Here is a 65,635-nt window from a genome sequence, read left to right on the forward strand (position 1 = left end):
CAGGCATACTCGTCACACCGGCTGCAAGAATTGTGTTTGTTCCCATGCTCTCTTCGTGTCCGGTGGCTATGAGGAACAGAGAGGCAGTTCTCTCAAAGCGCCGAGACAAGGCCGTCGATAGCACGTGAATCCTCTCTGACGTCGGCGCCCTTCTCTTCCGCCGCTCTAAAAACGCCACCGCTTTTTCAGCCCCAGTAAAACGGCTAACGCTGAGTTTCGGCAAGCAAAGTAAACGGATTTCGAACTCCACAGCGGAGGTTTTCCTCGAGTAAGGGAATTTGCGCACCGCACACCGGAATCCCAAGAGGCTCGCTGTGAGTGGGGAAGCAGGCGGAGGCAGCAGCGCGCCCCACCGCCCCAACCTCCCGCCGCTTTGCGAACGCCGGGGCCCCGCCGCCGGGCCAGGGCCCTGCCTCGGCAACGACCGCGCATGCGCCGCCGGGGCGGGGCGGGGCGGGGCGGGGCGGGGCGAGCCGCCGTGCGCTCCATCGATGACTCGAGGGGCGACTAGCGCTGCTTGGCCGCTTCCAGTCCGGAGCGATCGCTGCCCGAGCGGTTCCCCCTCCCCCCCGTCGCTGCCCCGGAGCCCGCGCCGCCGTCGGGGGAAGGAGGATGGTGAGGGGCGGCCGGGCCGGGCCGGTTCGGGACAGGGCACCCCCGCGCCGCCCGCCCGGGCTGCGGAGCCAGCCGGGGGGGGGGGGGGCGGGAGGGGGCAAGGGGGAGGAAGAGAAAGCGGGGAGCGGGCCCGTGAGTAAGCAGTTCCCGGGCCATCCGGCGCCGGGCCTGGGCCTCGCCGCCGGCGCCCGGGGCTGCCCGGGGAAGGGGGCGGCCGCGCTCCCCTCGGCGGGGCGCGGGGGCGGCGGTGGGCCGCGACCCCTTCGGCCCGGCCCGGCGTGACGCCGCGGAGGGAGAGAGGCGGCTCATGGCTGCCCCCGAAACGGGCCGGGCGGGCGCGGCGGCGGCGGCAGCCCCGGCGAGGGCTCGGCAGGGCTTCCCGCCGGCCGGGCACCGGCACGGGCAGGGGCAGCGGGACCTCGCCTCCCCGCTCTCGGGGCTCTCCCGCCGGGCGTGGGGGGCTGAGGCGGCGGGCTGGCTGCTCGGAGACTTCGAGGCGGTGCTGGCCGGCAGGCGGGCGCGCTCGCTCCGGCCTGGAAAGAGCCGTGGCCGGAGAAGGGGCCCCGGTGGCCGGCCTGGGACCGAACCCTTCGCCTAAATGCCCTGTCGAGACACCGACCAGCGCTTCGCTCGGGAGTCCTCTTCCTGCCTGCTTGTTAGTTGTACTAATGGACTTTGGTTTGTTCGTTCTAGTTTCGCAACCAGTATGACAATGATGTCACGGTTTGGAGCCCGCAGGTAAAATCTTTGTACGCTTGCTAACTGGCTCTTTACCTGCTTTTTGGTCTTCCTTCACTCTGGCAGCAGTGGTGTCACGGCAGCGTAGGCTGTATTCAGGTGCCTAAAGCTTACCGCTGTCTGCTCCCTTCTTGTTTTGTAGGCTGTAGGTTTCTAGAAAGCCATTAGCACATCTCTAAGCTTCTGGTGTATGAAGCTGAGTGGTGCTTAGGTGGGCCTTGTTACCTCAAAGTACTTTCATTCGACGTTGCTTTCTGAATGTACCTGCGAGGTATGAAGTAGATGCTGTCGCCCTTGGGGCTTGGACTAGATGATCTTTAAAGGTCCCTTCCAACCCAAACCATTCTGTCATCGATTTACAGACCTATAATAAAAAGTAAGGTATGGAAATGCATGAAACCGAGCTTAAATCTCCCCAATGTTAGGCTACTGCTAGGTCACTCTTTCTTTTTTTCACTAGCAAATGTTGGAAAGGAATTATTTGGTTTACAATTGGGAAGAACTTTTTTTTTTAATTAAGAGCTCTACTGTATTCAAATTGTTCAGAACAAAATCAAATTATTAATAGTTATTATTTAGTGCTTAAGTGAGAATATGCTGACTTCTTCAAGTGTCTGTGTACAAAAAGAGAAACAGGCGCTGTTATGCCATACTTGAAGACAACCTTGAATATTTGAATATTCTTTAGTCAGTACCATGATAGCTGTAGATGGCTTTGAACTGTTCTCATCCTTCTTAATGATTGTGTTTCTCTGGAGGACTCTGTATCAGGACCTTTAATTTTAAAAACTTTAATCTATCTGTTACTTCAAAAATTACTTTTAAAACTACAACATTCTCTTGGGACTTTTAATAGATAATGTGAAGTCATCAACAGCACTCTTTTCTATTTTTTTCATAAATTGCCTTGAAAATGTGAATAGTGCTGAGGTCTTTTATAAAAAAGACATTTAAAGTAGCTACTGTGCTGCAGTTAGTGCTCCATACGTTCCTGTAGGTGAGGCGGTGATATAATACCGTAATAATTCTTGGCATTGTTAATATAGGAGCAAAGAATAATCATATTTTATTGGGGGATGTTTTCCAATATTGTTGTAAAGGAAAGGAAGTATGAGATTAAAGGCTAGAAAGGGTGTCACACTTTTACAGCCTTGCAAGTCATTCATGAAAGTTGATAAAAGCATGTTGGAGAGGTCACAGTGATTCCATACTGCTCTTGGGCAGGAAATATCCTATGTTAGTGAAATTCCATTTGTAACTTAGTCAATGGAATGGATCATTAGGGTATTTTATGCATCTAGTGGACTTTGCATTTCTCTAGATAAATCAAATCAAAAACCTTTTAGCAAAAAAACCCCCAACAACCTAATAGAAGGTGATTTCCCGTAGATTGTCCCCAGTACATTTCACTGTAACAGGTACTACGTTCCACTCCATCACAACTGGTAGGATGCAACTGTATGCTGCAGTTCGTAATTCCAGTATTTGCACAGTAGCAGTGAACTGACTGACTGTGAATGCTGACTACTTGACATAAGCTGGCCAGCTAGAGTGCAGAAAATTAGCTACTTTGCCCTCAGTGGTTGCATTAAAAGGACATTGTCTCATTTTCCTGCAAAGCTGCTGGCCACCTTTGCAGAACATGTGGGGACTTCTCTTTCAGACTTTACTGCAGTTGACTAAATAACTTGTTCAGAAGTTATTAGGGAATGGATGGTGAGGCACAACAATTGCATAAGACTCATTTCTTCAGGAAACTCGACTAAAAGTTAAGTGTCCAACTTCAGCTAGAAGTTCTGTCTTTGAATTACATTGGGTCAAATACTGATTCCTCTGAAGACAGTGACAAAAGTCTTGTGATTCTTATAATGTCAAGATTATTCACCCTTTCTTTTTAGTTTTCCTGTTTCTTTGTATGCAGTAGTGAGTGGCTCGGAGATGGACGGATTTTTGTGGGTTAATGGTGAGGCGTTTGCAGAGGATAATTGAGGAAGTCTATCAGTTGTAGGTTTAAACTGTTACGCAGTAAGTGTACCGATTGGGGTGGGGGACTCAAAAGGTCTGAAAATCAAAAACAATTGAAAATTGATACAGAGGATTAACTTTAGAATGATTACTTTTGATTTTATTCTGTAGGGCCGAATTCATCAAATAGAATATGCCATGGAAGCTGTGAAACAAGGCTCAGCTACTGTGGGGCTGAAGTCAAAAACGCATGCTGTTCTGGTAGCTCTCAAGGTAAATTCAAAACTGTGTTCTTGGGACAATAATGTTAGTAGAAAAGTTTTAGTTTGGCAAATTAGTTTTGCGCAGTCTAAACTTTTGTGTGTAATGTAAATGCAATCCCAGTTTCGTTTTGCTTGAGTACCAGTATAGAACTGTAAATATTTTCAGTACCTATGTAAAGCAGATTTTGACAAAATGGTGAAGGAAATGAGTGAAAGATTTTTTTCCCTTTAAAAGACGTGTTTGGTTTTTTTGTTTGGTTTTCGTCAGTTATTAAGGAGTAAAACTATTTATTTATTTTCCCAAAGCTTGAGTGAGTGTCTGTTCTTTTTTTTGTTCTGATAGTTTCCTATTGAAGTGGAATTAGGTTTTTCTTGTCTTCTGTTGCAAGTTTATAAATATTTTTTTTTTTAATTGTTTCATGATCATATTCAGTTCTTGCTATAAATGTTAGCAGATTTCTCCACGGTGCTTGGCAAACTGTTCAGTCTCCCACATAGCTTTCTCCTTTTATGCATAGAGAGCACAGTCTGAGCTGGCAGCTCATCAGAAAAAAATCCTGTATGTTGACAACCATATTGGTATCTCAATCGCTGGACTTACTGCTGATGCAAGACTCTTGTGGTGAGTATTTTAGTTGTTGACATACACAGTTCTGCAATAATGAGTGAAAGTTCATTTGTAGACTCTTGCGAATGAAATTTTCTGGTCAACTAAGGATTAGTCTTGAGTTACTGCTCTGTTGTACTATGCCAAAGACCTCAGCGTGAAATTCTGGCAGATTTTTAACTAGTTGGCAGAAATCTCATTTGTTTGGCCCAAAATTTTGCTCTTTGGTTTTGTTACTAGTAAGACAGTCCTGTCTGGTTTCCTCAGTGTGATGGGGTTTCCAAGCAGTCAGAGAAAGTGCAGCACTTATTTCCCTCTAGCAGCTGCTTCTTTGTACACACATTTAAGAAACTTACTAAAAATACACACTGCTGTATGTGTTGGCTTCAGAGGGGCTTGCTTTCTACCTGCTGGCCGCATAGTTTCATCAGTTGAGGTAAATGTACACAGAAGGAGGAGTGTTCCTCAGTTTGATAGGAAAGGAAAAAGAAGGCAGAGGAAGAATTGCTAAAATAAATTTTAATTCCTGTAATGTTACAAAGAAATGTTACCATTTAACTGTGGCTTTTTTCCAGATGATCCATCTGTTGCCTGCATGAACTTCTACCTTCTTTGCATTTGTATGGCTGAAATGCTATAATACTCTTTCAAACCTGTGGTCAACTTTCTAAATAACAATTATAGGTCATGATGAAATTAAATTATGTAATGCCTTTGACCCTTTTTCTCAACAGGCAGAGCTGAAACAAAAGTTCTTACCTTAACAGACAAGTATTGAGACAAAAACTCATTGTGACTTTGATCTATGCATTGGTTTGATTTTTTTTTTTCTTCTCTTTTTTTTTTTTTTTTTTTTTTCCTCCTAGCAATTTCATGCGTCAGGAGTGTCTGGATTCTAGATTTGTGTTTGATAGACCTCTTCCAGTTTCTCGCCTGGTGTCACTAATTGGAAGCAGTATCCTTTTTTTTATACTTCTAACACTTTTATATTTTTTTACTTGTTCATACTTGTTCATAAAATGATCACAGCTTAAAAGTCGTATTAAATTGAAAAAGTTAATTTTTCTTTATTCACATTGCTTGTGTATTCTTTCAGAGAATATCCCATAACATGCACTGAACTGGTAGAGAAGCAATAAAGTGCTATGCAACCTTTAACATGGCACTGTTTTTCTGTTACACAGCTTCATGCCTTTGGAGGTGGGGGAGGAAAGATGACTGCACTATTCAAAATATGATAACTTACTGGATTGTAGCTGCTCGCTCAGATTTTTTTTTTTTTTTTTTCCTCCTCTGTCAACTTCTGTCTCTGCATGGAACACAGTGGAGGCCTTGTATTCTGTTATCAGGTGCCTGGAAAAAGTTCAAAGGGCTAAGAAATTAAATGATGCTGTGCAGCGTTAGGTGAACTGTTTGTATAGTTGGTTGAATGCACCATTCAGTTATTTCAGGAAAGCTAATGGCTAAATTTTCTTTTGGTGAAAAAGAAGTTGGTATTCCAAGTAAGCCGTGAAATCTGTTTTCCAAATAAGCCGTGAAATCCATTTCATTTGAACGTAGTCTTCACTCCTGCAGAAAGGTTTACAAAGACTATATAATGATTTTGGTGCATCTCTGCTTGGCTTAGGAAAACATTTTGGGTAATTAACATGTTATTTTGAGATTGTTTCCTTAGCTTACTTAAGAAACCCAGATACCAACACAGCGTTATGGCAGAAGACCGTATGGCGTAGGACTGCTCATTGCAGGTTACGATGTAAGCAAGCTGCACTAGTCACTATTGATCTAAAAGAAAATGTGCTTAATGCAATTTTATACAATAAATAGATGTTAAGAGGGGAATATGGAAGAGGTGGACTCATCAAAATTCTCTGAATAAGGAAATAATTTTCTGTATCTTACCTTAAAACATAACTTTAAAAAATGTTATTTAATAGCTTATGAAGTGTACATTTGCAAAAATGAAAACCTAATTATTTTAAGGTGCAAAATGAGATACTGCAAAAATGAGATTTGTTTGTGTTTTAAGGGATCAAAATGTTGATCCCACGATGACAGTAATTACTTTACTATTGATTATGGAGCTCTACAAACTATTATTTTAAATACTTTTTGTAAAAAAAAAAAAAAAAAAAAAAAAAAAAAAAAAAGGATGTGGAAATCATCACTGGCCTCTCTTACTTGTTTAGCAGCAACAGTTTGCTTAATGCAGCACACACAGAATGTCTGCCCTCAAAAGTTTTGACATGAGGAAGGTTGAAGGAAATTGTCTTGCCTGAAATCTTGCATGGCATGGCTAAGTCTACAGCAGGTTTTTACTTCTGTGCAGATACGGTGGAATGTGTGTAAAATATCTACTGCGAGCTATGAAGTAGGAAGCATATATGAGCACAGTACAGTTTATGGAACAGAGAAACACTTTTGGTGCTAGCTATCCTGCCCACATAAAAACTGCATTTTAATGAACAAAGTGTAATGAAATATTTTTTTTTTATTATTACTGCTTTTTTTTTTACAGTAGTTTTGAAGGAATTGTATAAGAACAGTGATATGACAAGCAATATAAAATACATTTATGTGCATACATATAAGCTATGAGGTGTACCATGAAACAAAACCGTTTTAGAAAATATCACGTGTTCCAGAAGCAGACTTGGTAGGAATTTATACATTTGTTTTACTTTCTGTGGGATTTTTTTCTCTCTTGGTAGGATATGGGTCCTCACATCTTCCAGACTTGTCCCTCTGCAAACTATTTTGACTGCAAAGCAATGTCCATTGGTGCTCGTTCGCAGTCAGCACGAACTTATTTGGAGAGACATATGACTGAATTTACTGACTGTGAGTAATGAAACTCTGTCTAATGATATTCATCAATTATTCAGTTTATTTTCTGCTACTGCTCTGTTCTTTTGCATTTAGTAAGGTAGGAAGATAAATTTGGGAAGCCAAGTTTGGCATAAGTGTAAATCTGCATGAAGACAAAAATTGTAAGGAAAATATTACAAATCTTCATGTCTAACATCTGGATGCTTATTACATCTAATGAAAAGAGAATTTGTGCTCAGAAAAGCAGAGGAAAAAAAAAAAAAAAAAAAGGCTTCTGCCCTGTTTAAAACAGGGAAAGAACAGTTCTGTCCATATCGGAGAGGGATAGTATATCAAGGCAAGTATTTAGGTGGTGCACTTAAAATGGTGAATTTATTTTTACATGAAATGGTCATGAGGAGGCTACTAAATGGCTTCTTGGGCAAAAAAATAGTGTGATTATTACTGCACTGGGGGCAGGGCAGGTGCCAAAACCAGATGCATTTGACCTCAAATGTAGGGAAGGGCTGGTTTCTCAAGGTATACTTTTATAACCAACTCTGTGATCAATACCAGGAGTACCTAAGGAGAGCAGTTCTGTAAGTCAAGCTAGCCAAAGTGGTTTTTGAGTTGTCAGCTGGAGTGGGAAGGAGGGGAAATGAGTGTCTAGATATAATACCATATAGTTAGTAAATGTCTTTCTGGTTTTATTTTAAGGTAATCTAAATGAGCTAGTTAAACATGGACTACGTGCCCTGAGAGAGACTCTTCCTGCTGAACAGGATCTGACCACCAAGGTAAATACTAGGTTTTCTTAACAAGAAATTTTACTGCCATTGTTATTAGAAATTACCATGAAAAAGATTTTGTAGGGTGTGGCTGGCACTGAAATTTGGAAGCTGAACAATGGTAGATCATATCATCTTCATTTCATATGTCACCATTTTATCTACAGTTTCCTTAATTATCTCAGATTTAATTTTCTTAAAAAAAATTATACCTTCTTTAAATAAGACATTGTTTCCCTGGTTGCTTCATTCTATTTTAGACTTTGATCAGTGTTTAAGTTACATTACATGCAACTAGAATCACAGCTTTGCATTGTAAGCACAGGCAGTAATTCACCCGGGAGGTGAGGGAGGGTAATGCACAAACAGTTGATTGAGTATCTACAGCAGCAAAAAGTTGCAGAAACTTCTGACAATGAATTGAGGAGCCATTGAACAAGAAAATTCTAGGGATATCCACTAGTTGGTGTTCTGCTTGTGGCTGATCTGCCATTTTCCATGTTTAATTTTTTTATTCTTAGCCCACCTTGGTTTTTAGGACTCCTAAAATAATGAAAATGCAAAATAAGGTTAAAATAAGTGGTGTTGAAAAATCATGTATTTAATAAAAAGAAAACAAAAAATTGAAAGAAATTTGAAATACTTGAAAAGTGGTTTTACTTACAAGATTTTGAAACATGATAGCTTTTGTAGGGAGTAAATCTGCCTACCTTTCCTTTTCTAGTACAATCTACGGAAGAGAAGTCTCAAAATTTCCTTTTTTCATTAAGTAGACACAAACAGCAAAATGAGTCTCTTTGTCATGGGAGGAAACTTTCATCTGTTTCACAGGCGAAAGCTATAAAGCCACAGAGTTAGTAGCAGAAAAATGCTTCTCACTTCTTTCAAAACTTTGCTTAACAGAATGTTTCCATTGGAATTGTTGGCAAAGACATGGAGTTTACCATCTATGATGATGATGACGTAGCGCCATTCCTAGAAGGTCTTGAGGAGAGACCACAGAGAAAGGTATGTGTTTTAGATATAAATAAATAGGCTTTGCTGAAAGACAACATTACGTGATGAATGACCTATCACATTGTGTTTACAACATTTAACACTGTACTATCCTAGTAGAGTTTTAGGAACGTGATTTTAAAATCTGAAGTTACTATGTGAAAACCATATAATCTTAGCCGCAGACTAAGATGCTTATTAAATCAGTTTATGCTGAATTGGTGATGGGCCTTCCAAAGTCACCTTCTTTCCTCATCTATGATCAAGTACTGCGTTTCATTTTTTTGCAACTGAAGTGGCTACATGTTTCTCATGCCTGCCCCAAGATGCCTCCTTAGTCTCCTAGTTACCAGCTCTGTCCTGCTCCATGCTTAATTTGGATAACGCTACTCTGTAAGCTATTTGCTGACATGAGCTGCACTGATGCATTAGTGATGCTCAATCCAGGATAAAGCTGATTCGTCATTGTGTTGTTTTTTGCCCTTCTATAATATATATATTTTTTTCTCTCTTTAAGCCTGCTCCGCCTGCTGATGAACCTGCAGAAAAGGCAGAGGAGCCCATGGAGCACTAGTTGGTGGATGAGTTCCTCTGTGTTAACGTATGTCTAATTATACAGGAACGTTTATCCATTTGCTGGTAACTTTACCCTCACCTATATGCGTTTTCTGCTGATACATTCTGAGGATTACTCTTAAAAAAGAAAGAAACCAACCCACCTATCCTTAAAAGATAGACAGGAGGTCATAACTGGGTGTATTTTCTTTGACAAGAAAGGTGTAATCATTTTCTAAATAGTACATGATACTGTTTTTTAATGAAAAGCATACTGTCTTTAACTTGTAAGGACAAGTGGAAATAAATCACTTTCTTGGAATCTGCTGTGGGTTTGGTTTTTTAATCTGAACAAACACCTGTTCAAATACTTCTGTCATATCAAGGTGCCAGCATGTGTTTGACCATTTGTCAACGTGAGCTTTTACTTATGGTGTATAAATGTGGTGCTCTTGGAAACCGTTGAACTGAGAGGACTTTAACATGCCTACAAAACTACAACATAGCTGTGGAACAAATAGGATGCAGCGTGTTTCCCCATGTTGTCTAACCATTGTCTCAAACTCAGCTTGAAAAGACGTCATTTCTGGTTATGAGTGTTCACCAGAAACATCATACGCTGAATAAGCGTGAAGCTGCCAACCAGCTTGTGTTTTGGTTTTTTGAGTCCTCTGCTTTAGTAAACCCCAGCTCCTGTGGAACCGAAATGAATCCCTTTCTTCCTTTAGAGCCATCAGCCAGCTGTGGGGTAGCGAAGGGCTTTTTAGCTGACTAATGGCCTAAATTGAAGTAACGAGGGAAGCATGTAACATTCCTATTACAGGTCCCTTGAGCTATGGAGTCTCTGCATTGCTGCTGAATAAATGGGCTCTCCGGGCTTTGGTCCCGGCAGCTTGTTCTGCACGCTCTGACTGAGGGGTGCCTCGTGCCCAACGGGATTCAAGCTGAATGCCGCAAAATTGGAGACTACCAGTGACTTCTGTAGGGATGTCTGGCAGGGAAGCCCGGTGAGTCAGTGCTTCCCAGGTGCAGAATGGGTGTGATGCTGTATTTTAAGCAAAATGAGTTCAGCGTTATATTTTTCATTTTCCATGTTGGATCATTCTGTTTAATTGTTGTCACTAATGAATACATTGCAAAGGACAAGAAACAAATTTTTGTGGTGGGCTCAGATAGGGGCTTGATATCCTGCTCAATGTACTTAAAAAAAAAAAAAAAAAAAAAAGGCCTAAAACTTGAATCCTGTATTTATTAATAAATAAAGCATGGTGCTGTTTTGAACAGGCTTTAAATGCTGTATTGACTCCATGTAAATAGTTCAGTCATGGAAGTATCGAAATAATATCATCAGGGCTGCGTATTTGGTTTTAAGCATTAGATCAGCTGTTTTTAACTTTTTTAATTTTTTCTATTCTAGTATTTTTTCCCTATTCTTTCTCTATTTAATTTTTTCTCCTATTCTTTCTCTATTTAATTTTTTTCCCCTATTCTTTTTCTATTTAATTTTTTTCCCCTATTCTTTTTCTATTTATTTCCCCCCTCCCTTTATTTATTTACTTATTTATTTTGGGGGTGTGTGGGGTGTGTGGTTTTTTTCCTATTACTATTTTCACGGAAGCTGTCCCGAGGGTTACTGAGCCCACCCTCCCGCCTGCGCGGGAAAAACCCGCCCCGCCGCCGCGCTGACGTTGCCTCTCACGGTGCCGTGACGTCAGAGGCGGAAGCCCCTCCTCCCGCCCTCGTGGCGGTCCGGCGCGCAGCCTTCCCTCGCCCGCACGGCAACGCGAAAGGGGCGGGGCCGCCGCCGGCGGCCCCGCCCCTTTCGCGTTGCCGTGCGGGCGAGAGGCGTGTCCCGCTAGGGCCGCCGTACTATCGATGTGGCCTGGGGAAGGAGCGGCTCCACGTCAGCCATCGCCGGAGCGGGAGCGCCGCGGGCAGAGCTCCGCAGCGGGCCCGACTCGACCGGGCCGAGCCGTTCACGCTACCGAGTACGGAGCCTTGCGCCTGGGGAGCAGCGGCCCTCGCTGGGGTGGGGGGGGGAGTGTGGGGAGCGGGGGGCCGCGGGGGTGCCGCCGCCGCCCCGGTGGGGCCCGCAGGCCCGAGGCCTCAGGGCCCCGCCGGCGTCTTCCTGGGGGGTCTCCCCTGAGGGAGCCCCCAGCACCGCTATCGGGGGCCGCGGGCCGCCTCGCCGTTTGGGGTGCCTTTGTGGCGGGGCCTCCCCGAGAGGTGCTGTGGTGTTGCGGTGTAGGTCCCCGAATTTGCATTCGGGGGAATGGCAGGCGAACGGCGGCATTTAAGTATTTTAGGTTTTAACTCGTGGCTAAAAATGGCAGGCGTTTTAAGCGAAAAGTAGTCAGTTGGAAAATTAAGAGAGAAATCTCCCTAAACTGGCTATAAATTTATTCGAGATTTTTTAATAAACGTTTCTACGTTTTGCGATGTAGGTCATGCATCAATAAAATGATGCTTTCTGAGGGTTTTGGTTCCTAAGGTACCCCACTTCATAAGGCTCCCCAAGGATGTAGCTGGAGAGCAGGTGGGGCCTTTTGACTTCCTGCGTTGTATAAACTGTGTAACTTTCAATTTCCTTGTACAGGTACTGAGAAATCTTACTGCTGAAGAAGCAGAGTAGCACCTACTTCTGTGTCTGTGGGAATTCTCTGTAAGATTAAACTCTGATTTCAAGGCTTGGTGTCTTGCAAGGAGAAAGCCCCGGTGGTGGTTCTCCCTGCCAAGTCTCCCAGCTCTGCATTTTAGGAAAGTTGTTTTTCACTGCTGCTTTTCAGAGCCTAAAATACACTCCACGTTTTCATGCTTCGGAGACCTGTGTGGCTGTGATTTTTGAGAGAATTGGAGCAGTTGAGATCTTTGTGTGAGTAAAGATACCTGGTCTACTTTTTGCAAAGATCTCCTTTGTGGTCTGTGTGAGTGAGTCATTATTGGAGATGAAGCCGCTAGCTGCAGGGCGTTGAGGCAGGTGTTCTGGGCAACAGTATGGAAAAAGTATACAAAAAGCTGCTGTTGAGGCAAGAAAACGGTCATATTTCTAAAAATGAGCAGGAGTTGTTTATGTAGATATTTGTAAGCAACGAGCTTGAAGAATCCAATCCTTAAATATAGAATTCATAACAGAAAGAAGTGTTTTTTAAAAAAAATTGTATTGCCGTTATTTTTTCGGGTAGTAGTTCTGGTACTGTTTTAGTTGTGGTGTTCTCTTGTGTAGAAAGAGGCTGCAGTCCCCGTTAGCACAGCTTGCCTGCTCAGTGTTCAGCCTTAGGTTCTCTAGGTGCCTGTTGGATGAGAAAAGGGACTTTGGACCCAGGACCAGCTTGTGTAGCATCTCACGTTTCCTTCAAATGCTGCAGCTCCATGTCCCACCCTCCCTCTCTTTCCTCAGAGCTATTTGTGGGGTGGTGCTTTTAACCAGGCTGGGAATGGCTGTTTGTTGGTCGGTTGGATTTTGTTTGTTTTTCTTACTGCTTCAAAAATAAGGTAGGAGTGGAGAGTTTACAGGGTTTGCATTTCAAAATTTGTCTGTGCAGATAAAAGAGGTGATGTGGCGTAGGAGCTGGTGTCCCCAGACAATAACTTCTTAAACTGGCGTGTTATTGAAGGCTTTATGTCACAGAGGTATGGCTCTGCTTAAGATCATTGAACGTAGAGGAAAAGTGATCAGTGGTGAAAGCATAGCCTTTAGTTGGAGAGTTTAGTGTTTTCATCTTTATGTAAATCATGGCCTTTGACGGGGATAATTTTTTTCAGTTCTGTTGGTTCTATTATTAGTTAGTAATAATAATAATATAAAACAAGTGTGCTTTTACACAATATTTGACTGATGTGTACTATCATAATTTAAAGTAATAAAGCATCTTCCTTGTTTTAATGATTTGTTAAACTCAGTCGAAGACTTCCAGAAAATGAATAGCAATAAAAGCACAGAGAAAGTGATTTTTCTGTAAATTTTTTGACACATTTTCTGTAGAAAATACAAAATTGTTCATGTAACAAAGAGTAACAATTTTCTATACTGTGCTTGTCAGTATGGTATCATAGCATTAACTGAGCAAGCTCAAACTTGAGCGTTTTTTGTTACTTAAGAAATGGAATAAAAAGATTGATTTGATCCTAGATGCCTATTATGTAAGGAAGAAACAAACATGAGAATGAGGATTGAGCTTAATTGCTAATTTTGTTATTGGAACTGTCAGCCACACAGCAGCTTTGATAGAACTGTTGCTTTCTTGTACTTTTTACTATAAAAATACTGACTTTCCTCACTAGTGTTTAGTGGAGCAGTTAGACGCTAGAGTTGATCTGGTCTGAGGATCCTTGGCCAGTAAAAGTGCAGTCCTGCCTCCCTCTCCACCATGTCTTTTCTCCCATCCTTGGGTTTCTGCTCTGTTGGAGCTCATGCTCATCTTCAAAGCTTCCTTCACAGACTGATTCAACTTGTTAAACAAGTCAAAAACTCTTCCCTTTTTTTTGCTGTGATGTTTTTCAGCTGATTTTGCAGCTCTGGTCAGTTCAGCTGGAGGGGGGCACAGAACTGCAGGGAAGGTAGTGGGAATATATAGCCAGGATCAGGAGCGGGGGTTAGTAGATGAGGGAAAAGCTGCTGCATCTATTGCACTGCAGTCAGGTGCCCATACATTTCAGTTATTTCTGATTGTGCCTAAGTAGTGGAAAGATTTAATTTACTTTTTTTTTTGTCTTTGGGAAATTTCATGCTCTTCATTTTTTGGTACTAACGGGAATATTTTAGCGTAACAGAAAACGGAGAAGGCTTTTGAATGTGGCTTCTCAAGAAACCCAGTAATCCTTTCAAATCATTAAGTCAGTTTAGAAAACATTTTTGTGTTGTTTGTTAATAAAATCTGTTAACTTTGGGATACCTTTGTTTGCTTGTTTTTTAGGTTGTCTGATATTTGTGTCAAAATCATTCTTCCACTGAGAAAACTTCTGTAACCAAGAACCATGACAGCTGCAGAGAACGTGTGTTACACGTTAATCAATGTTCCGATGGATTCAGAACCACCTTCTGAAATCAGCTTAAAAAATGACCTAGGCAAGTAATGGACAATGATTTGAAGTATACTCTATCTTACCTGAATTATCCTCATATTCTCTTATTGTGCCTTTCCTAGAATATTGTTTACATTTTATAAACTCAAGCAAGTCAATTTGATGTTTATTTTGTTCTGCTGATTTTTAAAATGTGTACATTCCTCTGCTGTGTTTTGAGAAACTTCATGATATTTATCTTATGTGTTTGGGTTTCCTCCTCTCCCCCTCCCAGTCTGTGCAAAAATTTGAAATCTTTTTCTGTCTTTCTGTTTGAAGTAATATCTGTTTGGGCTCAGGCAGATTTAAGTAATGCAATGATAAGCAACAAGTTGTCTTATCACTTATTCAGTGCACTGCTGTATCTTGCTGGCATAAATGGCAGTGTTAGTAATTAATATACGTATGACATCAGAGTGCATTGTAGTATCCTGGTATAAAAAGCTGTTTAAATTTAAGCATTGAAACAGTCATGATGTTTGTTAAACTCGGTTAATTACAATACATTGATCCTAGAATTAAGTCTGAACTCCGTGCTTATTCTTTCAATATCTCTTGCTTCCTCTTTATCCTTTTAGTAGAAGTAAGGGTGTGAATTTTATTGATATGCTCTGTTGCACTCCTTCAGAGGGGGTTTGTATCTTCTGGCACTGAAGATCAGTACTCCTGTTAAACTAACTGTGACATGTTAGCCTTCCTGATTTCATTTCCTCCTCCTCTAGAAAAAGGAGATGTCAAGTTGAAGACGGAGGCCTTGAAGAAAGTGATCATTATGATTCTGAATGGTGAAAAGCTACCTGGGCTTCTGATGACCATTATACGTTTTGTACTGCCTCTCCAAGATCATACCATCAAAAAACTGCTGCTTGTCTTTTGGGAGATAGTGCCAAAGACCACTCCAGATGGCAGGCTTTTGCAAGAAATGATCCTTGTATGCGACGCATACAGAAAGGTAGCCCATTGTTTATTTCATTGCTTATATTCCTATACGGGATCTTTCTAGAAAGTGTATAATTTTGCATTATTTAATAAATATAAAAATGGTTTATGCTCAGCATTTCCTTCCTAACCATTACATCTCACTGCTTCAGAGCTCGATAATTGTAGATAACCAGCAGACCTACTACCAAGGAATTTTTATGTGTTCTTTCACTATTACAACTTAACAAAAATTTAGTGCTCTTTGTTTCCAAGTCAGTGGACCTCAAAGATGGGGGGTAACCTAATTACCATCTTCATAGTGTCTTGGGACAAGCCATGGGTCATAAAAGGACACTATTTTGGGGATGACTTCATTGTGATGTATTTGGGACACTCCTTCACAAAGATAATAAGGCCCTTCAACTTCTTTGGGAATGGGTTGGAAGCAAATGAACTAATAGACACTAGAGGTTAGTATCCAGTGTGCAGGAATGCCTGCAGGGTGACCTTTCACAGCCCTAGTAATCAGAGAAAACCCATACAATGCAGAAAAAAAAATTCCTTTGTAAGTTTTACTACACAGAAATACATGTTTTTAAGTATTGTGGGACAGCAGTGTTTTAAGAAGGTATTTCATAAGAAGACAGTAAGGTGTCATTGTGGATGTTGGGAACCGGTACCATGGGAAAGCTGAGCATGGGAGAAGGCTAGCAAGTGCATTCATCCGAGCTTAACAATTAGGCTGAAGAGTCTGGCATTTCAAATATGTTTCTTGTTGATTTTAGGATCTTCAGCACCCAAATGAATTTATCCGAGGCTCTACTCTCCGTTTTCTTTGTAAGCTGAAAGAAGCAGAACTGTTGGAGCCTTTGATGCCAGCCATTCGTGCATGTCTAGAACATCGTCACAGCTATGTGCGCAGAAATGCAGTTCTTGCAATTTACACGATTTATAGGTAAATGCCAGAAACTACTTAAAGTTGTGAATGCAGAAGACCACGGCTTGCTTTAGTGATCTGGATAGTTTTTGAGGTCTCATAAACATTTATCAATCACTGGTGTGGTGTTTGGGGGTTTTTTTGTTTGTTTGTTTGCTTTTTTTCCTCATATCTAACGGACTTCTTTGGAAAAGCAAAAGGTACTGCTTCTGCATTCTTAAATATGACTGAGGTCCTTATATTGCAGGTTAATTTTTATGGGCAGATGCCATTCTTAATGATCTAAACGTTATTAATAGTAATCATTGTCCACAACCATAAATACAGAAGAATCCTTGCAGGAATATGCATATATAAATTTGTTTGAAGCAAGATGTTCTTCATGTACAGAATTATATGCTAAACATTATTGCAGTTGTTACCTGAACAGTGTGGCTGAATGTTCCTGTTAAACAGAAATCATTGATGGGGTAATGTCTTAGCTGTCATGATAAGAAATGATTTTTTTAAAGCTCTTTGAGTCTGTTCACAATTTCAAATAGCTACACAAAAGCTATGTATCACTGTTTTGCTCTTTTTGAATTTTTGTAAACGCTTGTCTTTAGGATATGGGCTTAAGCCTTAGGTTCTACTCCTTACCAGTAGTTCTTTTAATTATGTGGTTTGTTTTTTTTTAAAGAAATTTTGAACACCTTATACCTGATGCTCCTGAATTGATCCATGATTTCTTGGTGAATGAGAAAGATGCAAGCTGCAAAAGAAATGCATTTATGATGCTAATTCATGCAGATCAGGTAAGGATACTTGTCCTCAAACTCATTTAGTTTAAATACTTGAAAATGTGCTAGGTAACTAGCTGGTAGTTTGTTGGTAGTATAAACTATTTATATTCATAAAAAAACATATGTGGTAGTGTTAACCCATTTGTGGAATATTTGGTAACTGTAAAAGTTGAAGTAGGTCTTTAGTGCTGTCTTCGTTTTAAAGGAGAATTACTGTATTTGGTGAAGGCATATGTTGGTGCTGAAAACTGTAGTTAGTTTTGCCAAGTGAGCTTAACCAGACTGAGAAGTGCTCCATTACCTACTGTTTTATAGCTTTGGTAGTCATGTGAGAAAGAAATGGCAATCTCTGTTTAGCATTTTGGATTATTTGCTCTACAGGCAGTTGCCTTTTGTGCCTGATTACCATTAGTTTTGTCTCTCTTTTTGCCATCTATAGACAGAATGGATTAATTTGCTCTTCATGTTTACAATGTTTTTGTAAATTATTTAAAATTTCAAGTTGAAGGGTTGAATATATGCTTGTTTGTATTTTGATTTTTAAAATGTGTTTTGATTTAAAATATAGCTGAGTGAGCACACTCAGAATAATTTAGAATAATTTATCTTTTGTTTGTATAGGATCGAGCTTTGGATTATTTGAGTACCTGTATTGACCAAGTCCAGACATTTGGTGACATACTGCAGTTGGTTATTGTTGAACTAATCTATAAGGTAAAAGGGAAATGTGGCACGTTTAAAATAAATGTACATGTTAGATTATATTAGACTGCTTTTTAAAAGGGATAGAACGTTGCTGGAAGAGCGTTACAGCTAGCATTTAGTCCATGTCAGGAATATGTCATTGTTTAGTAGAGCTGAATAAGATTTGTCTCTTGAAACAATAAACCATTCAAGTGTGCACAGTATAGAGCAATACGTCTCACCTGATTTGCTGTGATGTGGACTGTGTATTATCAGACTGTTCTTCATGGGCATGAGCAGGGCATCTGTTACAGAAGCTAGTAGAGGCTATGCCCTTCCTTTTGATCTGAGATTTTAAGACCTTGTAGTATTGCATAGAATCCTCAATAATAGCTTTTTAATAGCTTTTGTAATTAGATTCTTACAACTGTGAATGACACTTCCTATCCTCAGAAAAGGTTGTCACCTTTTGCTTAATTTTCTCCTTGTTGTAAGATAATGGAGCAGTTAAGCTATATGATTGTTATTTTCTTGGGTTTTTTTTAATGTGCCAACTATGCTTGTTCTTATCTAGGTCTGTCATGCGAATCCATCAGAGAGAGCTCGGTTTATTCGTTGCATCTACAACTTACTGCAGTCATCGAGTCCTGCAGTGAAGTATGAAGCTGCAGGTACTCTAGTTACGCTTTCCAGTGCACCAACAGCAATCAAGGTATAAAAGTGATGTTTTCAGATGTTTCAGTAGCTTTTAGTGCTCTAGAATGAATACTGTATGCTGTATGTTGATACTTTGAAAGAGTGAAGGCTTTAGTAATATGGGGTGTTTAACACTTCACATGTGAAATACTGTCTTAAAATATCTCTTAAAACTGGTCACAAAAAAAGACTTGAGGCTATATTTTGCAGACCTGTGGCTAGTGGACTTCACGTCGCTTTGGTGGGAGACAAGCTTGAATACTATGCAAATTGTTGTACAATAGTTGGTACCAACCTGCAGTCTTCTGGGCATACTTAACAAAGCAGACTAAAGCTGAAGATTTGCAGTGATTAAATGACTTTCTTTACTCATAGATATTATTCTTTTCAGACCAGGGTGGAAGCAGAAAGCAGTGAAGATTTACATTGATTACTGATTGATCTTGGGTTCCTAGATTTATGTTTATACAGCTGATTATTTGAGATTACACAGAAATTTTGAACTTGTATGGAAATTTCAAAAATAGAATATGCAAGTCTAGATTTAGAGTAAAAGCATTGCAAATAGTAGTGTCAAAAGATCAGGAGGACTATTAATTCCAACATTCTTGCTTTAGTGTAGTCATTTTTGTTGAATAGGAATATTGTTCACAGAAGCTGTTATTAAAACCATATCTAGACAGGCTAATGCTGGTAACTATTTTAAATCGGTTTTCATGCCCTGTTGTGTACTTAAGAGCTGACCCAAAGCATGCCAGGAAATTTATCTCTTTATGACTTTCTTTGAATTTGAAGTCAAGCCTGTGTATTGTAAGTTGATGCCATTGTGAGCCCTCCTGTGTCATTTTTGTAATGTGGTGGAATTGATACCTACAGTGGACCAGAAAGCTTTGAAGTCTGTTCTCAGGTTCATTTCCGTGCCAACTCTGAGTAGTTGCTTTAATAGTAACGTAGAAGGTGTCTTTTCCTGAATTTCTCTGAGAAATTTGCCAGTTTCTCCTCTTCATTTCTTAAAAAATGTTTTTGATCCTTTTAATTTTAGGCAGCTGCCCAATGCTACATAGATTTGATTATTAAAGAAAGTGATAATAATGTGAAACTGATTGTTTTGGATCGGTTGATTGAATTAAAGGAGCATCCCTCCCATGAACGAGTGTTACAGGTATGTGAGCTATCTCTTTTCCTGCAAGCTTATTGAAGCCTTTTCTTTCCTAAACAAAACTTTTGGGTGTTGTGATGTATGGAAAAATGTACTTCTGAAGTTTAAATCTTCTGTTGGTACATTTTTGGTAAAAACATATTGGATGGACTTTTATGTTTATGACTTGCTACTTCTATTGTCTGTATAAGAATTAACAATGGCAAATGCTGCCTTGATTGTAAGGCTTAATGATGTAGCTTGCATGGTATAATTTCGTGTAAATGTTGAATGTATTAAATGAACACTGTGAAGTTCCTATGCCTAGGATATCGTGCTTGTTTGTCAGTAGATCATATATTATGTATCCAGAAAGTCTTTGAAAATCATTGAGGACTGAAAATTAGAATTGTATGAAAAGGCAGTCATTTAAAGCAACAAAGTAGTTACCATTTTGTTGTTGTTTCAGGATCTAGTTATGGACATCCTCAGAGTGTTGAGTACCCCAGATCTAGAAGTGCGCAAAAAAACCCTTCAACTGGCTTTGGATCTTGTGTCTTCAAGAAATGTGGAGGAGGTAAAATATATATTACTTTTGTTTCATTACACTGTTTCTTATTCTTTGGGAAAATGAGACTTTCTTCAAATTTATTTGATCTTTTCTGCAGCTTGTGATTGTTCTGAAGAAGGAAGTGATTAAAACTAATAATGTGACAGAGCATGAAGATACAGACAAGTATAGACAGCTGCTTGTTCGTACATTGCATTCCTGTAGTGTTCGGTTTCCAGATATGGCTGCGAATGTTATTCCAGTGGTATGCAAATGTTTAATTATATTGTCATTAAATATGTTCTGGCTATACCCAAAACTTGGAGAATAACTGAAGCTGAGGTGTTTCTAACAGTGGCCTCACATGAAGCAGTATGATTTTTTTATCCCTAAAGAAATATAGGACTTTTGATGCTGTAGTTTTTTGTCTTCTGAGACTTTATTTTTAAATGTTTTTGAAGAACACAAGCTGAAGAGTACCTTTACTTAAAAGTGCAATAATTTGTATCATTAGAAAACAACTTTGGGATTACGATAATTGGTAATTGTTTGGTGTGTACTTAAGGTTGATTGACTCTAGCTTTGTTTAATGGGAGATATATATGCAGTTTTATTTTTCTGAATGTAGAAAGAAAATACTATTGTACAAACTTAGCCATTCTGCTGTTTGTGCTCTTGTTCGCTCTTTTGTGCTAGCTGATGGAGTTCCTTAGTGATAATAATGAAGCGGCAGCTGCTGATGTCTTGGAGTTTGTGCGGGAAGCGATCCAGCGATTTGATAACCTCAGACCTCTTATTGTTGAGAAGATGCTTGAAGTTTTTCATGCTATTAAATCTGTCAAGTGAGTCCAAAATATGATATGAAACAGACATTGGAGCACCCTGTGGCTCACTTGCATTGAATGTATATTCTCATTAAATATGTACCAAATCCTTGCAACCCACACGCAAAGAAGAACTGAAGCTGAGATATTTTGGGGGTAGATGATTTCCAGGTACCGCTTCCTTCTTGCCTCCTTGTGCAAAAGATATATTGGGTGCTCGTTGCATTGAATGAAGAAAATAAATTCAAATTTCACTTTTATGGTGCAATTGATAATTGTATTTCTACTTGCTAGAAGCACTGTTGATGAAGTCCAACTCTAAAGTGATATATTTGTTAGAACAGAGTTACTAAGGGATTATTGCAGCAGGAATTTGCACTCGTAGGCAACTGGAAGTACTTACTGTACGTTTATTAGAAAACCTGGTCTCACATAGACTGGGCTTTGCAATCTGCAAAGCTTCTTTAGTACTTTTCAGGGCTCTAAAAACTTGGTTTTCTGATGGATATGCAAAGGTTAAGTCATATGAGAACTTCTCTGTAGCAAGACAACACTGTGCCGTTCTTCCAATACACAGGAAACTCTGAATCCTATCTCCATTGTCATCTCATTAAGTGGGGGAAGAAAAACCCTTTGAAGCTTTGCTATTTTTTTCCCTAATATTCATTTATGTTCTTGTTTCTCATTTTCTCCTATATGAAAGAAAAGTTAGTTTGTCTCAGTTAACTGGAGAAATTACAGCTGACTTTATTCACATACAATAGTTATTTCATTATGATCATAATGAAATTTAATTTCTTGAATATCAGTATTAACACAGATGGGAATAAATTTGTAGCAGAGAATATATCTCATTTCATAGACTTGTTCATTAGTTTATTAAGGCTGAAAGGATGATTGCTTTTGATCAAACTTGCTTTTTGTCAGTTGCCTCCTTTTGAATTTGTCAAGACTGGCCTTTACCTCCTGACCATAAATCACTTCCCTTGATGCTGGTTTTAGTATATCATAAAAGCATGACTCAAGTTACTGTTCTTGTCTTAGGATTTACCGAGGAGCTTTATGGATCCTTGGAGAATATTGCAGCACAAAGGAAGATATACAAAGTGTAATGACGGAAGTTCGCAGATCACTTGGAGAGGTGTGTTTACTTGTTAGGCTAGCTCTTTGTGGTTTTACTTACTATTATGCAGTGTGTTTTCTAAGAGAACGTTATTTTAAAAAAAATAATCAGGTAAGATGCAACAGCGTTTTGAGTATGCATGATATGTAATGGCGCGTGCACAGGAAATCTAAAGTAAAAACTAGTTAGGGTTTTGCATTCGTTATTAATTTTTTTTTTAAAGCAGCATACCCAAAGCTAGCATATACTGAGAATAAGTGATATGTGTTAAGAGGGGAGATGAGAAATTCTGTATTTCAGAAAATTATGGCAGCTTTAAGATACATTTTAATTATATCCACTAACAAAGAAAGAGTGCTTTAAGTCTGGGTTGTTCTGAGAGGGATTTAAGACTACCTGTGCAATGTGAGCTTTATTGCATGGGTAGGCGGCTTCTGTATAGATTTCAACATCTGCCTATCTCCTCAAATTCTCTCAAAACTGTTGCGCTGTAACTGACCTTATTTATAAAAACCTTAACAATGCAAATAATTTTTATTAAAACCTTCTGCAGAACAAAAATATCTTTTTGATATTATTTGTAACAATTGTTTCCTGTTCGTATCTAGATCCCAATAGTAGAATCTGAAATCAAGAAGGAAGCTGGTGAGCTAAAACCTGAAGAAGAGGTGTCTGTGGGTCCAGTCCAAAAATTGGTGACAGAGATGGGCACTTATGCAACACAAAGTGCTCTCAGTAGTTCCCGACCTGCCAAAAAGGAAGAAGATAGGTATTTAAGATTTCATACTAGGCCAGGAGTGACTTGGTTAATTTTTTTTAAATTTTTTTTTTTATTTAAGCGGTATTCTCTCTCATACAGAGTTTAGTGGTTGAGGTAATTTACTGTTTTAAGGGATTATCCCAAGTAGATGGTATCTGATAGGAAGTTGCCTAATTGCTTAGGATTTGTAATCAAAGCTTATTGCGATTCAAAAAAGACATTATTAATTATGGTATCCTAAATTCTCATTGATTCTTTATAACTTATACATAAAGTCCCCTCACAATTTTAATTGGATACAGAGATGTTGCCTTTAGATTAAAACTTTTTTTTTCTTAATATCACCTTGCACTATTTAGTACTTGCTGTAATTTATTGGTAGCTAGAACAATTGCTGTATTTCCTTAATTACTGCAGATGGGCTACTTCATCTTGACTAGTCATTATCATCTCAGAGCGACAATGAAATTATCCATTACACTTTTCACTTCCCTCCCTATTCTGTGTGGAAATGGCCATGTGACTATCTCTGTATCTGGAAAATTACTTCTAGAGGAAAAAAAAAACCAACAAACTTCTGAGACCTTTCAAGCTTGTTTTTTTTGTACAGTATGGATGTTACAGTATGAAGATAAGTAGGCTAAAGAGTGTCATCCAAAACTAGTTTTCTGATTATCATTTGTCTTCGCAGACCTCCGTTACGAGGATTCCTGCTTGATGGCGATTTCTTTGTTGCAGCTTCCCTTGCTACAACTTTAACTAAGATTGCTTTGCGATACGTGTCACTAGTTCAAGAAAAGAAGAAACAAAATGTAAGTCATCCGTTGTGTTTTCACTGTAGTTGCAAGAAAGAGCTGGTTGTTGCTTCTTTTCTTTTAAACAGATGCGAAATATTAAGTCCAAAGTGAAGTGCCTGTTATGTGATTGGATAATAATTTGGCCCACAAACAGGGCCTACTGCTCTCCAGCCACTCTACCTAGATAGTCTGTAAACCATGCTGCTTGGTTTTGTCCTGGTTTCGGCTGGGATAGAGTTAATTTTCTTCCTAGTAGCTGGTATAGTGTTATGTTTTAGATTCAGTATGAGAAGAATGTTGATAACACTGATGTTTTCAGCCGTTGCTAAGTAGTGTTTAGTCTAAAGTCAAAGATATTTCAGCTTCTCATGCCCAGCCAGCAAGAAGGCTGGAGGGGCACAAGAAGTTGGGAGGGGACACAGCCAGGACAACTGACCCGAACTGGCTAAAGGAATGTTCCATACCATGTGACATCATGCCCAGTATATAAACTGGGGGGACTTGGCCAGGGGGGCATGGCTGCTCAGGGACTGGCTAAGCATCGGTCAGCAGGTGGTAAGCAATTGCATTGTGCATCACTTGTCTTTCTTGGGTTATATTTCATTCTCTTTTCATTATCTTACTTATTATTATTATTGTTGTGGTTATTATTGTTATTATTTTCAATTATTAAACTGTTCTTATCTCAACCCAGAAGTTTTACTTGTTTTCAGTTCTCCTCCCCATCCCAACATGGGGGGAGTGAGTGAGTGAGCAGCTGTGTCTGTTCAGAAATCTTATGATTTGATTAATGTGAACTTTTTTTAAATAAGTCAGAAATACACATTTCTGTAAAGCTATGTAAAATGCAATAACCTCCTTCCATTCACTTTCCTTTGTCCTCCTTCTCAGTCCTTTATTGCTGAAGCTATGCTGCTGATGGCCACTATCCTCCATTTGGGAAAGTCCTCTCTTCCCAAGAAGCCAATTACAGATGACGATGTGGATCGTATTTCCTTGTGTCTGAAAGTTTTGTCAGAATGTTCTCCTCTCATGAATGATATTTTCAACAAAGAATGCAGGCAGTCCCTCTCTCATATGCTGTCAGCCAAGCTAGAAGAGGAGAAACTTTCCCAGAAGGTGAGCTATTATAAGTGTGTAACAATAAGCACTTGGAGTTTTTTATGGATGTTCACATCCAAGCTGGTCCCAGAAATGTCACCATTTGACTCTAAGTCAGCCGTTATTTGGCTGTGTTTCTGTGCTAAGAAATGGAATTCATTGTGAATTCTTGAATATTTCTCTTGCTGCAGAAAGAATCTGAGAAGAGGAATGTGACGGTTCAGCCAGACGATCCTATTTCCTTCATGCAGCTTACTGCTAAAAATGAAATGAGCTCAAAAGAAGACCAGTTTCAGCTTAGCCTTCTTGCAGCAATGGGAAACACACAGAGGAAAGAGGCTGCTGATCCTCTTGCATCCAAACTTAATAAGGTAATGTGAAAGTCAGTGTTTTAATTATATACACTTTGTGCTGCTTATGCACAGAATCAGCTTTGGGATTTTTGGGATTTTGGGATCACAGACTGGAACTGATGAACCAGGCTATGCTGGTTGATTGGAAGGACCCAGGTATTCCCTGATTAGGATCAGGAGAAAGAGAAAAGCCCTTGTGCTTAAAGTTGTTACCTTCTTCACGTGGGAGAGGAAGAATAAGGAGGAGACTTGGAGAGTGCTGAGCTTGTGGGATGTGGAGAAGAACTTAAGATAGTTTGCTGGTCTGAAGAGCCCAGTAAGGTTCACAGGGAGGAGAGAAGAGATTTCACGAGTGATTAAGAATTCCTTTCTTTCTTTAGCTGCCATATCCTATTGCCAAGTGCAGTGCATCCTTGTTTTGCCCCTTATACCTTTTTTTGTTGCTGGATACCAGGACACACAGAGACAGTCCAAAGAGAAGAAATACCATGATTCATTCATTAGTTAGAGTTAAAAAAACAGACTTTTATTCTTTAAAAGTCTGGATGAATTCTTTTTACTGTTTAAAGTTACCTTTTCATTTTAAGTCAGCATTTCTTTGTCCTGCTCATCTTTTTAAAAATAAATAGTATTACAGTCCATATTTTAGGAACACACGAATTCAGAATACATTTCATCTGGAAAGGTTTTATAATTGTAGTGTGTATGCAAAAGGACATGTGAAGGAAGTTAAAATTTATATGTATGAATAATACAGACAGTCACTGTGTGTTTAGCTATAAATCAATGAAATCTGTTTATTTTGGAAGACTTATGCATTAACTTTAGACTTCCTAAACATCACAACTTCTTTAAATACTATTTTCTAGACAAAACTTGTGGTGATTTTTTGCAGTGTTATTTCCAATTTTCTTTTTATTTTTTTCCTTTTTTCTTACTAGGAAGTTAGTTCAGTGAAATTAAAAGCTCTTTGCACACCTGCTTGATTTGGAGGCTCATATTAGAGTAATGGATTTAATTGTACTTTATTCTTATTTTTTGTTTGACATGATTCCATGTTTTAAACTGGTTTATGAAAAGAAAATACCTTAAAATCTTTTCTTTCACAGGTTACTCAACTGACAGGTTTCTCGGACCCTGTCTACGCAGAAGCGTATGTCCACGTCAATCAGTATGACATTGTGCTGGATGTGCTTGTGGTCAACCAGACCAGTGATACTCTGCAGAACTGCACGCTAGAACTAGCCACGCTAGGTAAGGAGTACTGGGGGAAACAAAGCAGCAGTGAGGTGCTGGGCATTGGCACCCCAGTTGTAAGGAGTTTCTGAAACACTTCTAAATACTTACAAACTTATGCCAGCTAGTTGCTATTTTGAAAGGATGTTTTTGAATGCCTTTAAAAATACATTTCTCTTCCAAAAGATGGAAGCCTATCTACTGGCACTGACAATACTATCTGATGATGTAAACCATAGTCAGATTTTTAATTTTTTCATGTTTTTTTCACTGGAAAAATAACATTCCATTTCCCTTTCTCCCTTTTTCCTGAAACATGGACAGGTTTTTTGATATACTTATTGCCCATTGTGCTGTTACCATAGAGCAAGAGGACAAAATCCAAACTGGTGTGGAGCAAATGTCAGGCAACAGAAAGCCATCTGCCCTAGGTGGTTCTTGCATTCAACCTGAAGTACTTAAATATTGCATTTACTCAGCTGAAACCTTTCCCTGTACCAACAGCTGTACCAGAGGCTTGCTTGAATAATATTGTGAACAATACTGAGGCTTCAGTAACTTCTTTTGGGGAGGGATAATCCAAGCTGATGATCCAAGAACAGTAACCAGATTCCTATTAGTTGTCTTCTGTTTTGGCAGTTAGGAGTTGAAATACGTTTACAACATACTAGGAGAACACACGTTACATACTTTTAATTGATGTAAATATGACTGGAGGGGCATAACCTTCCTCCTAATCTTTTGTAAATCATTTGATCAGACTAATGATGGAGATAAAATGAATATATTACTTAACAGGCTGTATTTTTCTACTTATTGGCTCAGTAAAGTGGAATTCTGTATTTCCCAGTGGGTGTCTTCAGATATATTGCAAAAACTGACTTGATGCATCACTCCTGTGTGTAGAGCTGATGCTGTTCATGCTGTGTTCTCAAATTGCACAGTTTGATAGAACTGAGGAGTCTTTTAAAATTGCCTGCTAAAAGATTAGGAAAAATACATCTCTTACTGTTTCCTGGGAGCAATTATATTCAAAATCAAGGTGATACTTTGACCTGTTTATAAATAGGTTAGTGCATGTAATACTGGACGTTGAACTTTGGTTTTGAGACACTTGACTGTAGGATTAGGTATTATGATGTTGTCAGTGATTAAAACACAAGGTAGAATTAACCATTGCCTGATCGTTAAAAATTTAATACTAGACTCAGTCCGAAGCCCATTTAAGTCAGTATTTGCATTTGTTTTCAGTGGGGTTTGGTTGAATACACTAATATTTTAACTGACATTTTTAATGTAAGGTAAATTATTTTGTCTTGCAGGTAGCAAACTGTAAAAACACCAAACAAAGAAAATTCCAAATCAACTAATACCTTTATGGTGGTATTTAGTGCAACTCTGTAGACATTAGAGTTGATTGACAAGAAAATAAAAAATGTTGTTCCAAAAGCTAAACTCATTGTGTGCTGTTAACGTTCCCTGATCCCCATCTCCCAATCTCTTTACGCAGGTGACTTGAAACTTGTGGAAAAACCATCTCCTCTGACACTTGCTCCACATGATTTTGCAAACATTAAAGCTAATGTCAAAGTCGCTTCAACAGAAAATGGAATAATTTTTGGTAATATTGGTAAGTAAACAATTCAGTGTGCAAAATTAACATTAATGTGTAGCATTTCTTACCTGCTTAATGAGCTCAAAAAATAATTAAAACACTTCATACTGGGAGACGAAATTTAAAATAGTCTACAATGTATGAATATTTTGTGATGATTCTTAAAAAAATTATGTTGCTTTTACTTAAAATCATAGTAGAACATGCTACCTTTAGAATGATTGCCAGCATGATACTTGAACCCAAGTCTCTGAGTTTTAAATGAGCTAGGCAGCCTTGCCTGAAAGACCAATACACTTAACTCAAAGTTCTGTGGCAACTGGGTAAAGCACTTGAAGAGGACAGAGGTCAGCAATGAGATTGAGCAAGTGTTGACTGTTCTTGACTGGCAGGTGGTAACTGAGCACCCTATTTAGTGCAAATGCACTTTTTTAAGCTTTAAGGTGGTTTGTGTTTTATATTGCAGTGTATGATGTCTCTGGAGCAGCCAGCGACAGAAACTGTGTGGTTCTCAGTGATATTCACATTGACATCATGGATTACATCCAGCCTGCTTCTTGTACGGATGCGGAGTTCAGACAGATGTGGGCAGAATTTGAGTGGGAAAACAAAGTTAGTTTTATTTTTTGTGTGTTATTTGGGTTGTTTTTTTGTTGATGAGGTATAATTCTGTTTCTTGTTCTACATCAGCATTGCCTCTTGTGATACAAATCTCATTCAACATCTTCATTGGATGTTGGCCTCAAGTAACTCATTCTCTTAGTGGTATCTTATCTGTTTCACAAGCTTAGTGATGCAATAACTAGTTTTTTTCTTACAAAAGAGATATGTGCATTGAGCCTTACCTCCTGTACAGAAGGTGTCCAAATTGATTGGCGATTGCTGTGTATTTTGGCTCAAAGTGGGATAGCAACAAGTATAAGTTTATGCTGAGACCGCAGAATTATTCACAGTGCTTAGCCTTTCCAGTTCTGAATTATGTTGATTTAAAAAAAAATAAAAATAAAAAAAAATCATGGAATCATAGAATTGTTTGGGTTGTAAGGGACCTTTTAATGGTCATTTAGTCCAGCGCCCCTGCCATGGGCAGGGACATCTTTCACTTTATTACTTTGCAGTACAGCTATAGCATACGGTTATGGGTGCTACCTAAGACCAACAAAATGGTGGGTACACTTAATATTAGAGGGTGCCCAAACTGTTAGTTACAGACCTGTTAAAAAAGGGTTTAAGGGAGATGATCTTGTACAACAGAGCAACGTAATTGAAGAGTAGAGTAGAAATATTAAAACAGAATGGAAGATATTTTACACAAACTGTAACCTTGTTTGCTACATGTATTTATGTGTATTCACTTGAGATTAGATTTCAGTGTCTCACAGGGAACTTGTGAACAATAAATTTTAATACATGATATGTGAAGCCATAGCAATTTGTAAACTAATCATAAATGATGTGTTAAAAAGCAATTTAAACAAGACCCACAATATTAAATATGAGGACCCCAAGGCAGCCCAGAGAGCTTTGTTGCTAGAAGGGAAATATAAAAGTAATTTTTATCATTGGTTAAAAGCAAGCTTTTGGAATAGATACTGCTTTTTCTTGTTCTGTCAATGTATAAACTGTATTCAGACTAGAAGTCCACTATTTGCTGTAGGGAGTCTGTATGTTCAGCAGAGTATCATATTCACCTAATACCTTTTAGAAACCATGGTAATAACATGAAATTCTCACTCTTAACAAGTGGATGGCAGGAGATGAAGACTTTGTATGATGCCACCACATAATGGGAAGTGCAGCTAGCTTACTGAATGTGGTGTTCCTCAAGGAGAAACGTAGAAGTGACCTGCTTTATAGACCCCTGAAGAAGAGATGATTGCAGAAATGCGTGAGGTGCTAATTAAAGTAATTGCCATTTTTTCCCTTCTTGAAGGTTACAGTGAATACAAATATCGTTGATCTAAATGAATACTTACAGCACATACTGAAGTCAACTAATATGAAATGCCTGACTCCAGAGAAGGTAAGCTACTTGCTTGGAGACTTTTAGACACCCTTTTTAGTTTGTGTGCTTTATTGTTTAATTTGTTTAGCATTTGTTATGAATATTAGTAGAGATGCTTGCTTACAATATGAAATAGTACATATACTTCAAAGTTTTTAAATGAGTGGTCTGAAAAGAGTAAAAGCAAACTAATGTTATCAAAATTCTGTGTTGCTTAATCATGTTAGCTATTTCTTGCCCAATTAGAAAATCAGAATGTCTGTTTTAATTCACAGTAGCTAAGCTGTAGTATAGATTTGATGGGACCATCTGCTTTTATAAAGGTTTTTTTCAGTAGCTCCAAGTTTCTTCCTTCTCTGTCAAAATTTACCTTTCTTTTGCCAGTTTAGCCTTTTAGTTGTAAAGCAAAATAAATATATAAAATAGCTATCCGCTATTAAGATATAATATATATAATAGCTTTAGCCAAAATAAATATAGTAGCTATTGCCACTATTTAGCTTCTTTACCGTTTTGCTGTTCATTAAATCAGATCATTAAATGCCATCCTACCTTGTCTTGATGAATACTGTGGATTGTATATCTTCCAATATTAATTTTAGAAAGAGGCCACCACTGCTTCCCGTTGCATGATTCTCACATTTTACAAAATGTTGTATGTGAAGAAAGAAGTTTAAACGTTAAATACTGATATCTGCCTAGCTAACCTAGCATGTAAAATGTGTTTAAAGGATTTTGGCCTTTCTAAAGAGTTCAAATGTGCTTTCTGTAGGCACTTTCTGGTTATTGTGGCTTTATGGCGGCCAATCTTTATGCACGTTCCATATTTGGAGAAGATGCACTTGCAAATGTCAGCATTGAAAAGCCAATTCATCTTGGACCAGAGGCGCCTGTAACAGGTCACATACGAATCCGTGCAAAGAGTCAGGTAATATGGCTTATATTTAGAGCACTGTTTCTCCTTGTCATTTTTAAGAAGATGTATGAAGCACTCTAAAAACTTGCAAATTTTTGGATGTATGTTAGTTTCTAGTACTAGGTAAATGAAATTTTTAGGAAAGATGAATATAGGAACTTTAGCCTTAGTTTTAAAACTATCTTATACAGATTTTGTGAGGAAAGAATGTCTGTCTTTCTAATGAGATGTAATCATATCCTAAAACCATGTTATAGATCTTTTCTCCCAGTGCATTATCATAAAATAGGTCTTTGGGCCAAGATGTACTTATTTTATCTATAGTGCTGCAAATAGGATGTTATATATTCTCTTTGCTTTTAAATAAAGATCAAATGCTCCCGAAGGCACTGTGATCTGTTTCCTACTAAATTACACGTTTCAGTTTCACACAGCAAGGAATTTTATGCATGTAATTGCTGTTCACTGGTTCTTTTTAAAAACAACAAAACAAAACCCAAAGTCTTTCAGTAAGATTATTTTCTCTAGGTACATCTGCGTCTGCTTTGAATTTTAGAACTTCTACCTCCCAACTAAAAAGAAGTACAAGATTTACAACCGTTTAATAAAAAAAACCAGGGTGCCAATAAAAGTCTTTTAAACAGCGTGCAATAAAGGACTACTTGAGAGTTTTCACATTGAAAGAAACCATTTAGTTTATGTGATGTCACTGTAAAGATTTTGGAGTGGTTTAAATGAATTAATGTTTCTGATATGTTTACAGCGGCATTTTTACATAAGACTACATTCAATTACATATGCCAGTTTGGTTTCAACTCAAAATCATTCTGCTATTGATTACGTGGATTTATTCATGGAGTTTCTTTTGAGATTTCTTCAGTTTCTATGCAATATTAATATGGTTCTATGATTAAATTATTTCCTGCAGCTTTAGTGCATTGAGTGCTAGCACCAGCACTGAGACTTTCAATAGTTGAATTTTAGTAACTGGACTGACAATTGTAATTTCTCCAGTGACAGCATACTTCCAACTGCTGGGAGGTCAAAAGGCTTTAATTTGTTTCGTCTTCTGCCTTTTGTGTTGATAACAGATTTAGCAGTTGCTAGCTCTTTTAAGTTTCATTGTTTCAATAATATATGTAGATCTAGCATTTACCTAGTGTTAAGAAAGTATGCACTATAATGTATACAAATAAATTAACAGTTAGAAATACTTTAATTTCCATGCCACTAACTTCATAGCTTTCTATATATGGAACTTCCATTTTAATATAGATTAGGTAAAGTTATTTTGAAGTATCTGTGTCATGAGTGTCATCTTTCTTTTCCTTACAGGGAATGGCCCTGAGTCTTGGAGATAAGATCAATCTGTCCCAGAAGAAAACAAGTTTATAAATTTTACCTAGTGTCTTTTCAGGTCTTTTACAATTTAACCTTAGGTATGTGGCTTTTGGGATCCAGAACATCTTATATTCTTCAGTGTTCTGTAATTGTAGAAGCCAAGCTTTTGGGCTGAAAGCATTCCAGCAGATAATTTATAGGCTCTCCGTGATTGATACTGAGCAAAACTTTAAGTCTCCAGGTTTTTTTCTTTGTCCTGGAAGTCATGTTTTCTTTGTCTCTTAATATATACTGATGCTCACAGTACAATAAACAAATTATGCCAGTACTGTTTTGTCTGTAAATTACAATCTCTGTATTATTTGATCAGTATTGAATATCTGGCTGGGGTACTTTGATACTCTAAGAAAGTGGGAGTGCGTAATAGCTTAAGTGTTTACAATAATGACTAGGCCTGAATTGTGTGAATGTGTTCATGACTCTTAAAATACTCTGGTATACCTAGGAGAATATATATTTGACAACTAAATCAAAGGCTGTATGTTCTAGATGGTTGGTGTAGTACAGACAAGCTTATAGTATCAGAAAGGAGATTGTCAAAATTTAGCTCTTTCCAGCAAGTAGTAGAACCATAAACTTTGTTTCCAAAATGCTTTCCTAACAGTGTTACCATGAGTAACAACATTGCTGGTGGTGTTCTTATTTTTTAGTTAATACAGAAAAGACAGCCGAGTGTAATATTAAAGCTGTAGCAGCGTAAGCAGTATTTTCAGTGAGTGCATCCATTAGCCACATGTGTAAGCTCAGGAAGGAAGGATTCAGACTGATAATGATCTTGCAGTGAAGTGAACCAAGTTGAGGAATTGCGGAAGAGGAAGAATTGGAGTGAAGGTCAAGTCAGGATGTGGAAGTGAGTTAATGCCATTTGGCTATTAAATGTTACGCAAATTAGCAGTAGATTAAAACATGTAACGATTAGATTGAAAATACTTTTAGCTGAATCTGGTAAGCATTAATTCTGAATTTGTTAAATTGTTGCAAGCAATTAATTCTACAGAAGAGTCTCCAGAGCCAACAGTACTCTTCCAGTTGGCAGAAAGTCCTGCTGCTGAAGTTGAACAGCTGTGTCCTGCTCCAGTAGGACAGAAGAGAACTGAGTTAGTATCCCAAGTAGCTGATTCCCCAAATATTTAAGGCCTCAGTGATGAAAATACCTGTTTTCTACTCTGAATAAGTACAGGAAGGAGCACACATGTAAATTCTGAAATGAAAGAGTCTAGGCTGCTGTATTTTATTGGGCTAAAGGATAGCCCTAGAAGTACAATGCAAAAACGGAGCTAATAAGTGACATTCATATAAATATTTCATTACCTGTTCCTCCCAACCTACTTCTTGCCATCTAGCTTTGGTGTGTTCTTACAAGCATTAGGTTCACTTCTCATTCCAATCCTGTTCTTAAGCTTAGGTGCTAGAAGAAAATAGTCTGCCCATAGTAAAAAACAGGGCAGATCTGTCAACAGCTGAAACTTTGCACTGATGCAGCTGTACAATTCTGAGTTTTTAGTACATAAAAATCATAAAATCAATAGAAGTCTGCTGGCAATATTTATTTTTCAAGCCATTAGCCATCAAAGCCATGCTGTATCTAACAGTACCAAAGTCTGTTACTGTACTCCAGTGTGCACACCTCTGTTACAGACAAACCTGTACACCTGGTAAGGCTATGTCTTCTCTTAAATATTCTAGATTTGAAATATGTGACTTCCAAAGCTATGGTGTGTTTATTTTACTATTTTCTCACAGGCACACACCTCACACTTACTACATACCATAAGAAAAAGGAAAGGGCGTTAGGAAAGCAAGGCTGTTGCCTTGAGTTTGTCTGTGCAGAGAAAAAACACTTGAAAGTAGCTTCTGAAGTCTCTGATTACCTTGTGCACCTCTGTGAGCATTGAGTATGGTCATGAAATGTACAGGTCGCAGTAATGTATGTTTCAGATATAAATAGTAGATATTGTTGACGCTTATGACAGTGGGATTTTTAAAACCTTTACCTGCTATAGTGGGGGGTATCCATCTCTTGTACTCCAGTAGATGTTAGAGACAGTAAATCAGTAAGATAGTGCAACATGGTTTTGCGGAGTGACCTGTTTGTTTTGCATGTTTTGAAATCCCTTTTTTGTTCTGCCATTATTGTGCTTTTTAATAAAAGCTCCAAATCCTGCATCATATGATACCAGCAGGAGCCGAAGCTCTGGATATGCAGGTCTGCCTTGATAATGAAGTTATGTCTCTGCATGATCTCGCAGCAGTTGTATTGCCTTCTGTGAAGTTATGCCAGATTCACAAGGATACAGTAATCAGATTGTGATCTTAATTGCTTAGTACTTCATAATTTGGGGGGGAGGGGGGATAGAAGAAGAGTGTAGGAGTATGTTGTATGTGCTCTCCTGTGAAATTCCATGGATATTGGTATGCTGCTTGGGGGTGCATGGAGGGGATTTTATTCTCCAATCACTTTAAGCCAAACCAAGAGAGAAGAAAATCCTAGGACTCTAGTGAATGGTTTCATGTCTTCACAAAGACATTGGGATTAGTAGGACACTAACAGATCGAGTCATAGCTGCGTATATACTCACTGGTCTGAATGAGATGGATTTGCTGACCACAGCCAAGGAAAGGATGTCTTTGGAGGAGAATGACTTCCAGTATCTGTCATCCAAGCCCTGTTTCAGTCACAGTCTGCTATCCTCATTGGAGAATAGAAAAACATCCTGGCATGTGCAGATACCCGTATTTCATGTGACTCTTAGTCAGCTGGGAGGGGCACATAATTTAGCTTTGTTTAGGATATCTTTTGCTATCAGAAGTTTATGCAAGGATATGAAAACACCTATTCAGCAGAAGCTGCCCTGACTTTAGGATTCATTTTCCACCTGTCGTGCTTTTCAATAGCTCTCCTGCAGAACTGGTCTTGTACAGATGTTTTCATTGATGGTGTGTATTTTTTCAGTAGTCTGAACACTAAAAAAAGTTAGATGCATGTTTCATGTCTATACTTCAGAGGTAAAATTCCTTCCTTTTATATGTATCCAATTGTGTTTTGGCTAAGCTTTTGCTCAGTACCTCAGATAGTAGACTGATTTTGTTTCAGAACACCTCTTTTTAAAGTAGCTTTTGTGCCCTACAGAGAGAGAGAGAGAGACTGAGAGATTTTCTGTTGTCTGCCTGTGTACACAAACGGGATTCTCAAGTTGTGTCGTTTGAGGGTGGTGGTCCACTGGTCTTCAGCCACCCCTGGGCAGGCCTGTCACTGCTTAAAAAAATCTGTGCTTGTAACAACTACCACAACCACTTACAGGGAAAGGAAATAGGAGGAAAGTTTGATGTACGATCGTTGTAGTTTCCACAAGGATTAGCAATTGTGAGCAAATAAAAGAGCCGAGAACCACAGATGCACCACTGATAACTTTAAAAAATTGCCGTTCTAAGGAGAACGGGAACTCTTAAGTAATTGCTATTGAAGTATTCGATCAACATAAATGGGGTGCAAAACATTTCCTAGATACTAGAGAACTGTTCTGCATATACAAAGGAGTATCTTACACAGACTGTCCTACTTTAGGATCCACATACAGCCTTTTCATTGCAGCAAAACATGGTAAAAGCCTAGTGTATAGCTGTGGCTATGCTGTATTGTTCAAAACTTTGTTCAAGGAGGTTACTAACCTGCACAGCAACAAGCAGGTATTGTGTACACTATGCTTGAGTAAGGTGGTGTTATTCCGTAACTCTGATTTCAGAAACTTGGATAAGAACAGGAATAAATTCACAGTAGGAGTAAATAGAGGAGGAAAACTTGGTGCTTTTCCATTAAAAATTTTAGAAAGTCATTGCATGATGCAGTGCTGGCATAGCAGGATGCCAGTTTCTCCTGTGCCCCTGCTCCTAATGTAGAGCTGCTGTGAGTCAGGGCCAGATTTCTTTATTCAGGGTCCAATGAGGATTTATATTTGTGTTCTATTTAGATGATAACATGAGAAGCAGGAATATTTATGACAGGCATCATGTAGACAACTCTCAGTTATCTAGGAGAGGAAGGGGTCATCCCAAGAAAACACGAAGGTAGGCAGTAGAAAAGAATAATAAATCAGGCCCTAGGGGGGAACATGGTTTTGTATATTGACCTTCAAAAAGATTTGTAAATGGTTTCTATAGAGACAGCTTTATACAAAACTCAGAAATGTGAAGCCCTGTGTGAGGGGCGTTTGCTCTGTATCATGCACTTTTTGGCACTGAACTGCAGCTGGAGTGTTGAGGAAAGACCCAGCCAATTAATCTGTGTCTTGGGTAATCTGCATAGTAATACCTATCAGTTAGCTGCACCTGGTCACAAATTAGGCTATTTTATAAAGTTTTCATGTGTTGCTACACCAGGGGGTGCTGTCTAACAATTCTCACAGAATTATGAGAGTGTTTTTTTAAAAAGTGCTAAGAGGAAGAAAGTAAAGGATGTGCTGCAGGTTTCGTCATGAAAGCAATACAGGGTGATTTTGGCCCACTCTTGGGGTCACTTTCAGTTGTGTTTTGTGTATTTTCAGGTTGCCTAGCTATGTATAACCAGTGCACAGTGATGCTGACAGTTCAGGTTACTGATACAGTACATCTGTTTGAACACTGCCTTTTCTGTAGAGATTTTACTTTTCTAAAGCATAATGAGATAGGTTTGGCTGTATACAGCTGGCCTAGGGAGGATCTTCTGTTTGAAAGGCATTAATTCATTAAGAGAGGTGAAATACAGGAAATTCTAACTGTGACTTTGCCTGTACATTTGTATTACTAATCTAGGCAATTTTGTGTTTGAGCAAAGCCATAAATATCCATCTTATTTCACCAGATATTTCTTCTGATTTTTTTTTTGTGCTTTCTGTAGCTTGTAATTTTAACCTTTTCCAAACTCCATGTATCATTTTTTGATTGCATCAGTGCAGTATATTTCATCAGAATGATCCACAATTGCCAAGAATAGAATGGAGTTGCTGGCAAAAATGCGATTTTTTTTGTTTTGAAAGATCGGCATAATTCTTCTAGCCATAGACTGTAGACATTTTATAATTGAGTTATATAAATTTGGATGTTGTCAAAAACAGTTATTTTACATAAGTATAAAACCTGCGGTTTCTGTGGCTTGCAAGTCCCTGTTTAACTCTTTCTTTCACTGGAATTTCATTTAGGGGAAGCAGAACAAACTAAGCTTATTGTTATCCTGGCCCCAACAAAAGAGCAGAGTTAGTGGATCTCACTGTTCCTGCATCTTATTCGTGGTGGTTTTCAGGTTTGATATTTCATGTTTTCCCTGTAATATCTGATCAAAGGTCTAGCCTTTTACAACAGGTGGTCACACTAGCATCTTTTCATTAAAAATGTGGTCTCTTCTTTTCCTAAGGTCTTACAATACCATAAAGACTTGTAAGAATTTTATCACGCTGCTAATTTTAATTACTTCCAAAGTTTGGAAATTACATCTAACTTCTGTGTTTAGAAAGGTTAGGAAGCCATTTTCTTTTACAGAAGTGATCATTTGAATTTCAAAATGCAGCCATGAGTCTTTAATCTGGTCTTTTGGAATAACTGCTGTCACTGATGTTCAGACCTTAAGCTATATGTTATATGAGAATACATAAATATGAATGTGTAGAAACTTCACTCTAGATGAGATTCCCCAGTACCTTTACTTTTTTCCTTCCTTGATTTTAAATATTTGTTACTGACAACTGTAGATCTCACGTACTGTCCAAAACTAACATGATGTGTTGCATAGACATCCCTGCTTTTAATTGTTTTTCAAATGAAATTCCATCATTCTTTCCAATATCCATTGAATTCAGTGGTGCCAGTGGGCCAATTTCCTCTTTGAGCTATGCCTACTGAAACATATGGAAGGGTCATTCCTATGCAGAAGCGTATACCATCTGGCAGTAAATTCTTTTTTGAGACCAGGAGTAGTGAATGAAAAGGGCAGGCGTGCATAAGCCCCTTCAAACTCTGGAGGGTACCATTGTCACTTCAGAGGTGTCCCGGCTTGTTGCAGGGTACTCTCTTTTTTACCTGTTAAACAGAAGAATGTGGGGACCTGTGGGCACAATGAAAACCCACTGGGTTCATCTGTTTTAATAACGTAGTGTATGGTTTTAGGTGTGAATCTGCTTTGCATCTATAACTGTAGTCTTGTGGTATACACCTGAACTTAAAGCAATTTTCCTCCTGGTGGGACCCAGGCTGAAGTTGTGAACCAGAGCACTATCTCAGTGCCTCACTTGCAATGGGGCTGCGAGGACCTCCAGCAGTTAGGTCTGTATGCGTGTGATGTGCACCTGGGACCAGGACCTGGTGCCAGCTTCGTTCCTAGTTAAGACTGAGCCTGGACTGGCGGTACCAGAACGGCAACAGGTCAGACCAAATCAAAGCTGACCTCCAAGTTGGTGTCCGAGCTTCACTTCAGCCATTAACTTAATGTCATTCCTGCCTCAGTCGGTGGCTGCTGGCAGAGTAGCTGTCTGATCTAGGCATTGTCCCATGCTCAGAGATCTTTCAGGCTGTTCCTGTGCCTGTCAGTAGGAGGCTGCTCTCTCAGCTCTACATGATGAGACATCTTGTTACAAAGAGCAAATATACAGTTCTTTGTACCAGATGGGAGTTATGCTGCAGGCTTCAATCTATTACGTATTACAGCAACATCTCTGCTTGTTTACAATATTCTAATATCTGAAAACTGCAGCTTGAAACGGTCCGCTTAATTTATTGTGTGTTATGCACAGATCTGATACCAGCCTGGAAGGCAAGTGTCCCAGTTTATTTGGTTAGTACAGCTGATGTCACCATGTAGAAAGTGATGGCGTTCACTGTCTCTTTACAATTAGATCAATATTGACATGTATTATTTTCCTAAGGAGAAAGAGTGAATTCTTGTTCTACGGTAGCTGTGGTTCTTTGAAATGTTGTCATCCTTAAGGACCCTGTAGCTCACCCTTCATCCATATTTGAGCTAGATGGAGAAGAAAAGGCCACTTGAATCTCTAACTGGTGGCACATGCAGCAAAGCACATATGGCTGGCTGATTCAGACTGTCTGCAAGGTCCTGCACGTCTGCACAGGGAGAGTCCTGCTGACTGCACCCACTCCTAAAACACCTGTTTCTATAGATCCGGTCTTTCCCAGTTTACTAGGTTGCATTCAGACAGGCATTTACCTGCTCAGATAGCACCTACCTGCCAGTAAAAACCCTGTTGTAGTAGCATTCTGCTTCTCTGGGACTTGATAGAGATTGTCTCAGAAGAGCAATTTCACCCTAAGTATGGTAGCTGGCACCCTGTGCAATACTGTATTGTCCCGTGATACAAGTGGCTGTATCTCTCCTAACTTTCTGACACACAGAGACCAACAAGGTGATTGACAAAACAGATTTTTTTTTTTTCTTATAGTTTACCTATATAATATAAAAGTTTCCATCATAGGAAATAGATTCACCTTTTACTCAGATTAGCAGAAATTGCCTTGGATTCCTATACGAGATATTTTTTTTAATGCCTTATCAAACTTTCTTTTTATAAAGGTGCAAGAAAATAAGCTATTAAAACCTTAAGGTGTTTGACCTGTCAATACTTCAGTGCTTGTATTTTAAAGCATGTAATGCTATGTTAATGCGTCTTTTACAAGAGATACAGTTATTCCAGGGCTTGCATGCCTGCTCCATAAGTAAGAACAGGTGTTTTTTTCCTACGCCTGTTCTCACTTACACTTCAGGCGCACAAGTTCAGCAGTGGTACTATATCCAGCCTTAATAAATGTGAACGTTGCCGTAGAAACACTGTCACTTTGAGAGAGGTATGGAATGCCAAAGAAACCTGTTCTCGCAGCATGCAGATGCTAAAAGCAGATGAAGACGTTTATCAGTTAATCAGTTAAGCTTATTATTTATGGAAAATACAGATCATGTGAGACTATGGAATGCATTTGTTAATTAAGTGAAAAATCAGGAATTGTGGGTGTTCCAGCTAATTCCTCATGTGTTACTATAGAGCATGAAGATACAAGCCCTAACAAATATATGTGTACATTTCTGGAAGCATAAAGTAGTCCCTAACTTCCCAAGTTATATATATTAAAACACACAAATAATGAAGCTGCAAATATTGTTTAACCTTTGCTTTTTTGTTACCAATGTATTGTTGCATTACTAGTTTTCTTGGAAATTATTAGGGTTTGTAATTGGGGCAGTCATGTTTTCTAAAGCTTATAACTGATTTTTATAGCAGTATTTAACGGATGGTACATGGGAGTAGGTTTCGAGAATGAAACAGATTTCAGCAATTTTTCTCATATGCCCAGGAAATCACCTTAGGGCCTCAGTTTCATAGCTGTGAAGCAGAGATACGCTGTCACTGTTGTGAAGTGCTCTGAGATGTTGGTGAAAAGTTCTGTACGAAACCTCAGTTGCTGTTCTGCTTCTGAAAACCTAGTCAACAGTCCCCACTTTCTTCCTAGTCAATAAATAGGCAGGTAACTGAGCTGAGTCAGGTTTCAGAGAAAGCTCTGGGTGAGTGCATCAAGACAGAACTGGGAACTAGATGGCTGTGCACATGTTGCAAAGAAGTGCTGGTAAGCAGCTAGCTGTCAGAACAGAGACTTTGCCAGATCTATCCTATGATTTACACTTTGCCATAGTTTAATATGAAGACAGTAAGCTCTTAGCAAAGCAAGACTAGTTTTTGACATGCACAAAAGCTAATAAACAGTTGGGTACCTGAACTGTTCAGCAGTAGCAGGACCAATCTGCGAGAGGGACAGCGTAGTATATTTCAGATGACCTTTCCAGTGAGCCAAGGAAAGGGAGTTGGTAAATAATTGAAAGCTGGGGTTGGCAGGCTTGTCCTGCTGCTGCCATGCAGCCTTTAGTGAAAAGAATTGTGCAACACCTTGTTTGTTATAGTGAAAGTTTATTTTCTAGCTCCATTTTCCACTCTGTCTTTTCTTTAACCGATACAGGCACAGCAGCTGTTGAAGGGCAAATGCGCTCGTCCTGCTGTCATCTGCTAGGCAGTAGTCTTGGAAGCTCCTTTTCTAGTAAGACTGTTCATGTTAAATCATGTGCAGATTCCTGGATGCAGAGGGCCAAATGCACTTCTAGAGGGCCGTAGCAAGTGCCTATCTCGATCCCTTTGAGGGACCCCCGACCCTCCTGCGACACCGTTGCCGCCATCTCGCCCAGGGGAGCCCAGGCGCGGGCTGAGGAGGGGGCTGGAGCCCCGGCACGCGAGGGGAGGCGGAGGGCGGCGCCTGTGCCCAAGGGGCAGCAGAAGGGCACGGGGGAGCGATCCCCAGGAAAGGGGCCCTCAGCCCCCCGACCCTCCTCCTCCTCCCACGTGAGGCCATCGTTCAGGCCGCAGGCCCCCCGGCTCCCAGAACGGCCCTATTTGGCCACCGCAGTGGCCTCCTGGGGGCACGAGCTGCCTCGCTGCCCGTTGTTCCGGACCCCGCAAATACGGGGACCCCGGCGGCCGGCCCACAGCTCGCCGAGCTTCGGGGCCGCCGAGTTCCGAGGACGCCTGGCAACAAGAGGTGCGAGAGCAAAGCGGTTGGCTGCCCATCTTCGCGTGGGGCGAGAGAAGACGCGTGGCTGCGGGAGCCGCAGAGGAAGAGGAGGCGGCCTCAGAGGGGGCACGCCGTGGCCGATGGTGCGGAGCCCACGGGGGTGGATCCGCCGGAAGACCGAGAAGAACCGATGGAAGAGGATCCGCCTCCAGCGTGGCTCCCCTGGCACCACAACACCGCGCCAGGGCTCCCCGCCGTGACGCCACGGCAGCGGCGTCGCAGGAGCGCCCGGCCAGCGCCCTACCGTCGGCCCAGCGGCCGTTAGCCGGCCCGGCGCCTGCCGTTAGCCGGGAGGCCCAGCCTCCACGCCTGGCCGTCCTGCGGGCTCACCCCTTCCATCTCCCGGCATCGGCATTTACGGTGTTGATCGCCACGGGTGGGGTGAGCCCGTCTTTCCCGCTCCACCCCACGCCCCCACCCCTCCTGAAGGGGTGCCGTCTCCTCCGCTCTGAGCCCCACGAAAAGGGGATGAGATGACCTGGCGTCCGCCAGGCTGCTGTGCCGGGGCGACAGGAGTTGTCCCTCAGAGGGCCACCGAGATCCCTGCGGCCCGGAGGTGGGGTTTCTTCAGTCTGAAGACAAGAAGGTTGCCGGATGGGTGGTTGAAGGTGAAGCCAGACCCTCTGCGGCGGTGCGCGAAGAAGAGCAACAGATCAAGCGCAGGAGTTAGTTAGACAAGTGTTCCTCTGGAGAAGCAGAAGACTGCAGCTCTGCCAGGAAGAAGTGCTGGCCTTCAGCATGAAGGTCCCTTCTAGGTGCTTCAAGAGGAGCTCCTTCCAGGGTTGGGCAGTAAACAATTTTAAACAAACCCGAAACAATGAACCGAGAAAACAACAGTACAAATGCTTTCCTCCTCTCTTGTTTGGCGCTTTGGCGACTGCATCTGGACTCCTCTGTCCCCTCCTGGTCTCCCCAGTCCAGGAAAGACACTGACGCGTGGGGTGTGGGCCCAGCCCAGGGCCTTCGAGATGGTGAGGGGCCGGGGCACGCGGCACACGAGGGCAGGCTGAGGGTGGTGAGACACTGGAGCAGGTTGCCCAGAGAAGGTGTGGATGCCCCGTCCCTGGCAGTCTTCAAGGGCAGGTTGGCCGGGGCTTTGAGCAACCTGGTCTAGTGAAAGATACCTGCCAGCCTCACCTCTGTGCCTGGGAAGACCATGGAACAGATCTTCCTAGAAGCTATGGCACTTGGAGGACAGGGAGGTGAATCGAGACAGCCAGCATGGCTTCACCAAGGGCAAGTCTTGCCTGACCAAGCTAGTGGCCTTCTGTGGTGGAGTGACTACATCAGCGGACAAGGGAAGAGCTACTGATGCCATCTATCTGGACTTCAGTAAGGCCTTTGACACAGTCCCCCACAACATTCGTCTCTAAACTGGGGAGACATGGGTTTGATGGATTGACTGTTCAGTGGATGAGGAACTGGCTGGATGGTCCCATCCAGAAAGTAGTGGTCAATGGCTCAATGTCTGGATGGAGATCAGTGGTGTCCCTCAGGGGTCATACTGGGACCAGTACTGTTTAATATCTCCATCAACAACATAGACAGTGGGATCGAGTGCACCCTCAGCAAGTTTGCAGAGGACTCCAAGCTGAGTGGTACAGCTGACAAGCCTGAGGGATGGGATGCCATTCAGAGGGACCTGGACAAGCTTGAGAAGTGGGCCCATGTGAACCTTGTGAGGTTCAACAAGGCCAAGTGCAAGGTCCTGCACCTGGGCCAGGGCAACCCCAGTATAAAGACAGACTGGGGGATGAAGGGTTTGAGAAAAGCTGTGCAGGAGCTGGCAATGTGTGCTCACAGCCCAGAAGGCCAACTGTATCCTGGGCTGCATCAAAAGCAGCATGGCCAGCAGGTTGAGGAAGGTGATTCTCCCCCTCTACTCCACTGTAGTGAGATCCCACCTGCAGTACTGCATCCAGCTCTGGAGCCCTCAGCACAGGAAAGACGTGGATCTGTTGGAACAGGTCCAGAGGAGGCCCACAAAAATGATCAGAGGGCTGGAACACCTATGAGGACAGGCTGAGAGAGTTGGGGTTGTTCAGCCTGGAGAAGAGAAGGCTCCGGGGAGACCTTATTGTGACCTTTCAATACTTAAAGGGGGCTTCTAAGAAAGATGGGGACCGACTTTTCAGTAGGGCCTGTAGCGATAGGACAGGGCGTAATGATTTTAAACTGAAAGAGGGTAGATTCAGACTAGATATAAGGAAGAAACGTTTTATGATGAAGGTGGTGAAACCCTGGAACAGGTTGCTGAGAGAGGCTGTAGATGCCCCATCCCTGGAAACATTCCAGGTCAGGTTGGATGGGGCTCTGAGCAACCTGATCTAGTTGAAGATGTCCCTGCTCACTGCAGGGTGGGTGGACTAGCTGACCTTTAAAGGTCCCTTCCAACGCAAACTATTGTATCATTCTATGCTTCAGTATGCTCCATGAAGCTTCAGTTGCTTCAGGCTGCAGAAAACCAAGCTGATTTAGAGAAGTCTAGAGGACCAGATCTTGCTATTTTAACAGGAATCTGCAGATTGACATATACTTCACCCAAGGAAAGACAGGAAGGCTTTGAATCATTGAAAAAGGGAGGAGCAGTGGAGTTGTGTCTTCTTCCAAAGAACTCTCAAATGCCTCTGTACTGGGTTTGCGTGTCAGGTGGGGCTACAGTCATGGCTTCTGTGGGAAGGTGCTGGAAGCTTCCCCTGTGTGTGTTACTATCCTATAACTACCTTCATAAAAAAGGTTAGTATCCCTGAGTTGTTCAGGAATCCTTTAGTGGCACTATCCTCCGCTACTGAAGTACCCAAACCTTATCAAAGCAAGGGAATATGTACTTTGCTAGCCTAGAATATGTTGTGTCTGATCACTGCAGTTATTTGGATGCCAGTTGTGGCTTTTTAACTTTCATGTTTTGCAGTATACAATATATTTTAAAGTAACCTGAAATTGCATTTAATTATTTGGGAGCTTGGAAATGCAATGACATCTAAAGAAATGATGCTGTATACTCAACTCCTGGTAGTGCTCATTCACAAAGGTTTCTGCCCTAAAACACTCCTACATGGGGAGTGTGAATGACAGTGATAACAGAGTTATGTTGTGGAGTGGGTCTCTATCATGTAATAAAAACTTTCCTGGGTGATGAAAGCAATGTAGGTGCTACAATCACTTGTCTCTTCATGTTTTTTGATGACAGTCTTAAATGTGATAGGGCTCTAACGTTATAGATTATCATATAAAGTTCAGTCATCTGAAAAGTATGTTGAATTGGTGCCATTCACATAGAGGAGCTCCATGTAGCCATTTCAAAATGCAGCTGAATCATGCAGATTGCCCAATGGCAATCCAGTGCATTTCTGTTTGACTGCTTGTATATATGTTATGTTCCTGTGGCTGAAATTAATTCTGGTGCTTATGACTGGGCAAAAGATGCCTGTCTCTTTGAAGTTCCACTAAACCGCAGCTTTCATAACTTAAGCAGCTACTTAGAGAAATGGGCCTTGTGTTAGTTTTTTCCATGCAGAATTTGAGTTACGGCATGAAAACAGGATCTGAGCTTAAGAATAACTGACTGATGATCATCTCTGCCCTGCAGTTTGGATCCAAGGAAATATAAGCTCATGCACAGCTACACCACAATGTCAGCGGTGCAGTAACTACGTGTTAATTCAAGTTTCTTCAGTGCTAGATTTGGGATGAGTACATCAGATGATTGATAAGGCAGACAAGGAAGGTTGTCATTTGCTAGAGGCTGGTCCTGAAGTGGCAAGGAAGCTTGCTGGTGTCCCAGTTGGAGACAGCTTAGAGCTTCTTAGAAGCATAAGCAAGATGGAATCTTGAAACCTGGAGCACGAGAGGCTCAGGACTGGCTGGGGCTGGGCTGTTGCTCCCCACAAAAGAAGGACAAGGAGGAATGGATCTGAGGGCAGTGGGAGGGTTGTAAATGGTTTCCCCTTTTATGCGTTCATTATAGTATCTACAGGCCAGGTACTACCCGTGGTTGTAATAGCAGTTATTACTGGCTGTATCGGTGCCAGGGCCTTAGCAGATATCCTTAGAACCTGCCTTTGGTACTGCTTGCAAATTTGGGTTGGGTTAATGCAGGGTTGAATGTTAAATGAATATGTTTGATTTGTTTTAGGAGTGTGTTTCAGGAGGGTATAGTGGTTGATTTGGTCTGGAAAGCCTGTTTTTAGACAAAAGCATTGCAGCCCTCATCCAAAGGGGCTTAGGGGTCTCTGCCAAGGACTGTGTTGTATTTTGAAACCCAGGTACTCTATGTTTACTTCCACAAATGTTCACAACTGTACATAATGTAGCAATATATAACCGAGAGAAGGGTGGCCCATGATTCTCTCCTACATCAGTAAAACCCACAGGGAGGTGCACTTCCCCATGCACATGCAGGCTCACGTACTGTCAGAGCATCTGGAGCTTTTTAAAAGCATCTATTATTCTAAATTCCTTGAAAACTTCCTAAAAATTAAAAATCAATCCATTTTCTCAATCTCTGTCAAGCCAGTAATCTTATGGAAGTACTTTTTGTCCCCAAAGTGAAGGACTCTGACAGGAGACAAATGCAGTCATTTACACTGGCAGACTCATTCTCTGCCTGACCTCACCCCAATGGCATTTTGAAAGTGTGGGTTCATTATTTTGTTCAGGTGAATCATTCAAAATTACCATTCGTCTGAAAGAGTTTATCAAATACTAATGGGATTTTGCAAAATAAATGGCTTTGCAATTCTTCATCTAGCAGATTGCTGAGAGATGAAATGAGTCTCTGAGATATTTATTAACTTCTGTTGGTAGCTCTGAAAATAAGAAAGGCATGTGTTTTAAACTTTTCTAAAGGAAGTCTTTAGTTATCAGTGAGGAGTTTTTAATGCACAATGAAAATGGTAATCATGCAGTTTGCTGTTTATAATACTGTTTGTAATGACAGAAGATTATTTTTAATAAAAAAATCCAAATTTTCTAAGAAAAAATTCTAAAAATAAGAATTTTTAGAAAATTCTTTCAAATACCATTTTCTGAATAATTGGTCTTTTCTAGCAGCTCAGAACACTGGTGGATGCCTAGTCCCTGAGAGTGAGAAGACTTCCTCATGTAGTTGCTCAGCGATGGACTTGGAAGAAAGTGGCAGCTATGATGCTCATCCTTCTCTTAAGTTTTATCAAGCAGTTAGGGTACACCGTCAAGTTTTGATACCACATGTAATTATTCACTAGAAGCAAGTGTATATTTAATCCTGTAAGGTAGGAGTGTTAAGTAGGCAGGATAGAGTTCACACATACGGAATATTGCATTCTTTAATGATGCTGGAGCAAGCTAAAGCTTATTCTCTGCTTTTGTATCTGCATGTCAAAGCGTGAACCCAAATCAAAATCTTTGTTGGTACAGATCAGTCACAGGTGCAAATGTGCAACCGCAATTTAATTAGTGCAAACTATGTCAGCAAAGGGGAACTTGCCTTTCCCCAACGGTACCCCTCAAATTGTGCTTTAGCCAGAACACCATGTTAACTAGATGAGCTCTTCCCACCATAAAATTGTGTTTTGAATCTTATCTAGATTGTTAGATAAGCTTTATGGAGACAGGGATGGTATGTATGTAACATGTGACAGACATGTTTAGACCGTAACATGCTTTGCCATCAGTTATGACTGGGTTATCTGAGTGATACCATAATATAAGCTTCAAATGATTTTTGCCTTCTCTTTACCTAGTGTTATGTATGTTCTCATTCTCCAAGGACCAAAGGATTGTGAGAAAGAAACAAGGGAAGATTGTGTGTAGGAAGGGAAATTCCTTCTAACGTTTTGTAATTCTGTAATTTTCCATAGTCACCTTAGTGGTTTTCTTATACTTTTTTTTAATAAACACTTAACAGGCCCAGAATTATAGCTGATAAAAAAGGAGAACACAGTACCACTGAGAGATTATTTTAATTTTGATGGTCAACAGAAAGACAGTTCAGCAGTGCAAGGGAAAAACAGATGGAAGCAGCAACTCTAATATCAGATGAAGTTAAGATTAATTTTTAGCAGAATATTTCATGTGTAATAGCAGTAACATCTCTTTACATCCTATTTTAAAGGCAAAGTACTTTAAAAATAGTTTTTTGTTCAACATTCTGCAAATGGGGAGAGTTTGAGGATTTTTCAGAAGATGATTCTCTCTAATGAAGTGTTTTATGGCTAAGACCATTGCTGGCATAAAACTGTTGGCTACCTCTGCCTGCAGCTTCTACATCTAAATCTTATATACATTCAATAACTCTAGCTTCCTCCTTTCTTACAGATCTTATTCATTAATGACTACTGTGGGTTCCTTTATTGCATCTTCTTCATCCTAGATCATTATAGGGTCACTAAATGTAATTCTTCCCTGTGGGTATATACTAGCTGTTCCTGCTCATTTCACAACTTCGTAATTATGGAGAAACCAGAGGTTGCAAATTATGAAAACAATTTAGTTTAATTTAGATTCAGTGTCAGCTGTAGGGGAAGATCCATTTATGCACCCACATTGTTGGCTTTATTTTTTGCCTTGTTTTTAATAGAAAGGGACCTGGTATTACTGACCCAGCGTGTCATAGAAGGTAGGAGTCCCGTGGCAGTGTTCCTTTTTCATAGCCAGTTGGATTTGAGATATTAGTACATTTTAAATGGAATTATTCTTATTTCACGAGGCACCTGAGGTCCTGAGCAGTGGCAGCTGTGGAGTCAGTGAATGCGATGGTCAGTTCCCTCGAGGACTGCGCTGTGCGCAAGGGTACTGTCTGCGCGTATGAAAGAAACGGAGAGTGCTGCTGCTTCAGGCCTCTAGCTCTGTTCGGGTTTTTCCTCTCCTGTGCTTTGAGCTGAGCCAGATCGTGGCACAGGGCTGGCTGCTGCCAAAATTACTCATGTTTCTCTATTTTGCTGTGCGTGCTGTCAGTAGAAACAGCAGCTTCACGAAGAAGACAACTGACGACTCTTTTTTTTGAAACAGCAACTTCTTTTCTAATCACACCGGTGTGGAATCGGTTTCCCGTCAATGACAGCTAAAAGTGCACTGCCCATATTTTCCCTCTAATTTTGCAAAGTCAGGGGCAGCACACCTTACTTTACGTGCACACTGCCCATTACAGCACACCTTACTTTACGTGCACACTGCCCATTACAGCACACATTCTTGTGCTGCTTATATTCCTCTGGATGTCCCTGGGAATACATAGTTGTGCTCTTGAGAGGGATGGTTACCAGCAGATGCAAACACTTTATCTGATTCTGAGAGAGATCAGGAGAAGGGTAGTTAAACATCTTTCACTGGTCAGTGGTAGGCATGATCCACTCTAGGTTTAGTATTACACAAATCTCACTAGTGTAGTTGGCATTTAAACCCAAAGATGACAGGTACTTTGCAGCACTTTTGCCAACAGACAAAGCAGGTACCGAGTACAGATTACCACACAGCACTGCTTTGGAACCTCAGTTATTTCTGCCTACAGCACATCCATTATTCCAGTCCGTAGATGCTGATCATCAGGAAACGGCTACTGCGCGGGTGGTGCAGTAAGAACAAATCCCTGAAGTGTCTGAGGGCCATAAGCCTGTTTCACCTCTACCCATGCATCAAATATGAACTCCTGCCTCCAGTGACTTAACTTTCTGCACCACCGGTCTCCAGCCCTCTCTGTAATGCACTTATTTCTGTATGGCTCACAGGGGAGCCTCTCAGGCTTTTAATCGGTAGCTTATTGTTTAAAGATTTATTTGTTTTGCGAGACTACTGCCAACGTTGATCACAGACTGGCATCCATGGAAGGAAGCTGGACAACTGGCAGAGCGTCCACTACTTCTCCAACTGGGTGCCTTATCTGTGATGAGACTGTTTTGAAGGATTCAGATCATTTGCAAATGTCATCTTAAAACTGCAGATGCTTCATTTGTCTTGTTTACAGTGGAGATATGTGAAAGAGAATGAGGTGTAACCAGCAAGTCCCTTGATGTTGCAGAAAAGCTTTTTTTTTTTTTTTTTTGTAGGAGGGCCTTGTTTCCATGGCTACCTTTTGTTAAGATTCCTGCTGTTGGGATCAACTTTAATTCTGCGAGCACCAGAGGATGCCCAGCAGTGGGATGGTTTGGTCTCAGACAGGGGTGGGGGCAGGATACTCGCACACGCCTTCAGCCCCTGCACAAACCAGCAGCGCCTGGTTTCTGGGCTCTGCTAATCCCTCCTCCTCCTTCCTCATTTTAAAGCAGGCAATCTCATGTTTCTTTCTCTGCCTTCTTTGCCCTCCAGCAGACTTCCCCCACTTTGGGGACACACTGCCATAACAGGGAAATTAATTATGCCCAGAAACCATACAGAAAATGCTGATCTTTCTCCCTGCCACCAAATCAGGACGGTATAGCTAAGGGAACACTGGAGTTCTTGCCCCAACCCCTCTGCTCACCCAGTGATCAGCCTGTATCCTGCTAAAAAAAAACCCAAACAAACGCAAACCAACCTCTGTCTCCTGGAATTGCTGTTAATTTCAAATCGAGATATTAATGTTAAATGTTTCTGTCTCAGATTTTTCCCATGATATTTTCCTTTTCCAGATTCTCCCTCCCCCACGCAGGCAGCAACAAGTTGATGTAAGGAAGTGTTCATTGTTGGTCCTTAGTGTGGCTATACTCGGATGCCGTGATCTCGGGAGTGTTGGGTTGTAGATGAAGTAGTAGTTTTCTACTTTTTCACAGATCTACGTGTAATAAAAGGAAAAAGTTTCTGAAAGCCTGATGGTGGTTTGATAACATTGGTACCTTCTAAAAGTTTGCTTGGGTGTTTCTGTGAGTTTTTAAGTGTGTCACGTATGGATCATTTGCTTCTCTTTCTCTCTCATCTGTGTTGAAATTGCATGTTCTTGTCAATGATGTGTATCCAGAAGCAGTAGACTTCAAACCTATTCATGGGTATTTCTAATTTCTCATTATCTTTCTCCCTTTGGAATTGATTTAATGTATCTGGGGCTTTCTGTCGTGTCACAAAAAGGAGCAATGCTGCTTGCAGCCTTTTCTTCTACTTATCTATTTTTGTAGCCATGAGGTACAAGAGAAATCTCAGCTTCTATTTTCTTCAATTTTCCGCTAAATTTCCTTTGAAGGTTATCTTTCCTGGAGGCTTCAACTGATCCATTTTCTTTTAATTTCCTTCTCTTTTTTTTGGCACTGCATAATGTGTTTGTGTAAAGAAGAAGAAAGGAGAAGAGAAGAAAGTATACCTCTCTGTTGACATAAAAACTCTTTGGTTCTTGCTCTGCTTTTGGGCTCTCTGCTTGGATATCCTAAATACAGCCGTGCATCTCTTCTGTGCTATAAAAGGGAACGCTGCTGTGAAGAATGCTATTTGAAATTACTTTCCTTATGGACTTTGAATCAGGCCCTTTGTAGCAGGTCTGTTGTCCATATATATTCATGTAATCATAGCTCTTCGCTTTACTGATTTAAAGTAACTTTTAATTATTCCTCATTTTTCTAATTCATCTGGAGCCAATGCAGCTAAAACGTATTTATCCTATTTTGGAGAGGGTATGAGGTTTGGAGGGTTGTTTCTGCTCCATAAAAATGCCCCTGGCTGCTCCTTTACTCTAGGATGGGGGCTCTTAACACTCCTGCGAAGGGTCTGTGCGAGGACAAAGTGCTCAGGTGAAGAGCAGAGCCGTTCTGGTGGTGAGAGTTGCACACGAGCATGTAGTTGCATTGTGTGTGCCCTTACCTCTGCTGCCAGGTACAGAAATTGAGCGTGCCTGGGTGCTTGTAGTGTCCCAGACCCAAGATATTGGAATGACTGTCTCTTTCCCTGTATCCGTGCAAGGCAGTAAAGATTGGTGTGTTTGCCCTGTTCTCTCTCCTGATGTGGCTCAACTAGAAAAGTTTAGAAGCCTTCCTCATTCAGAGAACTGATTGATGGCATCTTTTCCTGAGCATGCTGGGCCCTCAGCTTTTACTTATGCCTTCAGGACTTCACACAGAACTTTCTTTTCAAGCAAATTCACCTTTTGACAATTTGAGCCCACTTTCTCAGCAACTCTTCTGAACTTTTTTAATACTTTCTGACTGTTTCTGAGTGTGTCTGTGAGCTGTCTGGGAGTTTGGTTAGTATTGAAAAAGTATTTATTTCCACATTTCACATTCACAGCATGTAAATAACGAAATCGATGTTGGGTAAGTCCCAGTCCATACCTCAGAACTAATGGAGGGAGATTATTGCATCTCTCCAATTCAGAACCTCTCTTATCCAAAAAATGAACCTTAGACATACTTAAAGTTGTCTGTGTTAAAGGAAGACTGGACGTGTTGCATTTCAGATCAGCCCTGCTCCTGTCACATTTTATCTTCCTCCTCCTCGGGGGCTGTAGGTTGGCTGGCACCAAAAAGTCTCCTCGGACACTGGGCGCTCTATGCTAGAACCTCTGTCTGATTTAAAACCGCACTTTATATTGCCACCAAATTTCCTTAGCAGGATGAAGGATTTGGCCTTTTGGTTTCTCGGTTGGAAAGCATAACCATAAAATCCCTGAGAAAAGCAAGTTTTCTGTTTACAGCAGAGCTAATGTAGCTTTCCTACATATTTGTGTACTGTATCTCCACCACCTGCTCATATCCACACTGCTTTTCCTTCTACTTTTATAAGACTTTCTAGTTCCCTTTCTGTATGTCTCTGGGCAAGCAGCAGTGTTTTGGCTGATTTAGAGCTATGGATGGACTGACTGGCAGGTCAGTATTGATGTGCTTCGTTAGTCAGCTGGCTGCTTCTTCATTGTATCCATTTTTCCTCTCTATGTGGCTACTCCCATGGGTTTCTACCCTCCATCGAGCTGATTTGCATGGAGAAAAAAAATAAGTGGTATGTCAAATTTGGCTGAGATTGCTATTAACAGGAGTATCAGTTTGCTTCTTATGCAGAAAAACTTCAGTGTGCTGCTATTTGGCCCCAAGTCATCTTACATTTTATTGAAATATTTGCCCACTAGCCTTAAAAGATACCAATAATTGAGCTTTCATTCTCATTTTTTTCTGTGGAATTTTATTTATTCATGGGGCAGCAGTCTTACAGCTTATATAGCATGTAGACCATTGGTTATATGAGTTTAGTAGAAGGTCATTGTGCAGAAGATTAATAAAGTTATTTGGCTGTGTTGCATTTCCTCTTTATTCATTGTATGAGCAGTGTTGATGTGTGCAGTACACTGATACAGACTGTACTGTTTCATCCAAGTACACACAGTCCTATTCTCCCTATTTTTTGCCTTTAAAGTGAAGCACTTGTATTTGTGAATGATGCGATTTATTTTATTAATGGTATCTTTGCTGCAGGCTGTAGCATTGAGTCTCTTTGTCCCGATGAAGTCTTTTTTATGACAATGATAATATATGACTTAGTGTTTGTTTCAGTAACAAGGAGACAACTGTATTTTGCTTGTACTTTTTTTTCAGTCTTGAATTCTTTGGCCATTCCTAAAATAGACAAAATGGGCTGAAGCATATGCAAAGATCCTCGTTTCAAATTTAGCATTACCCATTGGCACATTATTTTTAACTGGAGACAACAGCTCGAGAAAACCAACCCGTTCCTTAAGCATATCCTTAGGTGTTATTGAAATCAGTGAGATTTCAGACCAAGTGTAGCAGCCTTAGCCTGTTAGATTTGTAAAGTTAATTAGAACTGCGGATCGCCGTGGTTCTGGACTGCATTAGATCAGCACATAAAGAGAGCCCAGGGACCTGTGCGGGGTTTGCTAGCAGGGAGAGTCCGTGTTGTCTTCAGCTGCAGCTGCGGCAAAGGGTTAGGATGCAATTGCATCGGCTGGACTTTGTCCAAGGTATCAGGAAACCCTATTCAGAGAGAAAGCCGCCTGATGCTTTTATTGACCACGCATCACCAGGGCTGCCCTTTACAGCCCTCTGTAAGAAGTGGCAGTGCTGCCAGAGCAACTCCTTCCAAACCTCGTCCTGTGGTTCTGGCTCAGCGCTGGATCGAGCCCAGCTCTCATCAGCATCGCTTCCTGCCCACGTTGGTGCCACTTGGAGACCTTCCACTGCAAATATTGATCCAGCTAACACTGCTTAGCTTATCAGACCTGAGGAGATGAAAGTATTTGGCCTTGTGGCTGCAGGCTATTACAAATGATTATAATGTGAATCAGATCCTCCGCCTACCTGCGAGGTACTGACTCTGGGATTCTTTTCCATTCCCTGCCCACGCAGTCTTTAGCCCAAAGACTGCTACCTCTGTAGGGAAATATGCTGCTGGAGGGATCAGGCTGGCACACTGCCTCCTGGTTTGTGTTACTGTCTCGAACACATAATCTTTTTCTGTTCATTATATGGTTATGATAAGGTGTTGGGTAGAGTGGAAATGTTTGGAGGTCTTTTGGCTCCAGCCATGTCACTGCTTGTTCAGCTCAGTGTCGTGATTCACAGGTCTGTGTTCTTTGCACTGAATCAGACGTTAGAGATGCAAAAGGTCTGTTAGGTCACCTAGCACGCCCTTTGGTGACTCTTCCTTTCAGGATGTAAGTCTAGTTTTTGTTCTGGTAGGAGAAAAAAGGAAGCAGAATTACACAGTGTCTCTGCAGGTCTGGATTGCTGCGTGAACCTGTAGCTCTTTGGTCCTTTGTGCTCGTGGAGAGCTTTTGGTGTTTATAGATTCAAAAAATCAGTATTATTTCTTTTTGACTGATCACATGTAAGGATGCAGCAAAGGCAGAATAAAAGTCAGATAATCAAGGGAGAAAAACTTTCTAAATAGTAGGGTTTGGAGATTTGTGCCACCTGCTTTTTGCTGTCACTGAGGGGCAAACTCAGCACATGTGTATCTTTCCTGGCTTATTTGTCCTGACATTTCTTCTTCTGCTACACTAAAAAGCATTGTTAATATTGATTCTTCTTTGATGTGCGTATCTAGCCAAAAAATCAGGAGCTTGTTGACTGTCTCAGCTAAGAGAAACTGGTGAAAGAGAGAGGTACTGCTAGGAACAGGTCTTGTTCATTTGAGAAGCCAGTCGTGCTTCCTTGAGCACAGAACCACTGGAGCAGAGACTGTCACTCCATGCTCTTACAGCCAACACCCACCTTCGCTCACTGAGGTGGTTTTCGTGACTATGCTGCCATGCTTGTTCAGGGTGAGCTTCCTTCTCTCTTTGCTCTGTGCTCCTCTTTTGCATTACCCATTGTCATGGTTTAACCCCAACCAGCAACTAAGCACCACGCAGCCGCTCACTCACTCCCCCCCCACCCAGTGGGATGGGGGAGAAAATCGGGAAAAAGAAGCAAAACCCACGGGTTGAGATAAGAACAGTTTAATAGAACAGAAAAGAAGAAACGAATAATGATAATGATAACACTAATAAAATGACAACAGCAATAATGAAAGGATTGGAATGTACAAATGATGCGCAGTGCAATTGCTCACCACCCGCCGACCGGCACCCAGCTAGTCCCCGAGCGGCGATTCCCTGCCCTCGCTTCCCAGTTCCTATACTAGATGTGACGTCCCATGGTATGGAATACCCCGTTGGCCAGTTTGGGTCAGCTGCCCTGGCTCTGTCCTGTGCCAACTTCTTGTGCCCCTCCAGCTTTCTCGCTGGCTGGGCATGAGAAGCTGAAAAATCCTTGACTTTAGACTAAACACTACTGAGCAACAACTGAAAACATCAGTGTTATCAACATTCTTCTCATACCGAACTCAAAACACAGCACTGTACCAGCTACTAGGAAGACAGTTAACTCTATCCCAGCTGAAACCAGGACACCCATGTGTGCATGAGTGCCCGGGGACACGCCACCCTGCCCAAGGCAGGACTCGGACAAATGTCTCCTGCCATACTCAGGTTTCTAGCTAGGCTTGCATTTCTGCTTGGGTTTGTGTGCTGTATTTTGGAGATTATTATTTCAAGTATCAGCTCTTAAAGAGGAATTTACCGATTTCTTGAGGCATTTCAAATGGGCGGTGTTTATGTCCCATTGTTTTAGTGAGGTATATCCCCAGCCACAATCAAACTAGCTGATTACTTGTATTTCAGCAAGACCTGGATGGAAGTTTATCTTGCTGGGCTCCGTACATACACTGTGGGAGACAACCTCTGTGCGGAGGAATTCACCGTTTGAGGAGACACTACAACAAAGGCTAAAAAAAGAGACGGTAAATGTAGTAGCTCGAAGGCAGGAAGAAAACTAAGCTGAGAGCCTGACTTAGAAACCCATCTTTTTCAGGCGCTGTCTAAGGCCTAATGTACTCCCCACCCTGTACTTCCCAGGTACTCTGTTGTATAATTTAAAAAACATTGAAATCAGTGAAAAAGCTGATGGCTTTAAGCCCATAAAGCAGGATTCTCATTTCAGTTCATTTCATACTGAGGAGACTTGTTAAATGAAAGGTGAAGTTACCAAACCTAACACAGGAGCCTTTCTTTTCAGTGGAAAAGGGAGTTGCTGCCAGCTTGTTTGGATAACAGCAGTTAGCCAAGCCTGTGCCCTGGAGTGTGCTTTAACCCTCAGCGACTCCAAGTTCGCCAGCTGGTTTGCGGCAGGCAGAACTGCAGTGCAGGTTTGCAAGAGCTCCGCGTCTGACCTTCTCACCGGCCATGCCGTGGTGGCAGCCTGGACTTCCCCTCCCTCAGCGAGAATCACATCAAAGAAATAGGTGTAAATTGGAAGCTACAGATTAGGGTTAATTTGTATTTCATTTGCTGGATAGCAAGACAAAAAGGAAAACAGTGAGGACCCTTCCTCGCTTTCCGAAACAGGTCTTATAAATCCTCTCAAAGTGTCCTATTTAGGGGGAAAAAAAAATCCCTTCTGAATCTCGCTGCTCAGGAGAGGCAGCTGTGATTTCAAACAGTCTCTGCCCTCTCCCAACCCCAGAACAGCCTAATGATGCTCTGAAGCAGAGGAGTGCTTGCAGCCTCCCTAGCACAGGTTGGTCTGAGCCAGAGGTGCTCTCTGCGGCGCCCGAGCGGGATGTGGGTCCGAAGGCAGGACAGTGGGCAGCGGGGTTGTGGTTGCCAGCATGCAGGATAACAGAGTAATGGCTTTTGTCCCCTTGCTGTTGTAGCTCTGCATCTCCCTTCCCTTACTGTGAGGACACTTTAACCCCACCCTATTTCTCTGAGTAAGTGATGTGTAAAAAATGAGGGAGGGGTTGGTTTTGGTTTTAGTCAATAGTGGAAGGTTTTTTATGTTAGAGGGAGTAGAAATTCATGGCCAATTGCTCAGGATGGGAGATCTTGCCAAAGTTGTTCCGGTTACGCCTCAAGGCTACTTGGGAATTCAGTTATTGAAGTCCATGCTAAAACCTGAAGACCTATATGTGAGAAATGTTTGCTATGGTTTTTATAAGTCTATGAATCTGTCTTAATGTTTTGGAGTTTGGTTTAAGACAAGCAATTTTTTAAAAATGGCAATCTTTCCCCAGATGTTGATGACCTGAGTTAGTAGTTACGGGACCCAACAGTCACTGGAAGACGGGACACTTTCCAGAGAGGTGAATGCCCAGGTCTAGTGGTGACACTTTTAAAGGTTGCACTTGCTCTGCTGCAGGATCTGTTCAAATGAGAAATTATTATGTTTCTCAGCTCAGCTTTTTTGTTTGTTTGTTTTGTTTTATTTGCATTTTCCTTACTAATGCCTGTAAAACAGTCCTAGGGGGTTGTGAGAAGTCATAAAATGTTCCCTACTTCTCAGAGGCTAAACAGGTCCCATCCAGGGATGCATCCTACCTGGCCTATTTAAGCGTATCTTTCACAGAAAATGCAGGGTACTCATCAGCTCAAACCCCCATGATTTTAGTGCCTCCACTTGATTACATCTAAAATAAGTAAAATAATAAGAACAACAACAAAAAAAAAAAATTCTGGAAAATGTTTGGCTTGGAGTTCTTCGTCTGTTCATTGATGTCAGTCTCAGAAAGGGCAGATGAACCTTTCATTTCCAAGAAGACCATAAATATAGAGCAGTGCAGTCTCATTTACTAATATTATGAAGCTAATTTAGCTGTAAATTCAATCTTACATCTATCTAAACCATCAAGAAAAAAGTCACCATGCTGGGAGACTGAGTTCCCAGCAAACATCTAAGCAGGAGCACAAGTCTCCACTCTTCTCTTCTTGTCAAATCACAAAAATGGTGTCCTGAAGCTTTGAAATGAAAAAAATCTTTGTAGATTCAGGACCTACTGTTGTCTGAAGGCACCTTTATATGTTTCCTTTTAATTTCTCCATGGTTTGTGATCTCTATGTATTTAATGCTTACTGAAATTTCCTGCAGTTAAAAGCAGTGTCTCCTTAGTTATTAATTAAATTATATATATATTTAAAAAAAGAGAATCATTTGATAATCTGCCTGGTCCTTTTCCAATAAATGAGTGATAATATACTATTCTAGATATCTCAAGCAATTCATTAAGCCTTTCAGCACTGAGCAGGCCACTAATGGATGCAGAATATCCCTTAAGTTCCTACTAAAATACAATAATCTTTACTGGAAATGGTAAGCCTTTGACAGTACACTCTAGCGTGGGGTGGCAGGGATCTACATGAGGTGGAATTTGGTGGGACATGCAATTTATTGTCACTCACTTACAGAATGTTCCAGGAATTTCTTCTGATTCTCTGAGCTTTCCCTCACATCACCTGACTTTGACTCAGAGCGGAGACTGCAAAATGTAGTTTGGTTTATGAGATAAGGTTTTCAATTTCAACCTTAACAGAATTAAGTATTGACTTGACATTTACACAGATTCTGACTTGTGGGATGAGTCGACTGATTAAAATGAGGACAAGCAATCTACCAGAGTTTAAAAAAAAGATGAATAGTGAAGAAGGAATGGTTGATAGTAATTAGGGAAGATTATAAAATGTCTGTAGATCTATAAGACCTCATACTGAATGAACTGCAAAAGTTATTTAGAAGACCCTTCAACAGAAAAGCAGAAAATTCCAGTGAGCTTCTTAAATGTGGTTGACTTGAGAGTTTGTTTAGTGCAGGTCTTTTTACATCAGGTGAGTGTGTACCAGCAGTGTACAATACAAGTTTCCACCTTTCTCCTCCGGTGAAGAGGTAAGGGAAAGGCTCACCTGCAAGTCTATTTCAAATTTGAACTCTATCATGCTTTTTTCATAACCTTTAATATTACTTTCCACTGTCTAACTCTTGAGTGACTCCCACTGAATAAAACCAAACACAAATAATGAAAAGACCCCATGGCAAACTGCACTGTGGGGACCATTATCGCAGCTTTTCGAAGATAGAGGGTGAGTAAATAAGGATCTGTGTTCTCAAAGTCCTTGTTTCCTGTTAGATTTCATTCACTTTTTTGTTGCCTGTTTTCTTGCCTACCCCGTCACTCTTTTCTCTTTGGTGTCTCCACTGTGTCAGAACTGACTCCTGGACCGGGAGCTTCTGTGATGAAACTATCATCTGAGCTGGGCACAGGATTTGGCTAGCATTTTTTTGTTCTCTTATTAGAATTGCTGAAATTTGTGTTATTTATCTCTGTGTTGTGTTCAGAAATAGACTCCTAATTTCTGTCCAATATTCCTAGGCAGTACCTTAATTAAAACAGTAATCTGGCAGTTGTATGGAACCTGTCAGCAGATGACCTGAATGTTAACTTTCTAGAACCAGATTTGTCATCTTTTTTTCCTCTCTATAAAATTTATCATGATCTATCCATAGCCCCAGACTACACCAAGTTCTTCACTGGAACTGTGAGGAGGCACCATGAGGGAATACTGTAAAATCTCTCCAAGACAGCAGATGGGGGGAGAAAACCTGCTTTGCTCCCAAAGGCAAAATATCTGGGCACAGAGACAAGTATTGTTTATGGCAAGAGCTGATAATTTTTTTTAATTTTTTTTTTTTTAACTAACCAGCTTCCCTCTGGAAAATGCTACTTGCTTGTAATGATCTATTTTAGTGAAACTGGGAAAATTGTGAAACAGTTCAATATTGCAATGGACACTTCATTTAGAGTTTCTTGTCTCCTTTCTACTCTTCCATTTCTTTTGTTCTGGTGTCTTTGCTTTATTCTCACTATGTATATGATAGAAATATATTATATACTGGAATATTTTGATGTTTGGAATTCATTTTTTACATTTCAACTCTATTTTTATTCACGTTCACTAGCTTCCTACTCTCTATTGTTTGGGGTTTTTTTTACTTAAAATTACTTTAATCTATGACAGTATTTCCCACCTTCCGGTCCCTTCCTCCATGACTCTCCTCCTTCATTTGGCCCTTAACCATGCTCTTAGTGACAACCCAAACTTTAAATCTTGTTGTCATGTTTGACAATCCCTAAGGAAAGGCCCTGGGGTACAGATTATGCATGAATAACAGTGTACAAGGAGAAGCCCCCAGACACTTTCATACTTTTCCGATGCACAGTACCTTTTTTCTTCTCTTTGCTTAGGGAAAACGAGCTACTACAAGCCTCGGATGACATTCCCATCACACCTAATAGCTATTCACCTTAACTTATGGGATAATGGGATCCCTTTTTGTCCTCTTTGTGCTGATGAACATCAGGAGAGCTCAGTGCAAAATCTCACTATGAGGGGCAGGCAGACAAGTCTAACCTTGATTACTGTCACCTCCATCTTTTATCCCTGGCATGTGCTACAGCTCTTGAAAATTCTCAGCAATTACCCCCTTCCTTAGTGTTCTTGCTATTTCCAGTTTTACAGATGCATCAAACATAGCTTCAGGACACATTTTAATAGACACTGTATTAGACTGATATATGACCTCTGTTCTTAGACATTTGTGATCTCAAAAAACCTTCCATGAACTGTAATTCTGTCTCCAAAGTGCTTGCACAAAATCTCATTTTTAGCACGTTGCAGCTGAAGAAAGGAGATGATGGCAAAGACGTGGGGTTTCAGCAAGAAGAGATGCTTAGGAAAGCTTTAAGGAAAGAAAGGGAGAAATGGCAGTGATGATGAAAGTGAGATTGTGTCAATCACTGAAGCTGGAAAACATGAATGCAAAGGCAGGAGGCCAGCAAAGGAATTCCTTGAAAGAAATGGACTCCAAGACAGTGTGAAGAGGAAGATGACTTGCTGTTAGAGCTCTACTGTGACCAGCTTAGGGCGAAGTAAGGAAGAACTGTTGAGAGGTTTGGGAGGCCATGGAGGGAGGTCAGCAATAATCCTATTGAGTGGTGATTGAGCTTTTGCAGTAAGGGATGTGTCTGGTGGGATTTTAGCTGAAGAAATGAGTGCTAGTGAAGCGATGCATCAGATGCTGTGACTCTTGACAGTGGGGAGAATAATGAGTGGCAAGGAAGACAGGAATAAGAAGTAGGCGGAAAGATAAATAGAATCTATTTACTAGAGATTTGTGACAGGGTAGGCATGAGCTGCTTTTTATTGACTAAATTACTGTCACTGCAAATACCGTGTAGGTGAATCCATTCTTTATCCCTAACGTGTATATTAGCTAAGTCATGGCTGTCTGTTCCAGGATTTCAAGTGAAGGCGAAGGGCTATTACAAACCAGACTGCAGCTCTGCTTTCCCATTTGTTCAGCATTGTCATACGTGCTGTGGGTTTATTCTTTGCTTTTCTCATTCTATTGACTTCTGTTTCAGCTAATGTTGGGGGTGAGAGGGGGGGTGTTATTTGTGGTGTTGATGTTTGTTAAATGTGTTATTTAAGGAAGGGCAAAGTCCAAGTTCACTAGTAACTAGTGCAAACTACCTTCTGGGCAGGTGCTGTCTGGTATTAAAAGACTCAGGAGGCTTTGCCCTGTAAGGAGGTATGGATTGAATCTTAGTCCTTGTGCTTCACTTCTCCTGGGCTTGGCCTTTACAAATGTTAAATAAATATAGATATTGGTTGCTGGACCACAGAATACCTCCTGTCTTGGGTACCTGTATTTATCAGTATTGGTTTTTTATTACTAGTGAAATAAATCCAAACATGTCATTGCAATGGTGAAGTTTGAATATCACTTCTAAACGCTGGAACCCAACCTCTATGGCAATGCCAAAGGAAGGTCCTGGGGACTCTCTAACAGTGCAGGTTCCATTTCTGGTGACTAAGATAAGGTAAGTGACACCGTGTTGCCTTGAAGAAATCTTCTTTTGCATGTGACCTGTGGCTTGCCCTGCTGAAGTGTAGTGGAAGGCTATCTCAGTGTAAAGGTGAAAGGGAAATGTCTCTTGTTTATCAGTTATGGAGAACTAATGCACTTTGTGTGAACTTACAGATTACTTTCAGATAAACACTAGGACACTTAAAAATCAAATTTATTTCCTATTTCTTCGTGTGCCCTCCATAGTGACTACAGGAGCCCTTTTTTCTGTCATAATTTATAGCCCACAATTCTTACTAACTCTGCGGTAAAATCCTCACCATTTTCAATCAGTGTTGCATTAATCCCGTAACAAGGGATAGATAAAACAGCACTCTCGGCATGAATGGCTCAGTACTTTACTTACCTCACTGTGGTTTCCAACTTCCTTGTTTATTGTGCTTTCTGTGGATACTCTGAACTCAGGAGCCCAGTATTGAGACCAAATCAAATTCATCTTAATCTCAATGTAGTTTATCAGTAAGTGGTACGAATACGTGTTTATCATTCAGTAGGGAAAAATCTGGGAAACTGTAGCCCATTACTCTGATTTGTTTCTACAACTGCTTTTCTATTGCCATGTATTTTTCTTTTAATATGGTAATTGCATGGTTAGAAAGCCCAGTCAATAGCTTGTTAGTAGTCACATGCATGCACTCGTGTATTTCTCTGAAAAGCATTTCAGTGCCTTGGATAGGTATCCAGTGTTTTAAGCAGGTAATTGTCTAATTAGGGATTCATTGTCTTAACTTGTAGTGTTGAGAAAGCCAGACTGACATATAAAAGACAAGTATATGCTGAATGCATTGAGATTTTACAAAGGCTTTATGAACTTATTTTAAAATACTTGCTACGTCCCTACTATGTAAGTAAGTGCTGAGTTGAAACTACTAATATAAGAAGCCACTTCTGACATTTCTAAGGGAAAAAATAGCATTGACTGGAGAAACGAGTAAGCTATACATGTGAGTAAGGTGTGTGGCAGGCACACAAGGGTTTCCTCTCAATGCTGTGTGTGGATGTTCTCATGAGACTCCTGGGCCATAAGAACATCCTTATGGCTGTTCTTAGGGCTCGTGATGAAAAAGAGAGAAGATAGAAGTCTGTCTGATTCAAATTCCCAGTAGTGGGGTCACCCTATTTCCCCTGGGCTTTCTCCCTCAAAATCCAGCCTTCTCAGGGGTCTTGGTAGCAGTCTTCTCTTCTCACCCCTTGCCACAGACCATTGCTGTCCTATGTTGAACACGTGCTGAAGGACACGGGAGGGCATGGCTGTGACTGTCAATGTGCGGTGTTGGCTTAGCTGCCTGGAGAGCGTGCAGTCTGCTGTACTTCCCACAGCATCGGGGGTCTTGTTAGTCATTCAGTGAAGGTAAACTGCATTTAATGAAGTTCACCCTGGTATTTCAAGGATGAGAGCTCAAATCAAACTCATTCTTACAGCAAAAATAAATGATCTGTTGAAACAATTAAACTAAGAAATGCCACGTCGTGCTATTTTGGCAGTGATCTGAATCATGACACACCTTCCCCCATTTGTGTGGGAGAGATCTCAAGTGGAATGCAAGATTAATTATTTGGTGACGGTTGGGTTTTTTTCCACCGGAGATTACCTCTTTGCATAGCTATGAGCTGCTGTTGGTAGTTCCTGTCCATATCCCTAATAAAAGCGTGACCCTTTATCACAGAACCAAGTTAGAGACAACTATCAACTACAGCTTCATCTGCTGCAGTAAATAGGGCTTGTTTCTATATATGCTGCAGTTTAAGCGGCAGTTCTAAATTGCTCTTGTTTAGTAGTTCCCACATGAACTGCTGTGTTTGCTCAGAGACCAATTTGATTTCAGGAAGGCTCTGTGTAGTCACTGCAGCCTGTCTTGATGTTATCAGCTGAAAGATGAGAGCCATAGATCTTAATTCTCACTGTTAAGGAGTGTCAAAAATACGCAGCAGGAGCCCATATGTTATGTGTACATTACTTAGACCTGCCTGTTATCCCTAGGGCAGATTTTTTTTATGTACTGTACTGAAACACAAAAATAATACAATCATGCTGCTTGTGTATGTAATGACTATAACTGTGTCCAATCCGTTCCCAAATGGTGCGAAAAGACAGTCTTTGCATTATGCCCCTCCTTATTAGATCCAGACTGACACGAAGGAAAGAAGTGGTGAGGATGAATCCCTGCTCAGATATACACCATATTAAAAGGTCAACAAAGAACAAAACTGAAGTTTTGTCTACGTTAGACATTGTTCTGTTTCTTTCTGGAAAAAAGTCTATCCCTCACTCCCCACCCCAGAAAGCATTAACACTTCATTGACCAATTATCCAGAGAGGTTCTCCAATGGTAAGACAAGTGCCAAAAGAAAAGAGTCTAAAAAGCCTGTAGGGCATGGATGAATGACAGGTTTGTTTTTATGACTTCCTACAATGAAATGAGAAATGACTTTACTTTTCTGAGTGGGAATTATAAAGAAGTTTGGTCAGACATGTAGTGTGAAATCTTGCTTTCAACAAACTGAGAAGCATTTTCAGCAAAGGTGAAGGCATGGCTTGATGAAAGTATTTGGAAGCCAAAGTCTCTTTATCACTTTGGGCTTAAGTGTAAAAAGCTTAATGCCAGTACTAAGGCGAATCTCTGTCATTTCACTAGTATCAGGTAAATCCAAACAAAATGAACAGACCGCACCTTTTGGCTGCATCATCTAATGACTTCTGGTGATGTGATTCTCATGTTCCTCTTGAGGACCAAGCTGGGCTTGCTTCCTCCTGCCTTGGGCACAGTGCTGCTGTGGAGGCTCCTTGGCCACAGCCAGCCAGCGATCCTCGCTGCTGCGGGCTGCAGCTGAAGCCACAGACTCGCCTGCTCCTGGTCCCTTTGGGGATGGCTAATACTCCTGGCAATACTCGGTCGGACTGTGCTTGTGATGTGATCTGGTGCCAAGCTGTAATCAGGAGTCTGCTTGTTCTGTCTGATCTCGGGGCTGTATCACTGTCTTGTCCTTGGTTTATAATTTCCTTAGACCAGCAACTACATTTGTGTTTTGTGCAATGCTGGGCATCAGCTGCAGATATATATGCAGTTTGGCTTGGAGTGCTGGTGTGGCCCTGCAGTGAATGCCCTCAGTTGTCCCCATGTGCTGCCTGTTGCTTTGGACCACGGAGCAGTTCTGGTGCATGCAGACTACGTCCTTTCTAGAGGAGATCAAACCACCTTCAGGTGGGTACTTACTGTGTACCTACTCCTAAAGTGTTCAAAGCAGCAAGTGGGCCACACCATCACAAAATCCTCCAGTGTGGACTGAAGTTCTCTGGGAGATCCTGTGACACCCGGAGGTGCTTTTCAGGATGTACAAAGGCCCAAAATGTGTCAGGCTCCTCATGTTTCCTGCTGACTGTTAGCCCTCTAACCTTTGCAACTCACTTCTTCATCTTCCCTAAGACTTCCCCTGCTTAATCTTTTCCCTGCTGTCCTGGTTTCAGCAGGTATAGAGTTACTTTTCTTTCTAGTAGCTGGCATAGTGTTATGTTTTGGGTTTAGTATGAGAAGAATGTTGATAACACACTGATGTTTTCAGTTGCTGCTAAGTAGTGTTTAGACTAAGTCAAGGATTTTTCAGCTTCTCATGCCCAGCCAGCAAGAAGGCTGGAGGGGCACAAGAAGTTGGGAAGGGGACACAGCCAGGACAGCTGACCCAAA

General features: G+C 40.8%; 2 protein-coding genes across 5 annotated transcripts; both read left to right on the forward strand.

The window, feature by feature from the left end:
* Nucleotides 1–473: 473 nt before the first annotated feature.
* Nucleotides 474–9,657, forward strand: PSMA1 (proteasome 20S subunit alpha 1). Its single transcript, XM_030038379.2, has 10 exons — nucleotides 474–615; nucleotides 1,309–1,353; nucleotides 3,490–3,591; nucleotides 4,100–4,203; nucleotides 5,055–5,143; nucleotides 5,874–5,944; nucleotides 6,900–7,029; nucleotides 7,714–7,793; nucleotides 8,688–8,792; nucleotides 9,298–9,657. The coding sequence occupies exons 1-10, from the start codon at nucleotides 613–615 to the stop codon at nucleotides 9,352–9,354; spliced, it is 786 nt and encodes a 261-aa protein (XP_029894239.1). The 5' UTR covers nucleotides 474–612; the 3' UTR covers nucleotides 9,355–9,657.
* A 231-nt stretch (nucleotides 9,658–9,888) lies between these two features.
* On the forward strand, nucleotides 9,889–32,503 carry COPB1 (COPI coat complex subunit beta 1). 4 transcript variants are annotated; one of them, XM_030038361.1, is made up of 23 exons: nucleotides 11,179–11,323; nucleotides 11,932–12,207; nucleotides 14,249–14,400; nucleotides 15,119–15,348; nucleotides 16,103–16,272; nucleotides 16,934–17,048; nucleotides 17,658–17,750; nucleotides 18,295–18,432; nucleotides 19,459–19,578; nucleotides 20,024–20,131; nucleotides 20,223–20,369; nucleotides 20,801–20,946; nucleotides 21,973–22,069; nucleotides 22,660–22,820; nucleotides 23,503–23,623; nucleotides 24,500–24,727; nucleotides 24,901–25,080; nucleotides 26,172–26,316; nucleotides 27,809–27,928; nucleotides 28,380–28,525; nucleotides 29,847–29,936; nucleotides 30,691–30,846; nucleotides 32,170–32,503. In XM_030038361.1, the coding sequence occupies exons 3-23, from the start codon at nucleotides 14,310–14,312 to the stop codon at nucleotides 32,227–32,229; spliced, it is 2,862 nt and encodes a 953-aa protein (XP_029894221.1). In that variant the 5' UTR covers nucleotides 11,179–11,323; nucleotides 11,932–12,207; nucleotides 14,249–14,309; the 3' UTR covers nucleotides 32,230–32,503. The 4 variants fall into 4 exon arrangements, with proteins under 4 accessions (XP_029894224.1, XP_029894221.1, XP_029894220.1 ...); XM_030038364.1 differs by lacking the exons at nucleotides 11,179–11,323; nucleotides 11,932–12,207 and adding an exon at nucleotides 9,889–10,342; XM_030038360.1 differs by lacking the exon at nucleotides 11,932–12,207.
* The last annotated feature ends 33,132 nt before the right edge of the window (nucleotides 32,504–65,635 follow it).

Source organism: Aquila chrysaetos, chromosome 16 (genome assembly GCF_900496995.4).
Source record: "Aquila chrysaetos chrysaetos chromosome 16, bAquChr1.4, whole genome shotgun sequence".
Lineage (NCBI taxonomy): Eukaryota > Metazoa > Chordata > Aves > Accipitriformes > Accipitridae > Aquila > Aquila chrysaetos.

What these genes read in the sequence shown, in the direction of transcription:
- PSMA1 (XM_030038379.2), top strand. An exon ending in GCTGATGCAAGACTCTTGTG is followed by an intron (nt 4,204 to 5,054) that starts GTGAGTATTTTA and finishes TTTTCCTCCTAG; the next exon opens with CAATTTCATGCGTCAGGAGT. An exon ending in AGGAGAGACCACAGAGAAAG is followed by an intron (nt 8,793 to 9,297) that starts GTATGTGTTTTA and finishes TCTCTCTTTAAG; the next exon opens with CCTGCTCCGCCTGCTGATGA.
- COPB1 (XM_030038364.1), top strand. Translation starts at nt 14,310, where the DNA reads ATGACAGCTGCAGAGAACGTGTGTTACACGTTAATCAATGTTCCGATG. An exon ending in TGCTAATTCATGCAGATCAG is followed by an intron (nt 17,049 to 17,657) that starts GTAAGGATACTT and finishes TTGTTTGTATAG; the next exon opens with GATCGAGCTTTGGATTATTT. An exon ending in TTGCATCCAAACTTAATAAG is followed by an intron (nt 25,081 to 26,171) that starts GTAATGTGAAAG and finishes TTTCTTTCACAG; the next exon opens with GTTACTCAACTGACAGGTTT.